The 71109-nt window shown below is 47.4% G+C and overlaps 2 protein-coding genes across 2 annotated transcripts; one reads left to right on the top strand and one right to left on the bottom strand.

Moving 5' to 3' along the window:
* Nucleotides 1-9965: 9965 nt before the first annotated feature.
* NEUROG3 (neurogenin 3) lies at nucleotides 9966-10604 on the bottom strand. Its single transcript, XM_037029387.1, has one exon. The coding sequence runs from the start codon at nucleotides 10602-10604 to the stop codon at nucleotides 9966-9968; it is 639 nt and encodes a 212-aa protein (XP_036885282.1).
* A 48640-nt stretch (nucleotides 10605-59244) lies between these two features.
* FAM241B (family with sequence similarity 241 member B) lies at nucleotides 59245-62142 on the top strand. Its single transcript, XM_037029190.1, has 3 exons — nucleotides 59245-59303; nucleotides 60530-60679; nucleotides 61382-62142. The coding sequence occupies exons 2-3, from the start codon at nucleotides 60587-60589 to the stop codon at nucleotides 61649-61651; spliced, it is 363 nt and encodes a 120-aa protein (XP_036885085.1). The 5' UTR covers nucleotides 59245-59303; nucleotides 60530-60586; the 3' UTR covers nucleotides 61652-62142.
* The last annotated feature ends 8967 nt before the right edge of the window (nucleotides 62143-71109 follow it).

Here is a 71109-nt window from a genome sequence, read left to right as displayed (position 1 = left end):
GAACCCCGGTAAAGTTGACCCTGGGGAGGTGTGTGCGTGCATGTGTGCACATGCGGGTCTGTTTGTCTCTGGGGTGCGGAAAGCAGGCAGCAACAATGCTACTGCTGCTGATCTGATGGGCAGCTTCTCAGATGGCCTTCAATGATCCCTGCTGCCTTCTGGGATCCATGCCTTTGTGTAGTCTCCTCCCTTGGCTGTGGGTTGGATTTAGTAATTTTTTTTCTAGTAAAATACAATGTGGCAGAGGTGAAAGGATGTCACTTTTGGAACTAGATTAGAGCCCAAGACAGAGGCTCCTGTCTTGGGTGTCTTCCCACCTTTTGTTTCTTTGCACTGAAGGAAGCCAGGTGCTCTGTCGTGAGCTGCTCTATGGAGTGGCCCACATGGCCAGGAGCTGAGGAAGTCTGGCCCCCAATCACTGAGGAACTGACGTCCTCAGTCCAAGGGCCCTCGAGGGATTGAGTCCTGCCCATAGGCACCTGAGTGAGGTTGGCAGTGGATCCAGCCCAGTCAGGCTCTCAGGTGAGACCACAATCCTGGATGACTCCTGACTGCAGCCCTAGATGTTTAGAGCCAGAGGCATCCAGCTAAGCCAAGCCTGGATTCCAGACCCACACAAGACTCACATAATGAATGCTTCTTGTTTAGTTAAGTTGTTCTGTAATTTTTCAGCAATCTCTTTTTGCTTTTTAAATTTTAAAAAATTAAAAAAATGTTTTTATTGATTATTATATTACAGTTGTCCCATTTCCCCTCTCTTTATTCCCCCTACCCTAATTGCCCCCTCCCACCAGCATTCCCCCACCTTAGTTCATGCCCATGTATCATACATATAGTTCTTTGGCTTCTCCATTTCCATACTATTCTTAACCTCTCTCTGTCTATTTTGTATCTACCATTTATGCTTCTTATTCCCTTACCTTTTCCTCCACACTCCCCCTCCCTACTTATAACCCTCCATGTGATCTTCATTTCTGTGATTCTGTTCTTTTTCTAATTATTTGCTTAGGGTTTTTTTTGTTTGTTTGTTTTTAGGTTCAGTTGTTGATACTAGGGAATTTGTTGTCATTTTACTGTTCATAGTTTTATTTTTTAATTTTTTTAAAGATTTAAAAATCCTGCTGGGAACTGGCCTACAACCCAGGCATGTGCCCTGACTGGGAATTGAACTGCGATCGTGTGGTTCGCAGGCCCACGCTCAATCCACTGAGCTACACCAGCCAGGGCTTACTGTTCATAGTTTTAATCATCTTCTTTTTCTTAGATAAGTCCCTTTAACATTTCATATAATAAGGGCTTGGTGATGATGAACTCCTTTAACTTGACCTTATCTGGGAAGCACTTTATCTGCCCTTCTAATCTAAATGATAGTTTTGCTGGATAGAGTGATCTTGGATATAAGTCCTTGCCTTTATGACTTTGAATACTTCTTTCCAGCCCCTCCTTGTATGCAAGTTTTCTTTTGAGAAGTCAGCTGATAGTTTTATGGGCACTTCTTTGTAGGCAACTGTTTCCTTTTCTCTTGCTGCTTTTAAGATTCTCTCCTTATCTTTAATCTTGGGTAATGTAATGATGGTATGCCTTGGTGTGTGCTTCCTTGGGTCCAACTTCTTTGGGACTCTCTGGGCTTCCTGGACTTTCTGGAAGTCTATTTCCTTTGCCATAATAGGAAAGTTCTCCTTCATGATTTGTTCAAATAGCTTTTCAATTTCTCACTGTTACTCTTCTCCTTCTGGCACCCCTATGATTCGGATGCTGGAATGTTTAGAGTTGTCCCAGAGGTCCCTAAGCCTCTCCTCATTTTTTTGAATTCTTGTTTTTTTATTCTGTTCTGGTTGAATGTTTATTTCTTCCTTCTGCTCAAAAGCATTGATTTGAGTCCTGGTTTTCTCCCTTTCACTGTTGGTTCCCTGTATATTTTTCCTTATTTCACTTTTCATAGCCTTTACTTTGAGTATGGTTTTGTGACCATATTCAACCATTTCTCTGAGCATCTTGATTACCAGTGTTTTGAACTCTGCATCTGATAGGTGGGCTATTTCTTCATTGCTTAGTTCTATTTTTGGAGCTTTGATCTATTCTTTTATTTGGGTCATATTTTTGTTGTTGTTGCTGTTGTCTCAGGGAAGCTGTTAAGTTGTAAGGGGCAGAGCCTTAGGTATTTGCCGGGGTGGAGCAACCCAGTCACTGAGTTGTGGTGCTGTATGTGGGGGAGGGGTCTGAGAGGGAACAATGCCACTTGCTTGGCTCTCCACCAGCTCTCAGTCACTTTTCTTGCCATCCACAATCAAATTGGGCCCTTCTGTTGCTAATTACCAGGTGGGTGGGTTTGTGTACATTCTAGGACTCTGTGGGCCTTTCCAATGAACTCTCCTATGAGGCTGGGAGTTTCTCCCATCACCACAACCCCCACTAGTTTTTACAGCCAGTGGTTTTGAGGTTTTATTTCCCCATGCTGGAACCCTGGATTGCTGACAGCTGCCAACTTACCTGTTCAGATCTGCCAGCTGCCATCTGGCCCACTCAGTCCTCCAGCCTCTCTGCCTTGCCTTGCATTCTCTCTGTCCCAACTGTCTATCTCTGCTCCTCCTATCAGTCTAAATGAATGTTTCTTCTTTAATTCCTTGGTTGTCAGATTTCCATACAGTTCAATCTTCTAACAGTTCTGGTTATTTTTTGTTTTTATATTTGTTGTTTTACTTCTTTTGGTTGTATCTACCTACATCTCATCTTGGCCGGAAGTTGTGTTTTTGTAATTTGTTATGCAGCATTTTATAACTAGTACAACAGAGGTATTAGTAGCTGGTGATGATCTTAGGATAGTGGGAGCCTCAGTATGTCTCCACAATCTATAGACTTGGGCCTTGGACAAGCCCTATCATGCTTCCATGGTTAATATGGGGAAGTGAAACCTGGCCCAGACTTTCTTTGCTCATCATCTGTAGGAATAAAATGGAAATGGAGTAGGTACTGTAATGAATTCTGCTTTAATTCACTGGCAGGTACATGAAGTATAAGAACATATCCGTCACTTCATCTGAATCCTCATAAAACCCTAGGAGGTAGGTGTGGTTTTCACCACTTTTATAGAAGGAGAAACTGAGGCTTGGAGAGGGTAATTTTCTCAAAATGATAGAATTAGGAAGTGCTGGAGTTGAGGTAGATGTCAGTGTAGTATACTATTTCAGGAGGGATCACTTATACCTAACTATTGGTATTATTACTAATCATCTCAGAAATATTGACACTGTTGTTATAACCCAGTCTCACCTAGTCAGATGGAACATCTTCTAAAATAGACCCATAGGGAGCCAAGAACAGGTTATTCTTGTGCGGAGGAGGACGTGAGGCAGATTAATGAGTCTCTCTATCATTCATTTAGTCACTCAACAAATATTCATTAGCATTTATATGGTAGCCAGCCTGGAGATGAATAAGATTTTCTAAACAAATAATTGCAATGTCCTTCATTAATTTAGTCAATTCACTCCCTCATTAACTTATTCTAAAAAAATGTGGCATATGGTTGAAAATGGGAACTTATTGAATACATGAAGATGGACATAGTTCCTCTCTTGAGAAGATCTCACAGACTTTGAGTGGAGGGTGCAGAGGAATGAAGAGATCATTACAATACTACCTGGAGAGCATAAGAACATTCAAATGCATAAGATATTATAGGAGCAGAAGCAAGCCCCGAGGAATAGTTCAAAAAAGTTTCTGGGAAGAGGCAGTGTCTGTCTTGGAGGTTCTAAAATTGATTTTAGAGAGAGAGAGAAGCACTGATTTGAAAGAGAAACATTGATCAGCTGCCACCGCCCCCCCGCCCCCGCACACATTGTGTCCTGACTGGGGATCGAACCTGCAACCCAGGTATGTTTCTTGACCAGAAATTGAACCCTCAGTAGAATAATACTCCAACCAACCAAAACAACTGGCCAGGGCTATATTGGAGATTTGGTGAGGGGAAAGGGAAGGAGGATTTGGACAGAGAGAAGAGTTTGGGGGGAAAAAGCATGGAAGGGGTACCTGGCTGTGTGTAAGAGGAAAACTTCAAACAGGTCAGTGTTTCTGGGCAGTCAATGTCAAGGTAAGCAAGGTGTTGTACAGCAGGATGCTGGTTGTAAACATAAGTGATTCACGTGTAACCCAATTTAATGCTGACAGCGATCCTTTGGTGGAGGCAGCTCATTGCCCACTAGAATCCATTCTTCACTTCACTTTAGACACATAGCCCCTTTCCCTGTTAGGTGAGACTACGTGATCATGTTCTTCCTGTGGAATGTGAGCAGAAGTGAAATATGCTACTTCTGAATCTAAGCTTTAAGACTGTGAGTGAGGTTCCTCCATTTCCCATTCCCACTGTCTGGGGCCCATGGCAATGCTGCCTCAATCCATGCAGATGACAAGGACCCTGAATGATGTCATGGAGCGGAGCTATGCACCCACCTGGGAATGTTCACCATAAATTGAATTATTGGTGAGGCTGTTACAGCAGCCTGGCTTTACTCTGGCCTAAGTGTGAAATGGCAATATTATCTCCACTTTACAGATGAAGAAATTGACATAAGGGTAAGACAGTTGTTCATGATTGTACTGATGGTGAACCAGCTGAGAATTAAACCCAGATTCTTAGCACTTCAGAGCTTCCATTAACCATCCTTCCCTATTGGAATATGGACTTTGTCTTAGCAACGATTGGAAACCACTTGAAGATTTTAAACAGTAGAGGAATAATGACATGTTTGCATGTTAAATGGGTCCTCTGCCTTCACCATGGAGGGTTCAGTAAACAGTGTCAAGATTAGAGGTATGGAGATCAGCTAGGTGGTCTCTCCACAAGAGGAATAAGAGTCTGAACTAGGGCAGTGGTGATAAGAAAGTAAAGGAGAGGGGAACTTCAAGAAACAGGGAGGACATATCAGCAGGACTTAGGGGTTAATTCGACTTGGTTGGTGAGAGAGGAAAGTCAAGAAGAACCCCAAGTTCCTAACAGAGATGACTAGGTGATGCTGATTAATAAGGTCAGGAACAGGAGGCAGCGTTAGTTTGGGGTTAGGGGAGAGGAATTCCATGTTGGACATGTCTCATTTGGGGTGCCCAAAGGAATTCTGGAACTCAGAAAGGGTAGATCTAAATTAGGGAGGGTTGCCAGGAAGGGGTAGGTGGCCCTTGGCCTTTGTGATAGTTTGAACTGCACAGGAGTGCATGAGAAACTCAAATTCCTAAAGAAGTACCCCTTCCCCCTCCCCCAATGGAAATCTTGGAGATTTTGAGACAAATGATGCTAATAATAATAATAATAATCACCATTTATGACAGTTTACCCTGCACTAAAACCAAGCACACTTAATCAGCCCAGTTAAGTGGTTATTAGTTATTGTCTCAATTTCACAGGTAAGGAAAATGGGCATTAGGCAAAGGAGTTTAATCACAAACCAGAGAGAAAAAGCCTTGCTGGGTTCATACAGTAGTAACTGAGCGCATGCTTTCTCCACCACACCAAGGAAACCCGACAGTCTTCTTGGTCTACATGTGCACAGGGAGCTCTCTAGGGACTCTGGCCTAAAAACATGATTAGAGGGGCTCGATAGCTGGTTTTCCACATTGGGAACATTTGGTTCTCAGGCTCGTCGCCTGCTCCGAGCCAACGCGGTTATTTCAGCACCATGGTCAGGGGCGCGGCGCAGTCTTTCGGGACCTCGGTGCCGGACGGGTTAGCCAGGCGGACACCCTCTCAGTCTGCCTTGACTCTCGCATCACAGAAGCTGCGGGGACAGATACGAACATGTAACCTCGCCAGGGGTCAGCGATGGGGGGCGGGGAGCTCGGCCAAAGAACAAGTTCTTGGCTTTACAAGAACTCAAGGACGAGCCTTGCGCCAAAGCACAAACAACTGCTGGCTGACTCAGCACAAAGAACTCTGAGGTGTTAGTTTAGAGACAGGGTCAGAGTCCTAGCTTGTTTCGATAACTCACTGAGTGACTGAGGGCCTTGGGCAAGTCGCCTACTTCCAAGACTTACGCCTCTGTCTCTATGGGTGTGACCACCCTTCTTGCTGGCAGAGGGCACCTGAGGTAGGAAGTGTCCAGCCACAAGTCTCCCAACAGTCTGCTCTTGCCCCTTTGAAAGCATAGGTGATGGGTGAGGTTAGCGAGTGTCCCTCAACTACTTTTCTTGAGCACTGTCTGTTTTTTATAAAGGGGAGGGGGAGAGAAGAACAGAGCAGAGGATACTAATTACATGAATGTAAAATGTAATTATAATATACCTGGCGCTTATTCTGTGCCTCATTGTCAGCCGAGTCTCCCTGCCCACCCCCCTCATACCGTCTGCAGCTCCAGACCCAGAAGAGTCTTTTCCTCCGCTTCGGGTCCTGGGCGCGCGGTTGGGGGCGGGGGAGGGGGAGGGGGCCTGTAACTCTGAACACCGCAAGCACAACCTTCGCTCGGGTGCCCAGAAATCCCGTGAAAGGCTATTAGGGAAGTTCTAAACTGAATTAACTGAGGTTCAGAGACTTGTCCAAGGTCACAATGCAGGGCAGAAAGGCCCGTGGAAGAGAGGCGGGGCAGAGTGCGCCTGTGGGGTCGCGTGCGCCCGGGACGCGGCCTGCCTTTGTTCCAGCCCAGCGGCCTGGCTCCCAGACATTAGCATTCCAATGGCTCCCGGAGGCTTTGTGCTCCTACTGACGCCGGCTCGGGGGTGGGATGGGGTGGGGGAAGGGCACCATAAATCTACCTGCTTGTGTGAGCGCAGGGCGGGCGCTGTTGTGGGTGGGATGGGGTGAGGGCGCGCTGGCCCGAGATTCATGTGCTGTTTTTCGGGAAGCCAGGCTTGGGCTCAGACAAAAGCAGAAGAGGGGGAAGAATCGTTCCACCCGAGCGTTTTTCATGCCCCGCCTTGGGACCCTGTCCGGGCTTCAGGGAGCTGGGGCCACCACCTCAGACCACTGGAGGCCCCGCACCATACAAACGCAGGCCAGGCGTAGCGGAGACTTGAGCAGCCTGAGGTTTTAAAAGCGGCTAAATGACCAAGGCGGCGAGGCAGGGCGTGGGGTCGGGTGGTAGGGATGCTAGGCCATTTCTGTGAGCCCTTCACAGAAGAAGTGCTCTTAGGAAGCCTGTGGAGGAAGTTTCCCACGTCAAGGTGATCGATGGAGATCTGCCTGGGCATAGGAGTCCTAAACTTTGCAGCGATTCAACCAAACCCGAAACCTTCCTTTGCCTCCCACTTGGAGAGCAGAGCTGACAGCTCCCGGGTCAAATCCGCCCCGACCCAAGGTGTCAGACCAGCAGTGGAGTTGGTTAAATCGTCATTTTCTGTTTTAATTCTTTGGTGGGAGGACCAATCCATGTGCGATGGGTGACTAATAACTCCTTAATGAACCCCCTAAAAATAGGAAGGGTGGGGGTGTGGGTGCCTCCAGCTGGAACACAGTGCCAACAGACACCCTTCCAGCTTCAGGGGTTAGTTCAAACCAAGGGCACGTGTGCCTGTCTGAACACTACTTCCCACAACCTTTCACAGGAAAAGTCACCTTCTTGTTTGAGGACTTCCTCCTAATGCCACTTTCCCTGGCCCACCTCCCAATCCAGCCCCTGGGAACAGTCCCACCATGGCTGTGGCTTGTACCTCCACCCAGCACCAATATTTTTTGGCCTCAAATTATTTTGTCAATATACTTGCTACTGTCCCTGGAGGACAGAGAAGGACCTTCCTGCTTTTCATGTCCACCCACAGCCCTCCCCCCAAAGCCTAGCAGGTAGCAGGCACTGGCTTGTCTGTGCAGCTGGAGCCGCAGACACCTGTTCCCCTTCCCCACCACCTGGAGGGCACCCGGGTGGAGAGTTGGCTGCTGCAGAGGTCACTAATAACCCATTAATTGTTGCCTCCCAGATAAAGCCGCTACACCAAACACGTTTCGTTAGTCTGTTTGCTGTCGCCCCTGGCACCCCCAAATCCAATCCCTGATAACCAAGATGTATCTTCTGCGAGGTACCTTTAAGGACCTAGGAGTAGAGGAGAGCAGAAAAGTTCAGTTTTAAACGGAGAGGGCGTAAGAGACACAGGGCACAAGGGTCGCTAACCCTTGCAAAGTCGCCACCTTTGCGCGCTCTAACGCGCTGGAAAGCGACCTACCATCTCCAGGCCTCTGACCGCAGCTGCTCCCCGCCGACGCGGGCCGTTTCTTCCCCAGGCGCCCAGGGCCGGTCCAAGGAATTCTCTCTGGGGTTCAACCCCTAGAGAGAAAAGGGAGTGCGAGCCCTCCATTTTCTTGTTGCCGTTTGCCAGATGGACTCTGCGGATGCTTAGAGCTCGTATCTACCCCCAGAGGTTCTGGGGATGCTGGGAGCCAAGGAGCGGTGTCCCGGGGACAGATTTCAGTCACCACCGCGCACCAATCCTGTTCTACCTTGAGAGTACAGAAGAAAGAGTAGCTGGAAACCTTGAACAATTTCTTGACAAGTTTGCAGTCAAGGCTGCTAGATGTGCGGGGGGTGGGGCAGACATTACAGAGGGACCCTCCACCTTCTCTACTTCCCATGGCTTAGGTCCACAAGTCACTGGGCCGCCACCCCAGGCTGGATGCGCAAAACACACTCAGAAGATGCGCTGGGACATGAAGCAGTTTGGGAAAATTTGTGGGATGCCCAGCCGGCCAGGGGCGTTACCGGGAGGTCTCTGATTCTGCGGTGGGGTTATTTATCACTCTCTCTCTCTTCCCCATAAGGCAACTGAATTCAGGCCAGTGGCATCGGGGAAAGGGTCATCAAGGCCAGTGAGTGTCCCTAGTTGGAGGCGTGTCTTTTTTCTAGACCACCGTTTGGAATAAGACAAGTTGCTACCCCATAAATAAAACAAGGGTTCTGGGCCAAAGGCTTCCAGTTCTTATTTTCCAAGCGTGTACAGCTGATTTGCCCTCCAAACTCAATCTGCCCAGTTTTCGGCCTAGTACCACAGCCTCTTAGCCCAGGCCAGAGGAAGGCCCCCAGGCCCCCAGAAAGTCTCATTGCTCTCTTTGGACAGAGGTGCCTCCCCCATCGCATCGCAGCTGCAGAGGCTGCTGCCGCCCTCCCCTCTGCACGGTCCAGACACCTTGCTCAAACTTCTGGAGGTTCCTTTTTTAATTGGCTTAAAATCTCATTCACCAGTCCCTAAACAATCTTATGTACAAAATATAGACTATTCCTTCTTTGAAATGTCATCAATAAATACAAAGTGTAAAACAGGGGGCGGGGGCCATATAATTTACAGTAGCAAAATTCATTTAAACAAGATATCATATAATTTACAAACTGATTTTTTTTAAAGACACGGGCTCTCCAGGTCGTAGGGAGATGGAGGTGGGGGGGGCGGGAAGGCACTCCGGGGGCAAGATGGGGGGAGTACTGTGAGACCCGTTCACAGTTCGGTCTCCAGCCCTGCAGTGGCTCAGAAAAGTGCAAGAAAAAGGCAAAAACCGCCTTCGTGGATTAAGGCAGAGTGGGGCAGTCCCAAACCCCAGAACTTGACAGGGAGTAGAGTAGGAGTTCAGCCGCGTCTTGGGAGAGACGCGCTGGGCGAGGTGAGCGAACGCTCAGAGACCAAGTGTTGGATTAAATCACGTTGGGGGAAGGCTGGTAGGAGACACACTGAGTGAGGGTAGGGTGGCTTGAGGCGGAGAGCATCTTCCGCTGTGTAGTGCTACCATTCTCGTCTTTTTTGCACGAGATTTTGGGGTGGCTGCAGGGAGGGGGCCTAAAAGGTGCGCGGCCTGCAGTGCCCACTTGCGCGGGCAGCGGCAGAATGTAGCAGTTGGCACTGCCCAGAGGACGGGGGGTTGAACTAGCCGGCCACCCCTACCAGCACCTGGGCCAGCCAGGGGTCAGAGAAGGAGAGACAGAAGGAGCAAGTCTGTGTGAGGGCCACCGGCGCCACATTCTGGACCCTCTTCCAGCACCCACCACCCAGCGGCCGATAGGCCATCATAGAAAGTCCGAAAAAGCCAGGGCGCCGGGGCGCAGGTAGGCAGGGGAGGCAGGAGCCTGCAGCCCGGGGCGCTCCTCCAGCGAGGCGGCAGGACTCAGACTGCCCGCCTGGGAGACTGGGGAGGAGAGAGAACCCCAGTCTCCCGGGGAGCTTCCGTCCGGGCTGCCCATCTCCTCGCAGGGCGGCTCCAGCCCGTAGAGGCTGTGGTCCGCTATGCGCAGCGTCTGCGTCAGCGCCCAGATGTAGTTGTGGGCGAAGCGCAGCGTCTCGATCTTGGTGAGCTTCGCATCATCAGGGAAGGTGGGCAAGACGCCCCGCAGCGCGTCCAGAGCGGAGTTGAGGTTGTGCATGCGGTTGCGCTCCCGGTCGTTGGCCTTCTTGCGTCGGCTCCGCCGCTGCTTGCTCAGAGCCGACTCACTCTTGGGTCGGCTGCGTCCCCCACGCCGCGCCCGGAGCTTCCTGGTGGCACCTCGGCAGCCGCTCCCTTCCGCCTCGATGCAGCCCCCTGACGCGCGAGTGGGGCTCGGCGGAGCGGACACGATGCAGGTCACTTCTTCGGTCGAGGCGACTGGGAAGGGCTGCTCCGTCTCGTGGGTCACTTGGACAGCTGGCGTACCCGAGGGATGAGGCGCCATCCTGCGGCGGGGTAAGAGGTACGGGCAAACGTGGGTCGGTCACCTGGACGCAGTTCTCCATCGCGGGTCCAGGTGGGAGAAAAATAAAAACAAAAAAAGCCACCCCCGCCTGATCAAAGAACCCTAACCCTTTCCCCTTCCAACGCCGCTCTGCGGCTTCCAGGTGTTACCTTGTTCCCGTTTGCAGAAGGGTAGAAAGCGGAGGGCTTTGAGCACTGCTGTGAGCTGATCTGGCCTTTGCGTAGCCAAGTTCAGCCGAGATTCTTGCGCCGCCGCCTGGGAGTTCCCGCCGTGGTGCAGAAGCGAAACGCCGAGGGGGTCCTGGGCGCCTGCTGCTGTCTCTTGGCGCGCCTGCAAGACCTGGCGGATTTCCTGAGCTGGGAGTGGTGTGCTCCCGGGCACGCTTTATCTGCTCTGCGGGGGCCCGGAGCGTGCTTGCCCCGCCGCGGCCTGCCGCCGCCGGCCTATCAGCGTCGCGACCCCGGGGCTGCGCCACGCGAGCCCGCTCCTCCCCCGCGGCGCACAGCTGGATTCCGCACTAAGGGGGAGGGGAGTGCTGTTCTGTTTGCTTTCTCCCCGCGGGCTCTGTCCCAGCAACTCTCAGTTCCTCAAAGAACCTCGCCCAGTGAGAAGAGGCTCGTCTGGCTCGCGTCTGGCTCGCGTCTGGCGGTCCCAGACCGCTTTCCTAGTGTTCCACGCTTCCTGGGCCCTCGTCCAGAGCCCCTGTTGGTGCCCTGACGGGGGCTTTGGAAGCCTTAGGGGTAGGCCGATCTCGTGTGTCACACATGGGGAAATTGGGTTCAGAGAGGGCGGCGGGTTGTCCCAGGTCACACACAGCAAGAGGTGGAACAAGGCGCCAGGTATCCTGACTCCGCGCTCGGAAGAGCAGCCGCTAATCCCAGATGCCACCCTGCTCTCCTGCACCGTGGGTTTGGTTGGGGGAGACACGCGCAGGGCGATGCTTCGCTGCTCCTCTTCATTCCGGGGGTGGGGAGACAAGGCGACTGCAGACAGATGCCTTTGCCACTTACAGACCCTTGCCTGTGGGTGCAGCCTCCTGACCTCTGGGTGCAGCCCAGAGGTGATGCCCCAAACTCTTCAGACGGAGGCACTCAGATCCTCTCTTCTCACCTCCCATCCGAGACCTAAGACGTCTCACAGGTGTCCCAGAGGCAAAGGGTGGCTACGGGAACCCCCCCCCCCCAGGGGACAGTCCACAACGACCAGTCACGGCCAGTGCCCCAGAGCCGGTGCAGGGCCTGCAGGGCGAGAGTTCAGGTGAGAAGGGCTGGGAAGGGGCCGGGAGTTCACAGCGAGCCCCCGTGTGGTTCTCACGCCGCTGGGAGTGGGCCGGCCTGCGGGGAAGCAGGCCCCAGCTTTCGGCCCCCGGTCTCTCGGGTGCACCCCGGCCGGCAGGGCTGCCCGCGCCACCTGCGCAGCCTCCTGCGCAGCGCGGACGGGGACCAGGCGGCGGCGCGGGCAGGGACTCCCCAGGGCCCGGTGGTCGCCGTCTGGAAATCTTCCCCAAGCGAGGGCGAGCGCACCATCCCTCCCTCCTTCCCCGCCCCTCCCCCTTGTCCCCGCCTCGGACGCCCCGTGGTCTTCTGCTTCCGGTCACTCAGGGTGAGGGGTCGCGGCTTCCGCTCCTCTCCCCGTACTGGCCGGGCCAGGGTGGGGAAGCGGAGGCCGGGGAGACTGGGTCCCGGGCTAAGGCTTTGCGGGCGGCGGAGGCTTTACTTTCTGGCGTCTCCAGACCCCCGAGCCTCCCGGAAGTTGGCGAGGGGCGCGGGGCCCGGTTAGGAAACTGAGGGGTGGGGGAGGGAAGGAGGTAAGTTTGTGTCTCTGCCCCAGCGATGGCCTCTGACACCCACCCAGACCGCTCGGAATTGCCTCCAAGGCAGAGAGGGGGTGGGTGCGCGCGGGAGCCACCAGGGCGCTGTGGGGCTGGGGGCGCTGTTTTCTGGAACCCAGGCCCCTTCCCTTACTGTGTGGGAGCTGAAGCGCAGGGTCAGGCTCAGGAGCGCAAAGGGACCCCGTGGAGACTCAGGGGTCCACATTTTGCTGCTGTTTCCTCTTAGGTCAGAGCTTGTTCCAAATTGTCTTCTAGTTTATAAGAGTAAAATCTGAGACCCCATTTACAGATGGAAAAATCAAGGCCCGGAAAAGAGTAGTGACTCAACCAAGGTCACAGAGCAAATTCTATCAGAACCACATAGAACTCAGGTCCTAAGTTTCCTAGTCCTGTATTCTCTTTTACACCTGCTGCCTCTCCTTAATTGAGGGAAAATATCCTTTTGAGGCAAAACCAGACACACTAAAATGTAGAAAGTAGGAGAAGTCCTGGGTTTGTGAGGAATGGCAGCGTCAGAGTAGAAAGGGGTTAGTGGCCACGTCACCCAGTGCTGAGGGGAGCCAGTGCCCCCTCACGTTCCATCTCTTTCCTGACCTGTCCCCTAGGCTTGCTCGATTTCTGTCCTGCAAATTAGAAACAGAGGAAACCCAAGGCATTGCTCCCTGAACTCTCCCCAGCGCAGCCTGGCTCTGTGGAGGGAGCCCTGGTCCTGAGGGATCAAAGCACTCCTGTGGGCCCCTGGAGGCCTGAAGAGCAGCCCCAAACCAGGACTCTCATTTTAGCGTGGCTCTGAGATGAAAAGCGAATGTGGGACTCGCCTTGGCTCCAGCTTGCCTCAAGTGGCTAATAGGTAGTAGAGAGAGAGCCGTGGGGCGTGCTTCCTGTACCAGGGAATATTCTGGGGATTCTTGGGAATCTTCTTGATTGGGAAAGAATTCTAGGACCGGCTTGGAATTCTTATCTAGCTTCTCCAGACGCCCTTCGACTCAGGGCTCTCCGAGGTTTTCAAGCCGCCACCACTATTCCGGCTTTGCGCAAAAGACAGGGCGAGGAGCGCGCGGCGGCCGAGGGCCACCGTCACCTTGCGCACGCAAACGCTCTGCGCGTCCCTTCTTCTGGCCAGCAGGGCTGGGCCAGAGGTTGAGGAGTCCTAGGGGATGAGGCAAGGAGGATTTACGTCCTCCCTTTACGCTGTCGGGGACGTACAGACCCCACTCCAAAGTGAATTCCTGTGCTTTTACTGGCTGAGGCGCAGGTTGTGGCAACTCGGTGCGCGCTAGCGGTATTTGTCCATCAGCTCTCCTAGCGGGGGAGCACAGTTTGTTCCTGAAGACTCCTTCCAGCCACCACCTCTAACGCCTCTAGGACCAACGTGCCCATAGACTCTTTGAGGCCCAGGCTTGTCTGGAGGCTGAGGGGGCCCAGAAGACAGGCTACAGCCTGATGCCTGGAGACCGCAGGCAGATTGGAAAAGAAGGAAGGCTGCGGTCCGACCTTCTGCTTTCATGTCTGCGGGGGGAATCTTAGCAGTGTCTGGGGGCTCCTTGAGAAGGGAGCGGGAGGGAGGGGGCCACAGGAGGCTGAATAGCTAATGGCTTGCTAGAGGAGGGGGCGTCTTTCTCTCGCCTACGACTCTGCACTGAAAGAGGGGAAGACAAAAATCTGGCGAGCGAGCTGCCCCAGCCGAGACTGGCCACTTCAAACAGCCCTTCAAACAAAAGGAGACGATGGAAAGAAAGCCCCACCTGTCTCCAGTGTTTGCTAAAATAATAATAAATAGATTTCGTTTAATAAATAATTACAAGAGATTGTGGAGTGGAGTGCTTTGGAAAACATCTCCTGCGGGAGGCCCGCAGCCAGCCGTCACCTGCTCCCGAGGCGGGCGACTTTATTGTTAAGCCACCCCCCAACTAATTCGCCTCTGATAAACTCTCACTCGTTTTCACAATGACTGTTTACTCATAGTTAGCACAATATTACCTTTGCCGTGATAAACCCGGAGCGGGGAGACCTGGCCCCTGGCCCCTGGGCACACCTGTCCCAGAAGCTGACACATGGATTTGGCACCAAGCAGGCCTCCCCCCGGGGGCCGTGTACATTGGCCCAATTGCCACCCATTTATAACAGGTTGGCTGCAAGGCCTATCTCGATCCTATTTGTCTTCTTTTATTGAAAACATATGGCCTCCAGGGGCTCACCAGCTCCATATTTCATCTGCCGGGAGCTGGGGCGCTTCCGCAGGTTGGTGCTGCTTGGCGCACTGCTCCCCACCTAACGGCTGCTCCTGTGCCAGCTGAGGGGACAGGCGGGAGGTGGGGTGAGGAGAGATAAGGCAGGATCCTCATTCGCTTTGAGAAAGACGCCTTTTCCTCAGAGACTCCCCCTCCCGGGGCTTGGGGACCTTGTGCGCTCTCAAGTGGGAGGCTGGTTCTTTTTCTTGGGTAGGTGAGAGGGCGCCATATGCTACCCCCAAGGGCGCACAAGGAAGCTACGGCCCAGGGAGTCCTTGAACAAAGGGAAGAGAGGGCCCAGGACCCTAGGAGGGCCTGAGGTCTTTATTTCCAGATCCCCCTCCCTGCCCAGGACTGCCTCCCCCCGCCTCCCAAGCTGGAGCGCAGTCCCTGGAAACAAAGTGTCCACATTGTCTTCGCTGCCGATGGAGACAGTGAATGAGTGAAAAGGTGCATTGCGCACCGAGACACCTGTTGAAGCAGCGCCTCTTCTCAGCGCCTCTCTCTGCTCTACCCTCGGTCAGGAGGAAGTGGGGGTGGGGTGGGAGGGGGGAGAGATACAGTGATTTGTGGTGACATATGTTGAGCAGATCGGTGTGTACTCTTCACAGGGACACAGGCACCCTTGCTCCCACACACGCCCCGCGAGAAGGAGCAGCTGCTCTCCTCACCTTCTCTCCACATAATACCTGGGCCAGGCGCTTTGGCATCGCCTTTTGAGATTCCAGCTTTGTCCCACCCCCTCTTCTTTCCGCCCCCACCCGCAGCCCAATCTTGGCAGCTTTGCTGTAGGACTTTATTGTCAAATTTAACAGATGCACGTTTGTTTTCAGCGCCAGGCTTCAAACACACACACATACGCTCACGCAGGCACCCACAGAAAATGCGACTGCTGACACAGATGCAGAGCGCAACAGGTCCATGTGCCCCACTCAGCCCCCACTCAGAGCTGGGGAAACAAACAGAGGCTGGGAGGCCGTCTCCAGACGCCTCCAGCTTCGCAGCTGCCCTTTTGGCGCGCGGTGCGCATCGCGCCACTGGGAGCCAGGAGAGCGCACGGCTGTGGTCGCAGAGTGCGGATCTGAGGGTGGTAGGAAGGGGCCCCTAGGAGCAGCAGAGAGGGACACAAGCTCTGGGCCAGCCGATTGGGCACTGCCTGACATCTGGCTCTTGCTTGACCTCTGGGCTTCTAAATGCCTCAGTGACAAAGACGCCTGGATCCTCCTGGGATTCCCAGAAGTGGGCATCCACCTGAGGCGCACTGGGGGTAGGCCTGTACCTGGAAGAGTCCGTTTAGCACACTTCTCCTGCCCACTTCTCTCCTTGGCGGATCAGGTGCAAGCTCCTAGATCTGGGCTTGGCTGCCGCATGTGAAGGGAGGACCAATGGATGGGGGATAATGGGCCTGGTTCTGCCACTCTCACTGTGCCACCTCGAGCCAGTTGTTTCACCTGGACCTCTCTCTGCTTCCCATCTATTAAAGGAGAAAGCTATGGAGGAAATACTTTGCAATTTTCGTTTCAAGTTCTGCAAAATTTGGAGGTCGTAGTTACCAATGGGCCTTAGGCTGTGAGTGGAGGAGACAGAGTGCAACTCCTCCCTTCCTCTATCTGTTTCCCAGACCTGAGTTTCACCAACAGTGAGGAGCAGGGGGCAGTGGTAGTGGGGAAAGACAGGCATGAGGGGGTTAAGAAGCCATCTCTGTCCCCTCTATCTTTCAACTCTTGGCACACAGGTAACCTTTGGGCTACTGTGACACTCAGTGACAGGTGAGGCATGCCTGCTGATCCCAGGGTTTCAGACTTTCATTTCTTCCCATGCTGGGTTGGAGCTGGGAAGCTGGGTGGTGGGTGCATGTCCCTTGGGCCCCTTCCTCTCTCCAAGCCTATTTCTGGAGGAAAATATATCCCTCCCACCCTCACTGTGAGCTTGGATGAGCTCTGTTCATTCCAAAGATAGACTCCCTCAAGTTGACATAAATTAAAGTGCCTTATTTTCTGTGTATTTTTGACTGGATGTGGTCCTGATATTTCTGAGATCCACTGGCCCAGGCAGGGGCTTTCTCCTTTGGGATAAGTTAGAGCTTTTCCGGCAGGGGAGCCTGGTGGTCTCCGGGTTCTCTGGTCCTGATGCCCTCTTCCCACGCACCCCCAGCCCCTTGGGGATTTTGTCTAGGCAGCAGCAGTAAGAACCAAAAGATGTCTGAAACTGCTATAAGTTGGGAGTAAGGGCAGGAGGAATCTAGCCACCTTACTTCTTTAAGTCACCACTGATGGTATGCTCATTCCCCCTCCAGTTGTCAGATTGGGAAGTCAGGAAGGGGGCTGGGTAGAAGTTGGGGAGAGTCAAGAATTAATTCTAGATGAACTCTGTGGAGAAGCAATGAGATCGAATGCTATGCACTTTTCCACACAGTGTCTAATAACACTGCTATCCACAGAGACCCTTAAAGGAGGCAGGTCACCCCCTCACACAACCTGTGGGAGAGCCAGTAAGAGATTTTTTTAAGTATTTTTTATTGAGTATGCTATTACAGTTTTCCCAATTCCCCCTTTATCCCCCCTCTGCTCTGCCCCCCAACCCTCCAGCATTCCCCCCTCTTAGTTCATGTCCATGGGTTGCACATATAAGTTCCTTAAGTCCTCTGTTTCCTATACCATTTTTATCTCTCCCCGTCTATTTTATGCCTACTTACTATGCTTCTTCTTCCCTGTACCTTTCCCTCCCTATTTCTCCTTTCCTCCTCCCCACTGAAATCCCTCCATGTGATGTCCATTTCTCTGATTCTGTTTCTGTTCTACTTGTTTGCTTAGTTTTTGTTTTAGTTGTTTTTCTTTTCTTTTAGGTTCATTTGTTGATAGTTGTGAGTTTGTTGTCATTTTATTGTTCATATTTTTTATCTTCTTCTTAGATAAGTCCCTTTAACATTTCATATAATGATGGCTTGGTGATGATGAACTTCTTTAACTTGACCTTATCTCGGAAGCACTTGCTGGATAGAGTAATCTTGGATGTAGGTCCTTTCGTGACTTTGAATACTTCTCTCCAGTCCCTTCTTGCCTGCAAGGTGTCTTTTGAGAAATCAGCTGATAGCCTTATGGGAACTCCTTTTTAGGTAACCGTCTCCTTTTCTCTTGCTCCTTCTAAGATTCTCTCCTTATCTTTAATCTTGGGTAATGTAATGATGATGTACCTTGATGTGTTCCTCTTTGGGTCCAACTTCTTTGGGACTCTCTGGGCTTCCTGAAAGTCTATTTCCTTTGCCAGATTGGGGAAGTTTTCCTTCATTATTTGTTCAAACAAGTTTTCCATTTCTTGCTCTTCCTCTTCTCCTTCTGGCACCCCTATAATTTGGATACTGGAATGTTTCAGGTTGTTCCAGAGGTTTGTAAGTTTTTCTTCTTTTTTTTGAATTCTTGTTTCTTCATTCTGTTCTGGTTGGATGTTTTCTTTTTCTTTTTGCTCCAATCATTGCTTTGAGTTTTGGTGTCCTTCCTGTCACTGTTGGTTCCCTGAATATTCTGCTTTGTTTCATTTTGGATATCTTTCATTTGTTTTTTTCATTTTTTGAACAACCTTAATCAATTCTGTAAGCATTTTGATTACCAGGGCTTTAAACTCTCCATCAGAGAGGTTGGCTATCTCCTCATCACTCAGATCTCTGTCTGAAGTTTTGCTCTGTTCTTTCATTTGGGCCACATTTCTTTGTCTTGGTGCATCTGATGAGTTGTAAAGGGGCGGGGCCTTAGGTGTTCACCCAGGCAGAGCAACCCTCCTTGTTGTGCTGTGGCTGCCGGTCTGGTTGCTCTAGTGGACTTTTTCTTTAATTCCTTGGTTGTCGGCATTCCATGCAGTTTGATTTTCTGGTGCTTCTGGTTGTTTATTGATTTTAGATTGGTAGTTATCCTCCTTTTGGTTGTGCAGGGAAGTGAAGGGTTTCTACCTACATCTTCATCTTGGGCAGTACCAGGACTCTGGCAAAGGTGAGGGCAGAATGGGCTGGAGAAGCCTGAGGAGAGACTGGGGATGGAAGCACAAGCTCATAGAACCAAGACTGAACTTCACTTCCTTTAGCTCCAGCTTGCTGCCAGGAAATCTTGATTCTGTCCCCCTCCTGCCCTGCTACCCACTGCCCACACTTCAGATCTTCCTCCTGTCACCCTCTGGGACCCCTGAGAAGTGGGCAGGTCTCGGCCGGAGCTTTGGGGGCCTAAGAGTTGAAGTTTGGGAGCAAAAAATAATGGAGACTTTCCCTTGTCTTTCTCATCCTGTGGCTTCCGTGAGGCTCCACTAGCTCCTGTCAATGATGTGGGATTAGGTCCAAGCTCACGCGACCTTGAAAGTGAGTGTCTCCTTGAATATTTCCCCACACTTGGTTCCCAAGGCCCCTACGCTGGCCTCACTCCAGCCCTAGCCCCAGTGCCACTGTGAGGGCACTAAACTTCACATTTTCTCTTTCTTAGACCTTAAAACAGGAGGTCCCAATTGTTTAGATTATGTGGCACTACCAGACAACTATTTGAAGCACACCTTCAAAATATGTCAGCTATCCATTACTCTTCATGTGTTATGTACAATATAAACAAATGCAAAATGTAATTTATTATAAAATAGACGTCTCTCTGTACCAGGCAGCACAAGTAGTGGAAAAGAGAACGGAATTTTGAGTCAGACGGTCTGAGTTCCAATTTGGACTTCTATACCTAGTAGCTATGTAACTGCTCTGAGGTGTTTCCACTTTATTACCAATAAAATGGGGATAATAATAAATTACCCACCACATGGGTCTTAAATGATCTAACTCTTGTAAAGTGATCTGCATGTAGTAAGTGCTCAATGAAAAGTACTTGATACATACCTTATAAAACATACCTATCTTCATGTAGTAAGTGCTTTATGAAAACTACTTAGTACATACCTTATAAAACATATATTCAAAGAAATTTGCACCCAGGAAATAATAATAAATAGAAGTTCCAACATGTGATTCTTCTTGTGCTCCACCCTCAGGCAACCCACCTTGAAATCTGCTATCTTAAGCAACCACCATACCAGTATCATCAACAGTTATGACAGAGGTTTGTATTTGACCAGCACTTTCTCACTCACCATTATTTTTCCTCAAACTGATGAGGTAGCATGGTAGAGGTCAGCACCCCATTTTACATATAAAGAAACCAAGGCTTTAGAGAGATGATGTAACTCACCTAGGGGAACCCAATTTGTGTCATTGAGTGGAAATTAGAATCTAGGTGGTCTGACCCCATCTATGCCTCATTCATCCTGACTTGCTATTGTGCTCTGGGCCCCCCTTGTGAGCTGTTGTAAAAATAACCCAGTTAGGCTTTTGCTGAACAACTACAAAGAAGGAGGTGTGGGCTAATCAATGAGGCCAGATGGTGGTGTGTGCCTAGGGCTCATTCACCCCTGTCCACTAGAAACCACAGCAAGCTTGGAAGCTCCCTGGCGTGTTACCTTACTTGGTGGGTGGGGTACATTTTGCAGATGCAAGTGTAGAAGAGAGCACTTTTCCACAGAGAGCCAAGTCTGTACAGGAAGCCACAAATCAAATTCCTGTCAATGCAATTGCCCAGACACCAAGATGGCCCAAGTCATTTGGGCACACCTTACCTCTGTTCCATAAATGTTTATGAAGGGTCATTATGAGAGGGTGGTGGCCAGCTGTTCCCCACAGTCACAGAGATTAGACCCAGGGGAAGTGGCTTGAATTGGGAAAACAGGGATTTAGCCTATTGGTGACCCCGTCTTTTCTAACAGATAAATATGGTGAGTGGCCTCTTCAGATAAGATACAGTCCTCTCTGTAGAGACTCCCCATTCTATGGCCTGGTCTAGACAGTTGTTCAGCCTCCTTAGAGGTAGGGGATGAACTGGTTGACCCCTCTCTTCCCATGACTTCATTACCATAAGTAGTTAGGATGACTATTCTGTTGTATAGAATATATTTGGAAAGAGACTTGTTACAGAAGCCCTTCAAGATTATGAGTGGAACTTGTAACTACAATTCTAACCTGAGTGAATTGGAATTAACACTAGTTCCCTTCTGAGGACTTACTGCCCAACAGCACAAATGCATGATGTGCTAAGTGTGGGAAATATAAATAACCTGGGGTTAGGGCCAAGGAAGATCCTCACTAGCATGTGGTCCCCAACACTTAATTGATAAATGTTTGGGAACAGAGGCTCAGAAGGAAAATGCATATTGTCCAAGGTCACACAGCAAGTGTGGCCAAGTCAGAACACAAGTCACTTTTCACTATCCCATGCACAAGTCCCCGAGCCCTTGCTCTATGTTGCTTTCATTTATTAGCTGTCATTCTCCATCTGGTACATGGAGGTCCCTTGTTCTGTGTCTCCCACAATAGAGGATGAGCTCCTTGATAACAGGTGCTGTGTCATGTTGAGAATTTAGCAAGGACATTGTAAATGGTGGGTCTCCAGTAGAGATCAGCTTGATGAGCTCATGCAGGTGGAGGTTACACGCGACTTGGGCATCTAGGCAGCCAGCAAGAGTTTGGAAGGTCATAGAATAAATGAGAGGCTGATCAGACCTATACAGCCGCTGTAACCTCTGTTGCAGGTGATAGAGCCAATTCTGTGAGCATGATAGAAATGGAGAAGGAGAGATGCACCCTCTCCTTGAAGGGCACAGCCTGGAAGATGCATATATTATTTCTGCTCATGTTGCCATTGGCTAGCACTTAATCACATGGCTTCATTTAGCTGCAAGGGAGACTGAGGTATGTAGTCTGAAGTTTAGGTGACCATATGCTCTGCTATAAATTGGAAATCTGTTACCAACAATCTTTGCCACACTCAATCTTTGGAAAACAAGAACTTTTCTTCTTTGGACTACAGTAGCGATCCTCATTGTAGGGTCCACCACCAACTCTCATCCCAGCCTAGGACTCTCAAGGATTGCAAAACCCAGAAGGTGTAGATGCATCTTTCTCAAGAGATTCTGAGTTTTATTTGGTCATTTAAGGGGTTCATAACCCCCTCCCCCAAATATCAAGAGTTAGCTTTATAAAGATTGTTGAACAATTTTGGGCAAGTCATGTAGTCTCTCTGGAGTTTTTCTCTTTTAGAAGAGAATTTTTTCTCTTTTAAAGAAATTGTGTCAAAACAAAATGAAGCCCTCTCAGTCATTTAGCACACTCTTAGTGAGGTGTGAAGAGGACCAGGCACTGGGATAAATCCAGTCCTTGCTTCAGGAGCACAGAATACAGTAGTGATACAGACATCTAAACCAGGAATTATAAAATCCTCTGGGCTTTCTATTCCAGAACAGGCCCTCTGGTAGCCCAGAGGCTATAGGAGTCTGTAAGTTTAGCAAATGCAACAGCATCTTTGATATGAAGCAAGAGTTTGGGGCAGGCCATAAGATGATATGCTTACATTGATGAGGTCACTGCAGGCAAAGATGGAGGAGCCAAGGCTAGTGGAAAGAGTGGTGGGTTCTGGCTTCTAGCTCAGTGGACCCGTAGACTGCTCCTCTGTTAGGTGGGAATTATTGCCTATGCATCTATGAAGAGGCAGTGTAGAGAGTGATCATGAGAAGACTCTGGAGTCAGCCAGGTAGGTTTGAATCCAGGCTATGTACGTATCTTACTTTGTTTGTGATGTTGAAAATATTACTTATTTCTTCCAGGCCTTAGTTATTTTGTCTATAAAATGGAGGCAATAATGGTACTCACTTCTATGGTTGTTCTTGGATTAAGTGAGTTAATTGGTTTCTAGCATTTAGGATAGCACCCAGCTCATAGCAAGGGCAGTGCTTTATTGAGGGTTACTGTGTGCTGGCCACTGGGTTAGTGATAGGGATGTACAGGGAGCAAAACAGTATGGTTCCTTAAGGAGCTGACAACCAGTCTACTAGGGGAGACAGATCATAACAAAGTAAGCAAATGAATAGATGATGAAGAACCCTGGTGAGAGCTATGAGTGACATGCTTTATGGAGCAATGCAAGATTGGGTTAAGGAAGGTGTTCTAGAGAAAAAGAATCTGAAGTGAGAAGGAATATGGCACATTTGATACAGTTAAAGAGCCCTGGGGAGGAAGGCTTGAGAACAAGGGAGAGATGTTTGAGATGAAACTAAAGGGCTGGCAGGCTTCATTTGATAGGAGTAGGCCCTATAGAGCTTTGTTGATATTTACCCTGAGCAATAGGAAGCCACTGAGTGGTTTTGAACTAAGGACTCACCTATTTATAACGTACATTTATGAAAAGATCAGTGTGTATTTGAGAAGCAGATTGGCATAAACAGAGGAGAAGCCAAGTCAAGCCAAGTTAAACTTTGTTCAGGTGAGAGAACACTGAGCTTGACTGGGACTAAGGCATGGCAAGAAATGGGTGGATTTAGCTAAGAGACAGAGTGGGCAGGGTCTGGTGATAGATTGAGAATGGGGCATTAGAGAAGAGGTGACGGAAATAATGGTGATGGTTGTGAGGGTGATCTGCCTGCAACATCTGTCACCCCATTGATCCCTAGAGTTGATCTGGCTGATCTGGCTGGCTAGGCAGGTGTCCCCTTCCTCCCTCACCGATCCATGTGCATCCCTCCTGAAGCTGCACCCTCTGTTAAAGAGGATCACCTTCCCAACTAGAGGAGAGGGCTGGTCTTCAGTCAAGAGTGTACAAGTAGTCATGCTCCCCTGATAGGATGTCCAAACAAGCTCTCAAGAAATGATGGGGAACTTCCGGCCAAGATGGAGGTGTAGGTGGAAATACTGTACTGCCTCACACAACCAAAATTAAGGACAAAAAAGATTTAGAAACAAAAACAGAACCAGAACAGACAGAAAATTGAACTGGACAGAAGTCCAACAACCACTCAACCAGACTGCTAAGAGGGGCGGAGTCGGCAGCCAGCAGAGAGGGATCGAGGCAGGAAAAAGCAGTGGCTCCCAGACCTGAGAGCACAGGCGGCATGGGGCTAGCAGACCCCATGTGCGGAGAGGAAACAAACAGAGCTCGAAAGGCAGTTGGCTGACTGTGGTCAGACATTCACACACTGATAAACTAGGCAAAAAAGGGCAGTGAGACAGACCGAGCAACCTAGAGCCCCAGCAACAGGAAATAAAACCTAAAAGCACTGATTGAAAAAACTTGCAGGGTTGAGGTGCCAAAAGAGACTCCCAGCCTCACAGGAGAGTTTGTTGGAGAGACCCACAGAGTCCTAGAATGTACACAAGCCCCCCCCCCCAGGAACCAGCATCAGAAGGGCCCAATTTGTTTGTGGGAAGCAGCAGAGGGGACCGAAATCCAAGAGAGAGCACAGAACAAGCACCATTGTTGTGACATACAGGGTCACAACCCAGCGACGTGGGTTGCCCCACCCTAGTGAACACCTAAGGCTCCACCAGTCATATGTAACAGGAGCAACCTGACCAAAAATGGCTCAAATAGAAGAACAAATCAAAGCCCCAGAGCCAATACTTTTAAGCGACCAAGAGATAGCCAATCTATCAGATGCACAGTTCAAAATAATGGTAATCAGGATGCTCACAGAACTGGTTGATTATGGTCACAAATTTGATGAAAAAATGAAGGCTACACTATGTGAAATGAAGCAAAATGCACAGGGAACCAGTAGTGATGGAAAGAAAACTGGGACTCAAATCAATCGAGTGGACCAGAAGGAAGAAAGAAACAACCAAACAGAAAAGAATGAAGAAACAAAAATTCAAAAAAATAAGGAGATGCTTAGGAGCCTCCAGGACATCTTTGAACGTTCCAACATCCAAATTATAGGGGTACAAGAAAGGGAAGAGCAAGAGCAACAAGTGGAAAACTCATTTGAACAAATAATGAAGAAGAACTTCCCCAATCTGGCAAAGGAAATAGACTTCCAGGAAGTCCAGGAATCCCAGAGAGTCCCAAAGCAGTTGGACCCAAGGAGGAACACACCAAGGCACATCATAATTACATGTGATTAAAGTGAAGGAGAGAATTCTAGAAGCCACAAGAGATAAGGGGACGTCACTTACCAAGGAGTTCCCATCAGACTATCAGCTGATTTCTCAAAAGAAACCTTGCAGGTGAGAAGGGGCTGGAAAGAAGGATTCCATGTCATGAAATGCAAGGACCTACATCCAAGATGGCTCCATCCAGCAAAGCTGTCATTTAGAATGGAAGGGCAGATAAAGTGCCTCTCAGATAAGGTCAAGTTCAAGAAGTTCATCATCACCAAGCCCTTATTATATGAAATATTAACGGGACTTATCTAAGAAAAAGAAGATAAAAAAATATGAACAGTGAAAGGACAGCAAACTCAGTTATTAACAACCACACCTAAAACAAAAGCAAACTAAGCAGACACCTAAAACAGGAGCAGAGCCACAAAAATGGAGATCACATGGAGGGTTAGCAACAGGGAAGTGGGGGGAGGCAGGGGGAAGAAGGTACAGAGAATAAGTAGCATAGACGGGGGTGGGGAATAGACGGGGAGGGCAAGAGTAGTGTGGGAAATGTAGATGCTAAAGAACTTATAACACATGGACATGAACTAAAAGGGGAGAATGTGGTGGGGAAGGGAGTGTGCAGGGTGGAGGGGAATGAAGGGGGCGAATGGGACAACTGTAATGGTATAATCAATAAAATATGTTAAAAAAAGAGAAATAATGGTGGTGCCTTTCAGTGAGATGGAGCTCAATGGAAGATATGTAATGTTTGATACCTTGGAGATTTCCAAACAGAGATGTTGAGTGGACTGTCAGCCACACAGGTCTTGGTGGAAGTCTGTGCTGGAGATGTACATTTGTGGGCCATGTGAGTGTACCCAGTGTTTGGGTATAGAGGATATAGTCGAGGGAAAGAACATGGAGTAAGAAGGGCCTAGGAATGAGTCTCAGGAACTCCAACTTTTACACTTGATCTTTAGCCAAAAGGATGAGAAACCATGTGGGACTCCAACTTTTAAAGGGAGATGAGAGGAGGAGGAGCTAAGGAGATTCAAAGTGAAGGACCAATGAGGGAGAAGGACTATCAGGAGGGTTTGCCATCCAGAAGGTCAAGGGAAGGATCTCTTAATTCTGCCTGGAGTAAGACACCATGTATCAACCATGCTGGGAGGGAGTTGAATGTTTAATATAGGTATAAAAAAGCATTGTGTGTCAATGTGTTCTACCAACAACAGAGGGCTCTGCAAACCTATGAGACTTAGATTACTATCCACATGAGGTGGGTAGTGAGAACTCAAGGGTGCAGGGCAGGGATACACTATGGAATTCATCCATGATCCTGTTTGTTTGCTTGTTAGTTTGTTTGTTTTAATCCTCACCTAAGGATATGTTTTTACTGATTTTAGAGAGAGAGAGAAACATTGATGTGGGAAAGAAACATCAGTCAGTTCTCTCTCATACAAGACACGACTAAGGATTGAACCTGCAACTCAGGCATGTGCCCTGACTGGGAATCGAACCTGCAACCTTTTTTTTGTGTGTGTGTGTGTACAGATGACTCTTAAACCAACTGAGCCACCTGGTCAGGACCCTGATCTTGTTTTTTTATTTAGTTTTTGTTGGTCCATATTTTATACCCAGTCTATGTTATAAGGACATTAAAGAAAGGTAATCATGGGGAAAGACTAGGAGAAAGCAGAAGGTGATGATCTTGAAATGTTAAAATACTCAGTTTTTCCCAAAGCCATGTTTTGGGGTGAGGGAGGAGAAACTGCTTCCACTTCTCCAGAGGCCTGTCTGGCATTCCAGCTCCAACATGAATTAGGATACCCACTATGCATTGTGTAAGACCGAGAGGCTTATGTCATAGTGAAGGAGGTGAGGGAGTAGACTAAGGATTACAGGGACCACTGGTCAGCTCATAAGTAGCATCTTTGAGAAACTGCTGGCCTAACAGAGCCTTGGAATGTACTGCTGAGGGCATTGCTGAGTTAGCAAGAGTGAGATAGCACACAGCATACATTCTATATCAACCCTCTGCATGGTGTCATGTACTCAGTACATTTGAACACATATTCCGTTCAAGAGAGTGGAAGCAGGAGTAGCTCTACTTTCTATTGTTCTCAATGATCCTCTCAAGGAATTTAGTGTTCTGTCTTCACCACTTTGGGTATAGGTACCCTACAAACCCAAAGGGATCATTCTCTTCCAAGACATGAGTAAGAGTGCAATTGAATGACAAGTTAAGGCTACACATCAGTCTCCTGGAAGCAGGAAGATGAGTCACCATCTTGGCAGGAGGAATTGATCTCAATCCCTAGACAGGACATAAGATGGGTGTTACACAGTGGAGCAAGGAGTAATTGGTTTGCTACCCAGGTGATCTACTTGGATGCACTTGGATCTCTCTTGACAAAATTTGGTTGTAAAGGAACTAATGTAGCAGCCACAGCCTGCATAGTGCATGATGATGAGGCTCAGGTCTCTCAGTGATGAGGGTCAGGCCATGCCATCAAGGAAACCACTGAGACCAGCAGAGATGCCGTCTCTGGGGGAAAGCACTCTAGATAAAAGGAGGGAGATTTGTGTACCAGTTATGGCCCAAGATCTGATGTACCAGCAGGTATTGTTTTCTTCTAGCTGATGCCTTTATTTTCTGAGTTCTTGCCCAGAAAATTAAAACCACCCAGACTTCTGGGAAAGTTGCTCTCAGAAATTATACAAAGAAGTGAATGTGATACAGGATTGGATAAAAAAAGGTGTGGTACATATACACAATGGAATACTAGTGAACCATAAGAAAAGATGAGATACTTCCAACCAAGATGGAAGCACAGGTAGATCCACTTTGCCTCCTCGCACAACCAAAAGCACAATAACAAATTTAAAAACAAAAAACAACTAGAACTGCCAGAAAATCAAACTGTATGGAAGTCTGACAACCAAGGAGTTAAAAGAAGAAACATTGATTTGAACTGGTAGGAGGGGCAGAGATGAGCAGCCAAGGTGGAGAAGGTACACAACAAGGTGGCTGGAGGACCAGGTGGGTGAGGCGGCAGCTGGTGGTCCCACATTTGCATGCAAATAAATGGGGAGGAACAACTGGGGAGCCAGACAGACCTTGTAACCCAGGGTACCAGTGTGGGAAAAGAAAATCCCCAAAACCTCTGGCTGTAAAAATCGGGGGGTTGTAGAGGCAGGAGAAACTCCCAGCCTCACAGAAGAGTTTGCTGGAGAGACCCACATGGTCATAGAATGTACACAAACTCACCCACCTAGGAATCAGCACCAGAAGGGCCCAATTTGCTGGTAGGAGGTGGGGGAAGTGACTGAAAGCTGGCCAGGAGCAGGGAAAGTAGCATTGTTCCCTCTTGGACCTCTCCCCCACATACAGCATCACAACCCAGCAACGTGGGTTAATACAGCCCAAATAAAAGAACAGATCAAAGCTCCAGAAAAAATGCAACTAAGTGATGGAGAGATAGTCAGCCTACCAGATGCAGAGTTCAAAGCAGTGGTAATCAGTGGTAAACAGTGCTCACAGAAATGGTGGAGTATGGTTGCAAAATAGAGGAAAGAATAAAGGCTATGAAAAGTGAAATAAAGAAAAATGTGCAGGGAACCAACAGTGAAAAGAAGAAAACTGAGACTCAAATCAATGTTTTGGAGCAGAAGAAAAAAATAAACATTCGACTGGAACAGAATGAAGAAACAAGAATTCAAAAAAATGAGGAGAGGCTTAGGAACCTCCAGGATAACTTTAAACATTCCAACATCTAAATCATAGGGGTGCCAGAAGAAGAAGAAGAGGAGCAAGAAATGGAAAACTTATTTGAAAACATAATGAAGGGGAACTTTCCCAATGTGGCAAAGGAAATAGACTTCCAGGAAGACCAGGAAGCTCAGAGAGTCCCAAAGAAGTTGGACCCAAAGAAAGCACACACCAAGACACATCACAAGTACATTACCCAAGATTAAAGATAAGGAGAAACCTTAAAAGCATCAAGAGAAAAGGAGACAGTTATCTACAAAAAAGTTCCCATAAGGCTATCAGCTGATTTCTCAAAAGAAACCTTGTAGGTAAGAAGGGGCTGGAGGGAAGTATTCAAAGTCATGAAAGGCAAGGACCTACATCCAAGATTGCTCTATCCAGCAAATCTATCATTTAGAATGGAAGGGCAGATCAAGTGCTTTCGAGATAAGGTCAAGTTAAAGGAGTTCATCATCACCAAGCCCTTGTTATATGGCATGTAAAAGGGACTTATCTAAGAAAAAAAGATGATCAAAACTATGAACAGTAAAATAACAAGCTCACAAGTATCAACAACTGAACATAAAACAAAAACAAAAAACCCTAAGCAAACAACTAGAACAGTAACAGAATCACAGAAATGGAGGTCACATGGAAGGTTATCAGCAGGGAGAGGGAGGGGGAAGAGGAGAGGGGAAAATGGGGGGAAAGGTACAGGAATAAGAAGCATAAATGGTAGATACGAAATAGAGGGAGGTTAAGAATAGTATAGGAAATGGAGAAGCCAAAGAACTTATGTGTATGGTCCATGGACATGAAATAAGGGAGGGGAGTGAAGGGTAGAGGGGAATGAAGGGGAGAAAAAATGGGACAACTGTAATAGCATAACTAATAAAATACTGTCATTTGAGATGTATGGACCTTGAGAATATAATGCTAAGTGAGATAAGTCAGTCAGAAAAAGCTAAGAATCATATTATGTCACTCATATGTGGGATATAAAACTGAAACACATGGACAGACAGCAATGTGGTGGTTGCCAGAAGGAAGGGGGAGAGGGAGGGGGAGTTGAGATGGGACTAATATATGATGATAGAAGATGGTTTGATTTTAGGTGCTGGGCACGCAATCAAATACACAGGTCTAGTATCATAGGAATGTACACTTGAATCTTACATGATCTTATTAACCAATATCACCCCCCAAAATTTAACTAAAAATAAATAAAAACATTAACTATCCTTTAAAAAAGGAGTGAATCCGAGATCTGAGCAGCACAGGGGTGGGCTGCAGTGGATGCTGTGATGCTTCATTCAGCTCACTCTTCAGCAACGAAGGACTTACTCTCTTAGATGCTAGGAGCACCTTCAGCTCTCAGCCCTTTTCAAAAATTGCATCAGCTTAACAAAGTTACCTTGCCCAAGGACACGCTTTGGGGCAGACTGCATTTTATGGTATAGAAATCCATTCCCATCACCCCAACTTGGCATAACCTCAAGAGCCATCCCAGTTTCATAGGTCTCCTGGACAGACTGCAGCCTCTGTTGAGACCACATCTCAGCCTAACTTCCGCATCTTCCCAAACTTACTCTCTTCCTTTCCTTTCTCATCCACAGGTGTTAGTTTTAAGAGGAGTGTCTCATAAATTTCCTGCATAGTAATAATCTCAGAGGCTGCTTCCTTGACTTGAGACATTGATTTGCAGATTTAGTGATCTGGAGATAATAATGGATCCACTGAACTTGTAGAATTAAAAGGGGTCATAAGGCTTATCTCATAATAACTCAGCCCCCTCAACGTATAAACAAAGACCCCACAAAGTTCAAGACAAGACTGAGACAAGCCCAAAGTTGGAGGCTGGATCTAATTACACCCAGCCTTCTGCTTGGGCCAGGTTGTCTGAAGGTTGTCTTCCTACTCTGCCCTGTCATAATAAAGGAGTCAGTGACTCCTTCGAAGTCTTGGTTTAACCCAGAGGCCAGCCATCTACAGCCTGCCACCTGTTTATGTTTAAAACAAGTTTTAGTCAAACACAACTATGCTCATTTATTTAGGTGCTACAGAGTTTATGGCCTACAGTGCCTAAAATATTTACTAATCGGCCCTTTCCCGAAAAGTCTGCTGACCACTCTTTTAACATGTGAATCAGTCAAGGTTCAGTCAAAACACAAAGTACTGTAAGTACTTCAACTGAAGGAATTTATATAAGGAATTGGTCACGCAGGTGTTGGAAACAAAAAAATATCTAAAGGGGAAAAAGCAAAAAGGTTACACCAAGGGACACAGACTACTAACTACAGGAAATAGCTATTACCTCTATGACTTGGGGAACAAAAGGAAGGGTTGGGTTATTAGAACCTACAATTTGAAACACAGGTTCCGTGAAACCAGAGCTCAGTGCCCTGTGGAAGGGCGTCGGCTGGTGCTGACGTCACTGAGGGGTGGGAGTGATGGGACTGGTGCTGAGATTGCCAGAGGAAGCTGGAAACTTCTTGTCTAGAGTCAGTTCCTACCGCTGTGGCACTTGCTGGGATGGTGCTGACAGGAAACGTGGGCAACCAGGGAGGAGCAAGTGCCTGCTCACTCCTCTACTTCTCTACTCCTGCCTCCCAGTCTTCCTGTGTGTTTCCTGTGATTAAAACCTAACAGGAAGTCAGCAGGCAAGACAGAGCTGTCATCTGCAGAGTTAGTCCCAGCACAGCACAGTACAGAAGGGGCTGTGGGAAGGAAATGCAGTGACCTGCCCCGTAGGCAAGGAGGATGTGAGAGCCACCAGCTGGCTGTGGTCTCAAGCTCTCCCCAGGCCTGGTGTCACTGGAGAAGCAGGAGTAGGGTACCCAGAGAAATAAGCTTATGCCACATAGACTTGTCTTCCATAAGCCCCGCAGGCCCTTCCTGGTTGTGTGGCAAGTTCTGGAGAAAATGTTTAGACAAATGGGTCTGAGTTCACAGATGTGCTTTGAGGCCCTGTTGGGGCAAGACTGTGTCCCAGTAAAGAAACATTTTCTTCTGTCCCAGGATAAGTCTTGTCAGCTATAATATTTGCTGCCCTAACAGCTCAAATTAGTTTCATATGTGAGTCTTGTTAGCTCTGATTCATCTGACTGGGTGTGTGTGTGTCCATCTCTGAACCAATCATTAGGGCAAAAGGAATGTGATGCTCTGGCTGGCTTATCCTGGGCCACAGGCTCCATCCTTGGAACAGTGTGTATGAAGATGGGTAAGGGAAATGAGTTTATTTCATCTGAACCACATGGGCTCAGAGTAGGGAAGGAGGAGTTCCCCCAAAGTCAGGCCAATGTTGAGTTACCACCACCAAAGTGCTTTATCAGAAGCAGCGGGCACTGCTGTAATAGAGGTGTGAACAGAATGTGATGAGAACAGAATGGGCAGAGATGATTTGTCTCCAGGCTGGGAAGACAGCTCGAATCATAAATTCTACTGGCAACATGTGGATTATTACAAGACTTGGCCAGAAAGTCCAGATGGGCCTGGTGGGACCCAGAGTTCAGATAAACTCCACGGTACAGTTGGTTCTTGGGTTATCTTAATGTCAGGCAAGAAGGAGATGGGTAGGTTGGGCTGGGGCTAGGTTATTAAGTGTGTGTGGCGGGACTGGCAGAGTCTGGGGTTGAGAATGGAGCCTGGGATAGAGGGGCAGGACAGGATCCCAGTCTTCAGAATGACTGTGAAAAGGCAGTACCCGGTTATAGTACAGCAGAAGGAAGACTGGCCTGGGAACCCAGACGTCAGACTTAGTGACTCAACAGACACCTGTGTGAAGAGGGCTGTGTAGAAGGATGAGCAAGAGAATCCAGACCAGCAGCAGGAGGCCCTCCAGAGTTGAGATAGATACCACTGGTCTAGCATGAAGTTGCCCTGGCAGTGCTGGGCCAAGGTCCCTTCTTCTCTGCCAAGAGACATGGCAATTTCCCAGGAGGCTGCAACATCCCTGGAGTAGTCCCTGTTTCCCCTCAGGACACCTCCTTGCCTTTCTCCGACTGAGCAATGAGTTTCAGGAAGGTGACTCCCATGGGCTGTGTTTTCCAGGCTCTCAGGAGAACTGGCTCCTGCCTGGGATCAGCCAGTGGGAGACACCCATGGGTGATTAAAGGATGGGAAGAGGAGAAACCAGGCTATTTCTCACCTTTTCTATCGATCTAAGGTGGCAACTTGAGCAGCAAATTTAGCAGTTAAAATTTTGTTTTTACTTACCTTTTGTGGATCTAGTCCTTCACCATTACGCATGATGTTACCAGGTAGTTTTTTCATCAAAGTCCTCTATCAGGTTGAAAAAATTCCCTTCTATTTCTAATTCACTTAGAATTTTAAACATGAGTTGGTACTGAATTTTGTCAAAGAATTTTTGTGCATCTAAGAAGGAGCTCCTATCCTTTGCAACAGCATGGATGGAACTGGAAAGCATTATGCTGAGTGAAATAAGCCAGGCGGTGAAAGACAAATACCATATGATCTCACCTTTGACAGGAACCTAAACAACAAAACAAATAAGCAAGCAAAATATAACCAAAGACACTGAAATAGAGAACAGGGGGACAGGGACTAGAGGGGAGAGGGGAGGGAATTTCAGGGGAAAAGGGGAGGAAGGGTTGATAGGAACAAGTATAAAGGACACAGGGACAAAAACTAAGCAGGGTGGAAATGGGAGGGAGGTGGGGAGCACTGGGGGTGGTGAGCTGGGATGGGAGTAAAAGACAGAAAACTGTACTTGAACAACAATTAAAATAAATAAATAAAAGAATTTTTGTGCATCTATTTAGATGATTGCCTATTTTTTATCCTTTATTCTTTAATGTGACAAATATATTTTAAAAAATGTTAAAGCTGCCCTAGCTGGGTGGCTCAGGTAGTTGGAGCATTGTTCCATACACTGAGAAGGTTTTGGGTTCGATCCCCAGTGGGGCATGTATAGGAGGTAAGTGATGGAAGTTTCTCTCCCACATAGATGTTTCTCTCTCCCTCTCTCCCTTCCTGTCTCTCTAAAATCAATGAATATATCCCTAGGTGAGGATTAAAAAATAAAACAAAATGTTAAATCTACTTTGTGTTGCTGGGATAAATTCCACTTGATCATGATGGAGAGTCATAGGTTGCATAAGATGTTTTGGCCAGCGACATACCACATCTGAGGTGGTCCCCTAAGGCTATAATGGAGAATTCCTGTTGCCTAGTGGCACTCCAGCCATCACAAAGTCGTGAAGCAATGCATCGCTTGTGTTTGTGGTGATGCTGGTGTTAACAACCTGCTGCACTGCCAGTTGTATAAAAGCAGAGTACATATAAATATCAAGTATGTAATACTTGATAATGATAATAAATGGCTATATTGCTGGCTCATGTACTTACTGTACTATACTTTTTATTATTTATTTATTTATTTATTTAATATATTTTATTGATTATGCCATTACAGTTGTCCCATTTCCCCCCTTCACTCCCCTCCTCCCTGCACACCCCTCCCCCACCACATTCTCCCCCTTTAGTTCATGTCCATGTGTTATAAGTTCTTTAGCATCTACATTTCCCACACTACTCTTGCCCTCCTCCTGTCTATTTTCTTCTCACCATCTAGGCTACTTATTCTCTGTACCTTCTCCCTCCACCTCCTCCCACTCCACTGTTGCTAACCTTCCATGTGATCTCCATTTCTGTGGCTCTGCTCCTGATCTAGCTGTCTGCTTAGTTTGCTTTTGTTTTAGCTGTGGTTGTTAATAACTGTGAGTTTGCAGTTCTTTCGCTATTCATATCTTTTACCTTCTTTTACTTAGGTAAGTCCCTTTAACATTTCATATAATAAGGGCTCAGTGATGATGAACTCCTTGAACTTGACCTTATCTGAGAAGCACTTTATCTGCCCTTCCATTCTAAATGAAAGGTTTGCTGGATGTGGGATGCAAGCAATTTGGATGTAGGTCTTTGGATTTCAGGACTTGGAATATTTCTTTCCAGTCCCTTCTTGCCTGCAAGGTTTCTTTTGAGAAATCAGTTGACAGTCTGCTGGGAAGTCCTTGGTAAGTGACGTCCCCTTATCTCTTGTGGCTTCTAGAGTCCTTTCCTTCATTTTTATCTTGGGCAATGTAATTATGATGTGCCTTGGTGTGTTCCTCCTTGGGTCTACCTTCTTTGGGACTCTGTGAGCTTCCTGGATTGCCTGGAAGTCTATTTCCTTTGCCAGATTGGGGAAGTTCTCCTTTATTATTCGTTCAAATAAGTTTTCCAGTTGTGGCTGTTCCTCTTCCCTTTCTGGTACCCCTATAATTTGGATGTTGGAACGTTTAAAGATGTCCTGGAGGTTCCTAAGCCTCTCCTCATTTTTTTGAATTCTTGATTCTTCATTCTTTTCTGTTTGGTTGTTTCTTTCTTCCTTCTGGTCCATGCGACTGATTTGAGTCCCAATTTTCTTTCCATCACTGTGCATTTTGCTTCATTTCACTTATTGTAGCCTTCAATTTTTCATCTAATTTGCAACCATAATCAACCAATTTTGTGAACATCCTGATCAACAGTGTTTTGAACTGTGCATCCAATAGGTTGGCTATCTCTTGGTTGCTTAAAAGTATTGGCTCTGGGGCTTTGATTTGTTCTTCTGTTTGAGCCATTTTTTGTCAGGTTGCTCCTGTTACATATGACTGGTGGAGACTTAGGTGTTCACTAGGTGGGGCAATTTGCTTGTGGGAAGCAGCAGAGGGGACCGAAATCCAAGAGAGAGCACAGAACAAGAACCACTGTTGCGACGTCCCTGGGTTGTGACCCTGTATGTCGCAACAATGGTGCTTGTTCTGTGCTCTCTCTTGGATTTCGGTCCCCTCTGCTGCTTCCCACAAGCAAATTGGGCCCTTCTGATGCTGGTTACTGGGGGGGGGGGCTTGTGTACATTCTAGGACTCTGTGGGTCTCTCTAACAAACTCTCCTGTGAGGTGGGGAGTCTCTCTTGTTACCTCAACCCCCACAAGTTTTTTCAATTGGTGCTTGTAGGCTTTATTTCCCAGCGCTGGGGCCCTGGGTTGTGTGGTCTCTCTCAGCGCCTGTTTTTTGCCTGGTTTATTTGTGCATGAATGTGTGTCTGCAGTCAGCCAACCACCTTTCTCATCTCACTGGGTTGGCTCGTTTCCTGCCCCCATGGGTTTTCCAACCACCGCTTTTTCCCTCCTCAACCCTTTCCAAAGGCCGCCGACTCCATCCCTCTTACCGGTCTGGATGACTGGTTCATTGTCGGACTTCAGTACAGTTCAATTTTCTTTCTGTTCTGGTTGTGTTTTTGTTTCTAAATCTTTGTTATCCTTAACTTTGCTTGTGCCAAGAGGCACAGTATTTCCACCGATGCCTCCATTTTGGCCAGCTTTTTATCATTATTTTAGAATGAACTCTACTTATAAAAAAGTTTGCTGTAAAACCGTATGTCATGTTATACCCGCAGCACCTTCACACATCTCGTGTTTATCTTCTCTCATTTTCTCTTGTGCTTGATTTAATCTTGTATTGTTTGGCACAGTACCCTGCAGTGCAGGCTCGGAGCCTGGAGCAGTACATCATCCCACAGGGCCTAGGTGTGATACAGGCTCTTCCATCAGTGGTTTGTTCAGTGCAGTATATGAAGTGCACACGGGAACAGAATTGCCTGATTCTGCATTCCTCAGAACCTATCCCTGTTGTGAAGTGGCACACGGCATCATTATCCTCTTTATGCAGTGCTGGCACTGACTTGCTAACATTTGGTTAAGGACTTTTACATCTAAGTTCATGAAGGGTGTTAGTCTGTAATTTTCTTGGGTAGTCGTTGGCAGGATTTGTTATCAGAGTTTTTCTGGCCACCTAAAAATGAATTGGGAGGCTATGCCAGTCAGCCTCTCAACTCCACACCCATCTTCCTTTGCCTGCTCCGTGATAAAGGAGATGGTCATGTGAGTCTTTTCTCCTTTGCCAGCCGGCAACATGTCGGCTTTGTCAGCAGAGGGTGCTGCAGGGACACTGGAGCAGTACTGGACTCTCTCTTCCCGCAGAGTGAGCTTTTTCCAGCGTTGAGCTGGTTCAGCCTGGTGGCTCCTCCAGCCTCCTCTTCCTGCAGCATGGGCAGCCAGCAGCTTTCCTGGGTGCCTCCTTGGTGGCTTTGCCATGGGATGCTGCTGCTGAGGCACCTTCTCAGGAATGGTCACCCTAACAACCCACACAGCAACTTTGTAGCAAGTTCTAAGGCATAGCACCTCACTGTGGGTGACTTTCCTCTGCATCCCAGAGAGCTGGCTCCCATCAGGTCACGCCAGCATGGCACCTCACACACCTCAGGACCTCCAATCATCCAGTGAGCCATGTCATATCCTCTTCAGGAAGGTCTGAGCCTCGGCCCAGGGAGGGGGCCTTTGTAGTTCCTCTAGTGTGGACCCTAGGGATGATATGGAACAGCACTGGGGGTCCTGCTGCCCATCACCGCCCTCTAGGCGAAACTCCAGAGGCAAAGGTTTGGTGATGAAGGAGAGGAGTCTTTATTCAAAAGCTTCACAAGTTTGGAGTAACAGCTTTCCACATGTGTTAAATTAAGGCTCAACTCTGAAAATCTGAGTTCTAGCATTTCCCCTGTCAGTTTTATCTTATTTTTATAGGGCTAGTTTACAAACGAAGACAACATAAGATACAAGAGCTATACAGTTTTGGAAGAATGGCAGGCCTCCGCCTCAGAGGTTGCCCACTCTAGAACACCCAAAGAAGACTAAACCTGCAACCCTCTGCCAGGCCAGCCCGATCTTAGACTGCAAACGGAGTTCCTTCCCATCCAGAACACTATCCCCTGGGGAACTCAGGCAGCTGCAGCACTGTCCTCCAGGCATCCTCAAGGAAGAAGAGCCAGAGAGAGCTCATGCCCGCAGGTCGGAGAGCCTGTGTTTTATTTTAAATCTTCTTGCCCATAATTCCATGGGCTCTGGGGGCATCCAGCTTTTCAGTCAGTTCTGCCCTAGACTGTTTACCTGTTGCCTTGGCAAACTACCCCCACGGCCCCTCCCTACTTCTCCCCCGGGGATCTGATCAGATCTCTCTGCATCAGGGGTAGTTGCTGTTCCTTACATTTGCTACTCCTATATCCTTTAGAGCTCCTTCTAATGCTAACTAGACAATTTCCCTTTTTCCCAATCTCCTGGTAATACTTCTTTACATTAAACTTCAGATTATCGTTTAACATACTGTGTAGTTTCTGTCTCCTGATTGGACCCTGAATGATACACAAATTGTCCATCCTCTTCTATTTTCTGAAAGTGTTTAAGATTGATATAATTTTATCCTTAAAATTTGTTCATTGTATTTCTCCATCACTCTTTTAAAGTCTGTAAGATCTCTAGTGATAGCATCCGTTTCACTCCTGATGCTGGTAATGTGTACTCTTCTTTCTTCTCGGTAAGTCTAGTGGGGCCTTATCAATCTTATTAATCTTTTCAAAGAATAAACGTTTGTCTTGATTCATTTTTCTCTTTCCATTTCATTTCCATTTGCTCTTGATTATTATCTTCCTATTTACTTAGGTTGAATTTCTTCTATTTACTTCTGCTTTTAGTTTCTTAAGGTAAAACCTAAGTAATTGATTATTTTATGATATAGGAATTAAGTGGTCCGTTTTCCTTTTAACACTGATTTCTTTATTTGCATACCACAAATTTTGATATGTGGTGTTTTCATTTTCACTTAGTTCAAAATACTTTATTTCTCTTGTGATTTTTTTCTTTGACCCATGGGTTATATAGAAGTATGCTACCAACTTACTTAATTACCAATTAAGTAATTACTTAATTTACAATTATTTGTTTTTTCACTAGATATCTTGTTGTGTATTGGTTTATAATTTAATTCCTATGTGATTGGAGAAGTAGTCTATAAACTTTCAACTTTTTAACATATTTAACATATTTAACATTTTTAAAACTTGTGGTCTAAATATGCACGTGAAATTAATTTCTATTTTGTGATAGTTGGGTGTATCATTCTGCAAACATCAGTTAGGTCAAATTGGTTGATAATGTTATTAGATCTTCTATATCCTTACCTTTTTTAAATCTACTTTATGAATTACTGAGAGAGGAGTGTGAAAATCTCCAGTTATAATTGTGGATTTGTCTATTTCTTTTGTTCTGTGAGTTTGGCTTCATAAATGCTGAAGTTCTGTTATTACATTCATACATTTTAAGAACTGTTGTATTATTCATTACTTACCCCTTTTAACTTTATGAAATAGCTCTCTATATCTCCTGTAATAGCTGTTATGAAATCTATGTCGTCTGACTTTAATACAATCACACCAGGTTTCCTATGTTTGGTGTTTGCATTGTATATCTTTTTCCACCAATTTACTGTCTACTTACTTGTGTTTTTATAGTTATACTACCTCTCTTTTGTAGACAACATATAGTTGGGTTTTGTTTTTTAATCCAGTCTTTTCTGACAATCTTTGCATTTACCACTGACGTAATTATTGATGTGGCTCAGGGCAGGTTTACTACTTCTTTTTCATTTGTTCCTTCAATTTTTTGTTCATCCATTGCTCCTTTTATGCCTTCTTTTGTGTTAATGATTTTTTTAGTATTTCATTTCATTTTCTTTATTGGATTCTTAATTCTATATCTTTTTACTATTTTTACTTTTCTTACACCAATATAATGCTATTCACCTGTTCCCGCCATCCTTTTTTCTGTGTTTACTTCCATATGTGTTATAAACCTATCTTACATTATCATCGTTTCCCCTTTCTTTGTTATTGTTTTTGTTTTAAACAGTCTATTCTCTTGAGGAGATTACAAAATTACGTAGCTCTTTATATTTACCTAGCTGTTTGCCATCTTTGGTGTCTTTTATTTCTTTCTGTAGATCTGCGTTCTCTTTGGTTGTCATTTTCCCCCAGCTTGCAGAGCTTCCTTTAGCATTTCTTACAGCTCAGATCTAAATCATTATCTCAAATTCTATTTATCTGACAAGGTCTTCACTTTGCATTCAACCTGAAGGATGTTTTTGGTGGATACAGAATTTTGGATTGACAATTTATTTTTATGTTTAGGCACTTTAATAATGTCATTCTGTTTTTTGTTTGTATCCATTGTTTTCTGATGAAAATTCACATTGCATTCGTGTAACTGATTCTCTATATATGTAATGTATCTTCTCTGGTTACTTTTATGATTTTCCCTTTATTTTTGATTTTCAATAGTTTGATGCACCTAGGCATGTTTTGCTTTATATTTATCCTACTTGGAGTTGGCTGAGATTCTTGGATCTGTGAGCCAATGTTCATCAAATTTGGAAAAATTTTAGGTTGTTATTTCTTTGGATAATTTTTTCTGCCTCAATTTTACTCTCTTCTCCTCTTGGGGTTCTAATTATATACATGTAGGACAACTTGTTGTTGTCTTGCAGGTTTTATTTTACTTCCTTCAACATGTTTTTCCCCCTCTGATCTTCAAATTGACTAATTTCCCTTCTTTTTCTGCCACCATTTTCAATCTGCTGTTAAACCCCTGTAGTACAATTTTCCTTCCAGCTATTGCATTTTTAGTCCCAAGATTTCTATTTGATTTTTAAAAATAATCTCTTAAATTTATAATAGTTTTAGAATTAGTGAAAACTTGCCAAGACAATGCAAAGCATTCCTATATATCCTGTACCCAATTTCTTCTATTGTTACCATTGTATTTACTGTGGTATATCTGTCCCAGTTAGTCCTGATGTATCTAAACTCCATAGTTTATTCAGATTTTATTTCTTTCTTTCTAATGCTTGCTTTCTGTCACAGTACACCATTCAGGATATCATATTCTATTTAACCATGAGGTCTCCTTTTGCTCCTCTGATCTGGGACCATTTCTCAAACTTCCCTTGTGTTTGAAGACTTTGACAATTTTAAAGAGTACTGGTCAGATGTTTAGTAGAATATTCCTTCACCTGAGTTTTTCCAAAAATCACGTTTTTAGTAGAAATACAACCCCCCACAAATAGACCATGACCTGAATGCTAAATCTAAACTGCGTGAATGCAAGTTAAAACAAGAATTTAAATGGGGCCCAAAATCTCCTAAAATACTAGTAAAAAATCAAGAATACAATTGAAAATCACAAACCATACCAAAAATGAAAAATACAATAATTTGAATGAGAAAAAACCCAATTGATGACAACATGAAGATGAATCAGATGTCGGAATTACCTGACAAGAATTTTAAAGTTTAAACCATCATAAAAACAATTCAACAAGATATTATAAATTCTCTTGAAACAAATTAGAAAGACCTCAGCAAAGAGGAAAAAATAAATAGAAATTATAAAACATAGAAAATACAATAACAAAAATATTTTTAAAATCACTAGATAGGTTTATTAGAAGACGGGCAGGATAGAAGATAGAACCCATGAACTTGAGGACAACTCATTTACCCGACATGAACCTGTGGGATTATAACCAAAGACTGAGCACTTGTATGACTGCAGTCCCAGAGAAGGAAGGAGAACAGGGCTCAAACAGGATTCCAAGAAACAATGGCTGAAAACCCTCTCAAATTTGGTTAGAGATATTAACATATAGGCCCAAGAAGTTGGGCTAACTCCAAATAAAATAAACCTAAACAAAACTATGCCACGACACATCATAATTAAACTTCTGAAAACTAAAGACAAAATCTTGACACTTCCCAGAGAGAAACAGCACATTAACCTGTAGAGGAACATCAGCTGCAATGAGAGCAGGCTTCCTGTCTGAATCGCGGAGGCCAGAGGAAGTGGCACGTGCTGAAATACGATTTCTGTGTCTGGTGAGAGGATCCTTCAGGAAGGAAGGAAAAAAACCCAAACACTCCCGAGAAGTGTTTGATAGAATGGTGTATTCTATTTCCCAAGAATAATTTGCCACTAGCAGGCCTCTCCTTAAAGGACAGATATAAAGCAAATTCTTTAAACAGGAAGAAGTGATCAAAGGAAGTCTCTTGGGGGATTTGGAAAGAAGGGAAAAATGGGAGAAAGATCAGAAATATGGATTCTCCTTCTCATGAGTCTTACAAAGTCATAACAATAAAACAAAAATTATAACACCATCGGATATTTAAGAGAATAATATTTAAAAGTGGGGAGGGTAAAGACACCTAATTGGAAGTAAGGTCTCACACTCGCAGTGAGAGGACATCGATGGGTACCAGTGGACTGTGTAAGTCACATGTGTAAAGGGCGTGGCAAGAGTAGATATACAGTTGTGAGTGTGCAAAACACAGTTTAATCTTGTGTTACTATTTAATAACTATTGTATTATTTTTCATAGGAACAACTGTAAGCCTACTTTTGACACAGTCTGTGTATTATAATTAGAGAAACCACTAAGAAAAACATACAAAATGATACACTCAAAAATACTATAAATAAGTAAAGTTGGAATCCTAAAAATATGTGAGGAAGGCAAGAAAAGAGAAACAGAGCTGCCTTTGTAAAGTTCTGGCTGCCTGCCTATTGGAGGAACTACTTCACTCTCAGCAGCCACTAGACAGAAAACCAGCAAGAAGCTGGACAGCACAGACCCACAGGAAAGCAGTTCTTCCAAGGCGACTGTTTGGTGTTGCAGCGTACATGTATTTTTTTCAGCCTAAATTACTTAGCATGGAGGCTCAAAAATATCTTTCGAATAAATAAAACAAAAACTTTTTAAAGGGAGAAGCAAGAGATCAAAGAAACAGAAAAAAAATTAAATGGTAGGGTAACCTATCAGTAATTACCTTAAATGTAAAGAATCTAAATATGCTAATTAAAAGGCAGATGGGGAATCAGATGACAAATACAGGGCCCAACAACACACTGCTCACGAAAAATACTATAGAACAACATAAGTAGTTAAAAGTAAACTAGTGGGAAGAGATATGCCACACAGACATTAGTTTTAAAAAGTATGATTCATTACATTAATATCAAATGAAGTAGAGTTTACAGTAGTGAAAATCACAACAAAGATACACATCATTTACTGACAAAAGCATCCATCTACCAGGAAGGCATAATGATTCTAAATGTGTGCACAGCAAACAACAGAACCTCAAAAAAAACACGAAGAACTGATAGCGCTGAGAGGAGAAATGACAAACCCATGTTTAGAGATGGGATTTCAATGCTCCACTCTCAGCAGCAGCTAGAAATACTAGACAGAAAGTCAGCAAGGGTCTGGATAGCACAGACCCACAGGCAAACCTCGAAACACTTGGAAATGAGCAACACCTTCTAAACAATGAATGGGTGAAAGAGGAATGAAATAAAAATGTCTAGAACTGGATGAAAGTGAAACTATGTAAAAATGTGTGGGATTCAGCTACAAAGGTGAAAAGTTCCACCCTATAGTTTGTTCCCCTGGCAACTAGTTCTCATCCTCAGGGGCTTTCCAAAAGTCACCCCTTAACACAAACTTGGATTTGGTTAATGGGGCTTGTTCTGAATTACAAAAGACACCATTAGCTCTCTTATCACTTAAGAAATCCCAAGGGTTTTAGGAGCTCTGTACGAGAAAAGGGTATCAATACCAAATACCTATTTATTCTTTTAAACCACCATATTACAAGTAGCTTTATTTCTCATAGCCAAAAGCTGGAAACAACCCAATTGTCCTTCCATGGTGAGTGGTTACGTAAACTGCGGTATGTCCACACCACGAAATACTACTCAGCAATGAAAAGGAATGGACTACTGTGAGGCACAACAACCTGGATGAATTTCCAGATAACTATCTGGAGTAAAAAAAGACAATCCCCAAAGATGGCAAAATGTGTGACTCCATCTGTAACATTCTTGAAATGACAAAATTATGGGAGAAAATTATGGAAATGGCAAACGGATTGGTGGTTGCCCAGGAGGAAGGAGGAGGGGTGAGAGGGCCACAGGAGAAGTCCTGGTGGTGCAGGAAACGCGCGGTGCCCTCACTGCGTCAGCGCCAGAGCTCTGGCGTGCGCCAGACTGCACTAGAGTTCTGCACATGCTGCCACCCGAGGAAACTGGATGCAGCGCATGCGAGGTCTCTTCCCATTATTTCCCAGGACAGTGGGAGACTCTACAAGTATCTTAAAATACGAAGTTGAATTAAAATAAGCCTCAGCATCGGCTTGAATTGACTGAGGTGGTAGCAGGTAGACTGTGGTAGATTTAGTTATGGCAGACTGTGAGATGGCTAGGCTCCTTCCATGCACACTTTCTGCGCTGATGCAGTGCTGCTCCTGCCGGTGAGAGATGGGGGTCTGTTTCTCCTCCCTTTGCAACTGGTGTGAAGAGTCCATTTCTGGTGTGTGTTGACCTGTAGTACACTAGCAAACATGATGCAAGCAGAAGCTTGAAAAGTGTTTATTTATTAAGACTTGCTCTTTTTTGCTGAATTTCAAACCCCAAGACCATGATGTGAACTGGGCCTGAGCTAGCCTGCCTGGAGAGTTCATGTCTAGGAGAACCAAAGCTGCCTGGCCGACTGCCTACGAACTGCCAGAGATGTGAGTGAGTTGGAAACAGAATGCAAAATTTCCCTCATCTTTGTTAAATAAAAGATATCATCTTGTACGTTGTCCTGTACCTTGGTTTTTTTTCACTTGGCAATTACCATTCTGTAGCTGTGTGACTGCAGCTGGATTTTGGATGAGCCGGACTTGCTGGGAGGCAAACAGAAAACAGCTGTCATATGTCCCCATTGCCTCTGCAGACTGGCTCTCCCACCTCTTCTTCATTGTCCCTCGGGGACATCCCTGACCTACCTGGAAGCCCTGAGAGGGCCCTCCCAATCACTGGCAGCTAACAAACGAATAGCATCTTTTCCCCAATATTGGAATGTCTGCCGAGTATGATATAAATACTCCAATTTTATTTTGGGCTTCTCCCTTCCCTCAGCTCAGACTACCACTGGGACCACTGCCATGGGACAGGCATGCTCCTGGTCACCTCTCATTTGAGTGCAGGAATGGGAAGAATCAGGGCAGTCCTTGCCTGATTGACTGCTACAGTTGGGTCCTGGTTCTGGCTCTCTGGGTGGGGTTGTTTCTAATGGCCAAACATCTCCCTTTAGAAGTAGCTTCGTGGGTTCTTTGGAGACCACCCCCGTCACTCAGGCTCTCTCACCTACAGTTCCCTTGTCTTGGGCTGGAATTTTGCTGTCCCCACAGTGCCTTCAGGCTCCAGACCTTCCGTGGCTCCCTGTGTCCTACAGTGAAGCACCGTCTTAGAAATCCTTGAGTCCAGGGCTCTCTTTGGAAAGCTAAGGAAAGAGATGCCTGGAGTCCTGGCTGATTTGCATTCATGTTTCACATTCTGACTCAAACAATACTCTGAGCGTCCTGTCCCACCACGCCCCAATAAGATCTCCATCTAGCCAGGTCAACCTGCCATCCTTAAACACGCTGCTTAGAGCCCCAGCCTCACACCTCTGAGTTGCTATTCCCATGCTCAAAGGCCACCCCACCCTCGACATACTCGTGGTTTGCAAGACTTCAACCCTCCCATCTACAGGGCCCTCTCTTCATCTTGAGCTTCTGCAGCTGGATGGGCTGTACTGTGGTCCTATTCTTCATGCTACTCTGATCGAGCCCAGAGGCATGTGTTCCTTTCCTTTCACCACCAGGGCTCCAGGAAGGGAAGGTTCACTAGTAATGACCGTGGATGTTGGTAACAGTGGATACTCGTGAGGCACAATGAACAGAGGCTTCCACACAGATCATCCTCGTCGATTACCATTGAAAATGCAGAGGATGGAAATCCCCACCCAACTTTACAGGTGAGGAGGCAGGTTCAGAGAGACTGAGTCACTTGCCCAAGGACACACAGCGGGTGAACAGCAGAGTGAGGATTCGAAGTCTCCCTCCCCTCTAGCTCAAGCCTTTGTTGTTGGGTTGCCGGCTGCTGGGGTGGACCCTGCTCCCGTGGAAGCTGGTATGGGTGGCTGCCAATGACCTCAGCCAGCTTCATCTGAATGGTGCCCATTGGGAAACGAGCTCATCGAAGGCCACACAGCCTGCTAAGGTGAAGGTATTTCCCACACTGGGGCAGGACGGGGGCTCTGCTACCGTCTCTAGTTGTTTTGTTTCCTGTTCCATCGAAGGAGACTCTGAGATTCTAAAGATCTCACAGATTGTTGGGCTTTGGAAAAACCTCCCCACAGGGCCTCCCCCTCCCGTGGCAGGCCATAGGGCCCAGCACCATTGAAATTTCAGTCCCAAACCTCAGCCAGGCCCCGAACATATGTTTCACCCTGAAAGGAACAATGGGGCCCAGGCTTAATGAAAACCCCACAAAAAGCACTTGGCTGGACTGGCCTTATTCTCTGCTTTGGGCTCCTATTTTGTTTACCCCACCCCCACACGTCTGTTTCTACTCCCTCCGTGGAAGGGATAAAAAGCATCGAAGACCCCCCAGCTCCTCCCCGTCTCTGCTCTTCTTTTCTCACAGTCTGACCTCCCTCCACTCTCTGAACCCTGAAGTAGAAGAGGCTGCCTGGGTTGTGATGCCAGACTGCCCGAAGCCCCCAAGGCCCACTGAGGAAACATGCAGCCAGGGAAGGCCTGTCTGGCTTCCTGTCCTTGCAGGAAGCCCCAGCCTGGGACTCTCAGGCTGGCACCCCCTGCCAGCTTGTGGGTTCAGCCTGGTGGGGGGCTGAAGTCTGATCTTGATTTTAGTGGGAAGTAGCAACTTTGACTCCATGGTGAAGCCCCAGTGCTGAGAGGTCTGTGTGCACCCTGGGGCCCAAGTCCCCTGGCCTGTGAAGGCTTACTGAAGGCCCAAGTCCCCAGCACAAGCACTCAAGGAATTTTGTGTTGAATGAATGTATGAATGTTTACTCATCTAACAAAACTCCTGTACTGTTTACTGCATGCTTTTTTAAAAGTATATATTTTATTGATTATCCCATTACAGTTGTTCTATTTCACTCCCCCTTCATTCCCCTCCACCCCGCACACCCCCTCCCCCCACCATTCCCCCCTTTAGTTTATGACCACATGTCTCAAGTTCTTTAGATTCCACATTTCCCCTACTATTCTTGCCCTCCCCCTATCTATTTTCTACCTACCATCTATGCTACTTATTTTCTGTACCTTCTCCTCCTCCCACTCCCCTGTTGCTAACCCTCCATGTGATCTTCATTTCTATGGTTCTGCTCCTGATCTAGCTGTCCTCTTAGTTTGCTTTTGTTTTAGGTGTGGTTGCTAATAACTGTGAGTTTGCTGTCCTTTCACTGTTCATATTTTTCATCTTCTTTTTCTTAGATAAGTCCCTTTAACATTTCATATAATAAGGGCTTGGTGATAATGAACTCCTTGAATCTGATCTTATCTGAGAAGCACTTTATCTTTCCTTCCATTCTAAATGAAAGCTTAGCTGGATAGAGCAGTCCTCGGATGTAGTTCTTTGGATTTCATAACTTGGAATACTTCTTTCCAGCTCCTTCTTGCCTGTAAGGTCTCTTTTGAGAAATCCACTGACAGTCTGATGAGAAGTCCTTTGTAGGTGACCGTCCCCTTATCTCTTGCTGCTTCTAGGATTCTCGCCTTCATTTTAATCTTGGCTAATGTAATGATGATGTGCCTTGGTGTGTTCCTTCTTGGGCCTAACTTGTTTGGGACTCTCTGAGCTTCCTGGACTTCCTGGAAGTCTACTTCCTTTGCCAGATTGGGGAAATTCTCCTTCATTATTTGTTCAAATAAGTTTTCCAGTTGTGGCTGTTTCTTTTCCCCTTCTGGTACCCCTATAATTCAGATGTTGGAACATTTAAAGATGTCCTGGAGGTTCCTAAGCATCTCCTCATTTTTTTGAATTCTTGTTATTTCATATTTTTCTGTTTGGTCATTTTTTTCTTCCTTCTGGTCCACTCCCTTGATTTGAGTCCCAGTTTCCATTCCATCGCTATTGGTTTCCTGGACATCTCCCTTCATTTCAATTAGTTTAGCCTTCATATGTTCCTCTAATTTGTGGCTAAAATCAACCAGTTCTGTGAGCATCCTGATCACCAGTATTTTCAACTGTGAATCTGAGAGGTTTGCTATTTCTTTTTCAGTTTAGAGTTATCGGCTCTGGGGCTTTGAGTTCTTGAGCCATATTTTGGACTGTTTGCACCTGTTACGTATGAGGAGTGGAGCCCCAGGTGTTCACCAGGGCGGGGCAACCCAGTTGCTAGGTTGTGACGCTGTATGTGGGGGTGGGGTCAGAGAGGAGAATGGCAGTCCCCTCTGCTGCTTCCTGCTGCTGGGGCCTGCACTGTCCATCTCACTGCTCGCTCCTTCGCCTGGTTTATCTGCGTGTGAATGTGTGACCGTGGTCAACCTGCTGCCTTACGCCCTCACTGGGTCCGCCCGTCGCCACCGCACACTTGGGATCCATCCACAGCCACCTGGGCACCTGGGTTGGGGGATCTTTCCTGCCCGACCCTGCTCCGCCACTGGTTCCGTCCCTCTTACCTGTCTGGTTGAACGGTTCGTTGTTGTTGGACTTCCATATAGTTAAATTTTCTGTGTTTTGGCTGTGTTTTTGTTTACTAAAACTTTGTTGTCCTTAAACTGGGTTGCGGGAGAAGGCGCAGTGTTTCCACCTATGCCTCCATCTTGGCGGAAGTACCCTACTGCATGCTTAATTGCTATTAATCTTCCAGCTAGGTAGTATTATCATCCATGATGAGACAGTCAAGGCACAGAGAAGTTAAGCAAATTGTAATCGGTCACACAGCAAGCAGTAGGTAGCAGAGCCAGAAAATTCAAGTCCAAGTCAACTGGCCCAGACCCCAGCCATACACGTAATCTCTGCTCAGGCTGCATCTAATGGAAACAGAGGCCTATTTGACCCCACCTGGATAAACCGATTCCCTCCTCAGTGCTGCTTCTCTCTTTTCTGCTCTGCGGTTTAACAAATTATTATAAAGTAAACTTCCATGAAACCATCAACCCAGTCAAGAACTCAAATATGGCTGCACCTCATAGCGCCCCCTGCGTACTGTGTACGTGCCCCTCACCTCGCACAATTCCTCCTTCTGCCCTAGAAGTAATCACCAAGTATTTGGTAATAATTTCCTTGCTTCTTATTATACTTTTGCCACTCAAGTATGTATCCCTAAACAAGATAATTCAATCTAACCTTCCACTGATCTTTATGTAAATAAAACCATGCAATGGGATTTTTGATTCTACTTTCTGTAGTTGAATATGGTGATTAAGGTTTAACTATGGTATCGCAGGCAGTGAGTGAGAGTTCGCGGGCTATTTTTTTTTAACTATGTAGCACTCCATTGCATGGCTGCACTACAAATTATTTACCCATTTTAGTTTGATGGACATTTGAATTGTTCTCCAGTTTCTAATATGAAAAATGCTTATACATGTGACCTGGTGCAGATGAGCATTCACTTTGTGTCCGGGTCTTGAAGAATGCAAATATTTACCTCTCCTGGCAATTCCCGGTGGGATTTCCAAAGTAGTTGTAAGAGTTTACACACCCACCAATTGTGTGTGGAAATTCCCACTGCTGCACATGGTTACCAATACTTGTGAGACTTCTACATTGTAGTCTGATCGGTGAGGGTGTGGTAGTCATGCAGTGGTTTTTAATTTGTATTTCCCCGATTGCTAATGTGCTGAGCTAATGTGAAAAGTGCTGAGCACCTTTTCAAAAGTTTATTGGCCATTTGGTTTTCTTCTCTTGTAATTTGCTCAATTGAATTCTTTGCCTACTTTTTATCGATTGTCTGTCTTATTCATTTATAGAGGCTCTTCACACATTCTAGTTGTGGATCCTTTGTGAGCTGTGTATATCAGAAAAACCACTTCTTATATATTGTGCTTGGATTGTAACTTTTTAAAAATCAATTGTTGCCCAGACTGGTGTAGCTGAGTGGGTTGAGTGCCAGCCTGTGAACCATAAGGTTGTCAGTTTGATTCCCAGTCAGGGCACATGCCTGGGTTGAGGACTGGGTTCCCAGGTGGGAGCATGGGAGAGGCAACCACACATTGATGTCACTTCCCCATTCTTTCTCCCCTCCTTCCCTTCTTTCTAAAATATAAATACAATCTTAAAAAATAAAGTGTTCAGTTTTCAATAAATTTATGAGAATGAAAACAACCCAATGTAGTGATGGTTGCACATTCCTGTGAATATACTAAAAAGCATTGAATGGTACACTTTCAATGAGTGAATTGCATTATATGTAAATTATGTCTTAATAAAGCTCTTAAAAGAACAGTTCACTGATCAACAGAAATTTTTAATTTTAATGTGTTTGATATAACAAAATTTATCAATAATTTCCTTTATGGTTGTCACTTTTTTAACATGTTAAGAAAATTTTTCCTACTCTGAGGCCTAGAATGACTATATGTATATTCCTGTGTATATACTATACACAGGATCTGGCAGAAGTAACCTGCTTGGGTGTGGTTGGTAAGGTAATAATAAGGGAGCAATAATTTAGTTTTAATTTGAAAATTTCACCTAAAATATCATATGGTGTGCTTGAGTGTGATATTGTTATGTTACAGAATTTCATGCTTATGATTTTGCAATACAAGATTTTGTAATAAAAAGGGATGTTATTTGTGCTGGACCATGTGTGTGTGGGGGGAGGGGGCTGTCCAGAAGGTACCCAGCCAGGTAATATGAAAAATAGAGACATTTATTGAAGAAGATACAAGAAACATTGCACACAGGACAATGCCACCTCAGGCCCTTTCAAAGCAGGCACCTTGGGAGCTCACAAATTCTCCCAATCACTATCAGCTGCCCCAGCATGTTTTCCTGAATCTCATCAATGGTTTGAAATCTCTTCCCTTTAAAAGGTGATTTTAGTTTTGGGAAGAGCCAGAAGTCACAGGTCAACAAATCTGGGCTCTAGAGGAGCTGAGTCACCTGAGTGATCTGATGTTTTCCCAAAAAACTCTTTGTGAGACATGATGCATGAGTGAGCACATTGTCATGATGAAGCTGCCAATCACTAGTTGCCCGTAGCTGCAGCCTTCTGGATCATTCGGGTAGTTCCTGCAGAGAATGTTCAAGCTTAATGCAAAATTTGTTGCAGATTTATTGCTCTACTTACTTAGTCATTTTGAATGTGATGGCCACACAGTACACATGCTCACTCAACACGTCTACTGCCCCCACTGACTAGTACAGTGAAGTCGTCATTGTTCATACATGCGTATTCCAGGCCTTTCACCTTGGTTGTCTGGTTACATTGATGTCATATAAACCATTCTCATTATATTACAATGTTTGGACTTTTTCCGGACAGACCTTGTATATTCATAAAGGATATTGGTCTTTTTTTTTTACTGTCTCTATTTGATTTTGATATCAGGGCAGTCTAACTTCATAAAACAAATTAGTGTGTTCCCTCCTATTTTCTGGAAAAGATTCTATAGAATTAGTATAGATTCTTTAAAAATGTTTGATAAAATTTACCAGCGAAATCATATAGGCCTATGGAAAAAAACTGTCAGACTTAAGCCCTAACATATCAATAATTACATAGTCCAAACACACCAAACAAAAGACTGATTGGCAGCATGGATTAAAAATATGCTGTCTTTAAGAAACTCAGTTAAAATATAAGAATATAGGCAAGTGGAAAATAAATTCATGGAAAAACACATACTACGCAAACATTCACGAAGAGAAAGCAGGATAAAGTAGACTTCAGAACAAGGAATGTTACCAGAGACAGAGAGGAATGTTATATTTGATAAAATAGTCAATCTACCAAGAAGATGCAACATACCTGCATGTGTATGCACCAAGTAACAGAACTGCAAAATAAGTGAAAAAATCTGACAGACTTGAAAGGTGAAATATCCAAACCCACAATTGTAGTTAGAAATATAAACATCCCTCTCTCAACAGCTGATAGAGCAACTAATCAGGAAATCAGCAGGGGCAGAGAAGACTCAACAGCATCATCAACCAACAGTACATATTTAGGTTTATAGAACAATCCACCCAGAAGCAGCAGAACATCATTCTTTCCAATCACATTTGGAACATTCACCCAGGTAGACCATGTTTTGGACCATACAACAAACCTCAATGAATTTTAAAGAACTTGGACTGGACTCACACAGAGCCATTCTCTGACCACAATGGAATTAAAATAGAATCAATGACAGAAAGAGAACAGAAAATTTTCTAAATACCTAAAGACTAAACAATACCCTTCCAAATAATTCATGGATCAAAGGGGGAATAAAAAAATTTAATTCATTTAAGTAAATAAAAATGAAAATAAATATATCAAAATTTGTGGGGTATAGATAAAACAGTGATGAGGGAGATTTATAGCACTAAATGTTTACATTAGAAAACAGGATGTCTTGTAATGCAGTTTGATATCAGGTATTGTGATTCCTACTTTGTTCTTCTTTCTCAAAATTGCAGCTGCTATTCGGGGTCTTTTATGGTTCCATATAAATTTTTGAAGTGTTTGTTCTATGTCTGTGAAATATGCCATTGGTACTTTAATAGGTACTGCATTGAATCTGTAAATTGCTTTGGGTAGTATGGACATTTTGATGATGTTAATTCTTCCAATCCATGAACACGGTATATGTTTCCATTTGTTTGTGTCTTCCTTGATTTCTTTCTTCAGTGTTGTGTAGTTTTCTGCATACAGGTCTTTTACCTCCTTGGTTAGGTTTATTCCCAGATATTTATTTTTGTTTTTGCTATATCGAATGGGATTTGTTTCTTGATTTCTGCTTCTGCTGCTTCATTGTTGGTATACAAAAATGCCTTTGATTTCTGGATATTGACTTTGTATCCCGCTGTTTGCCAAATTCATTTATTAGTTTGACTGGTACAACCACTATGGAAAACAGTATGGAATTTTCTAAGAAAACTAAAAATGAATGTGCCTTTTGACCCAGCAATTCCACTATTAGGAGTATATCCTAAGAACCCTGAAACACCAATCCAAAAGAACCTATGCACCCCGATGTTCATAGCAGCACAATTCACTATAGCCAAGAGTTGGAAGCAACCTAGATGCCCATTGGTAAATGACTGGATCAAAAAGCTATGGTACATTTACACAATGGAATTCTATGCTGCAGAAAGGAAGAAGGAACTCCTACCCTTTGCAACATCATGGATGGAACTGGAAAGCATTATGCTGAGTGAAATAAGCCAGGCAGTGAAAGACAAATACCATATGATATCACCGTTAACAGGAATCTAAACAACAAAACAAACAAGCAAGCAAAATATGACCAATGACACTCAAATACAGAACAGGCTGACAGGGTCCAGAGGGGAGAGGGGAGAGAATCATAGGGGAAAAGGGGATGGACTCACATGAACAAGTATAAAGAACACATGGACAATAACTAAGGTGGGGGGCGGAAATGGGAGGGAGGTGGGGAGCACTGGGCAGGGGGCGGGCTGGGAATATAAGACAGAAAACTGTACTTGAACAAGAATTAAATTTAAAAAAAGAAAAGGAAAAAAAAGAAAACAGGATGTCTCAAGCAAATAATCTAAGCTTCTACCTCAAGAACTTAGAAAAAGAAGAGCAAAATAAACCCAAAGCAAGCAGAAGGAAGGAATAGTAAAGAGCAGAAATCAATGAAATTGAGAACAGAAAAACAAAAGACAAAATCAATGAAATAAAAGTTGGCTTTTTGAAAAAAAAAAGATAAAATAGACCAATCTGTAGCAAGAGTGAAAGAAAGAGAGAAGACACAGACACCAGTATCAGGAATGAGAAACAGAATGTCTATCACTGTAGACCCTAAAATGTTAAAAGGATAATAAGGAGATACCACAAATAACTCTAAGAACATGAATTTGACAACTTGGACAAAATGGAGCAATTCCTCAAAAAAAAAAAGCACACCACCACAACACACTCAGTATGAAACAGATCATTGGAACAGCTCTGTAACCATTAAGAAATTTGAATTCATAATTTTAAAACTCCCCAAATAAATCTGTAGGTCTATACAATTTTGCTGGTAAATTTTATAGAATATTTTAAAAGAATCTATACTAATTCTCTAGAATTTTTTCCAGAAAATAGGAGGGAACACACTATTTTGTTTTATGAAGTTAGACTGCTCTGATATCAAATCAAATAGACATAGTAAAAAAAAAGACCAATATCCTTTATGAATATATGAGGTCTGTCTGGAAAAAGTCTAAACATTGCAATATACAGTTGTCCCTCGCTATATTGTGGTTTACTTATTGTGGCTTCACTGTACCGCGTTTTTTAAAAATGTATCTAATTCTGTATTGCAGAGTTTTCACTATATAGTGGGATTTTGCGGCATATAGATATTTATATAATATTTATGATTTTAATTATTTTTGCCTAAAAATTTAAAACAATATAAAATGTTAATTCAAAGATATTAAAAGAATATTAAATTGAAATAAAGTACAGTATGTATTTCATCAGCGGATGAATACCACGCTATACACAATGGAAATGCCATACGCCATCTACCGCTTGCACAAGTTTGCCAATGTGAGATTGTACACAGCACACTATTGGCTGATGGAATGGAAGGCAACCAACCACAGCACTGTGTTCTGTATCCTGGGCACTGATTGGCTCAGTCACTGTAGCACCAGTCTGTTTGTTCTCCCACACAGAGCCCAAATGCTCAGCGTCTGTCCTTGTCCACTTTGCATCAATGTCTGATTGCTGTGCGGAGTATTGCTCTGTGGTGCTATGTTTTTGTGAAGTTTTCAAGATTTGATTTCAAGTCCTATGATGCCACCCAAACATTCTGCGCCTTCTAAGGTTTCTGTCAGAGAACCCAAGCGCCAGAGGAATATGCTCCCCATCAAAGAAAAGTTGGAACTTCTTGACATGTTAAAGAAAGGCAAAAGTTATGTGGCTGTAAGTCGCGGTTATGGGATCAATGAGTCTCCTGTTTGCTATATAAAGAAAGACAAGAATATTAGGTCTATGGCAACAATGACTTTTAACAAGACTGCAGAGAGGGTGGTCACTTCCTGCAATAAGGCCATTGTGAGGATGGAGTCTGCATTGGCCCTGTGCATGAATGACTGCAGAAAGCAGAATATCTCGCTGGATACCAACACATCCAGACGAAGGCCAAGAAACTTTAAAATTGTTTTGTGGAAAGCATAGATGTTTACAACAGTGATGAGGATGAAGATGAAGATGACGACACAGAAGCAGGACTGTCTAGTGCTTCTCCCACCAGACCAACCCCATTCAGTCCCAGCAAGGGCTGGTTTGACAAATTTCAGAGACGCTTTGAACTCAGGAGTGTTTCTGTGCATGGAGAAACTGCCTCTGTGGTAGCCAAGGCCATGAAGCCGGCAAAACTACTGAGAGGAAATGGCTTCAGTGATATGACTCCTGACGGTGTGAATGGCCTGATGGATGTCCACTTACAATCGCTGACAAACGAAGACCTGACGGAGATGACGAAGTCAGCAAGTGAAGAAGAGGATGAGGAACGAGATGAACTGCGGGTTGGCGAAGAGGAGGAGGTCGGCCTGACACTCGATTGTCTTGCAACCATGGTCAGAATGACCAAAGAAATTCAGCGAGCGGCTGAAGAATGGGACCCTCAGATGCTTCGTTCATTGAGCATCATAAATACAATTGAGAGTGGCATGTCAGTTGGTAAAAACCTTCTCACTCAGAAGAAAAAGCAGCACCAGCAACTCCCTGTAACTATGTTCATCGCTCGGATGAAGACATCAGTTACGCCCACGCCTTTAGTGGAAATAGCAGTTCCGGCCCAGGGCGAAGATACTGCACCACCTGATGAAGGGCCTGGTGAAGTGGTGCCTTCAGGAGAGCGGTGATGCTCTTCTTGGCTGTGCAGTACATTCACCTCATCGTCCTCACCTTCACCACCATCAGTACTGCACAGCTACACGATTCATGATCTTCATCATTCAAGTTGTACTATACTTCACTGGTGAGTACCCATATAGAATTTTATATGTTGTTAAAATTACATAGGTTTAAGAGTGTAGAAAGTGTCTAAGAGCGTATGAAGTGTTTATAAGAGTGTGGAAAGGTTAATAAGAGAGTGGGAAGGTTTATAGGAGTGTGGGAAGGGTTTATAAAGCCTTAAAATATATAAATAATAAAATAAATATGATGTCGCTACTTTGAGGATTTTCACCTATCACGGGGGTCTCTGGAATCTAACTCCCATGATAGGTGAGGGATCACTGTGTTGAGGGCCCAGTGATGGTCTTTGTTGCTGGCATTCGGAGAGTCAAAGGAGGTGTGTGACTGCAGTTAAGACGACGTACCCTGGACAGTGTTTCCTGTTTGGGGCTCGGGGCCCATTGTGCCAGTGTCTCCTTATCAGTACAGTGGAGCTCACTGCTTTGTGTCTTTAGAAGCTTTAAGTGCAGGGGTGGCTGTCTGGCGGAGGATCATACCTTGCAGTTTTTTAAAATTTCCCGTCGGTGTCCACAACCTCAGTGCATATTAAATCACATGGAATAGACATGCCCAGGCTTTACCTCACAGAGGTTCTGATTCGATGGGTTTGGGTGCCAATCATTTATGAAAGTTTCCTGTAGTGATTTTAATGTACAATTAGGTTTGAGAAGGACAATATTAGTTGACAGTAGAATCAAATGAGTTTTGACTGGCATTTTTTCTTAGAAAAATATATTACAGATATGTTTTCCAAGTATCTGCAAACATTGTGTGTGTGTATGTGGCTATTAGGGTGTGATATGCACTGTATTTCCATCATAAGATTTTTGAAAAACCCTCTGGCCTAACGCAGTGCTTCTCAAACTTCAGCACGTGTAACAGTTACCTGGGGTTTGTTACAGCACGCATTCCCAGACGCTGAGTCAGCAGCTCCGTGGCGGGGCCTGAGACTCTGCATTCTGTCCAGCTCCCGGCCAATGCCAGTGCGGTTAGCGGTGTGCAAGCACGCCCAAAGACTGTTACCCACACCTGGAACAAAGATAAGCTGCTTTCCTTCCCACACCATTCTCGGAGCGCTGCTTGAGGGCTCTTGTCTGTGTACAGTAAGTGCTACTTTTTACTTAGTGTGTGTATTTGTTTGTAGTAGTTTCAGGTGGTGGGGAGTGACTACAGGCTCCCAAGCCCCCTGTGTGCGTTCTGGCATTTGGTTGTGATTGTGGAGAAGCTGCCCAGGTCTGGCCTCAGTGGGGAAAGGGTGTGCTCTGTCTGAAAGGGGTTCTCCCCTTATGCTGTCGTAATTGTGTTAGTCAGCTTGGGCTGCCATAACCAAACACCACAGACCGGATGGCTTGAACAACAGATACTTGTTCCTCACGGTTCTGGAGGATGGAAGGAAGTCCAAGATGAAGGTGCTGGCCGTTCAGTTCCTGGTGAGAGCTCTCTTCCTGGCTTGCAGCAGATAGCTGTCTTCTGCTTGTGTCTTCAGGTGGTTGAGAGAGGAAGCTCCAGGGTCTCTTCCTCTTCTTGTAAGGGCATTAATCCCATTATAGAGGCTCCACCCTCCTGACCATGTCTAAACCCAATTACCTCCCAAAGGCCCCAGCTCTGCTTGTCATCACTTTGGGGGCTCTTCTCAATCATTACTGTCCTCCATCGTGTGTCTGGGGATGCAGGTCACTGCCCTTGTCTACCTGGCTTCTTCACATCTAGCAACTTTTTTCTGGGGGTGACAAGAATCCTCCCATCACACCCAAGCCATCATGGGTCCAGGGATCTCTGCGAGGCCATCTAAGGCCCCTCCTGTCTGGATTCACTATCTGGCCATTGCCTCTCCCGGAGTTTCAGGCCTTCCTTTAAGTTCTGGAACATGGCACCTAGACTTGCATCATTTCCTCCCCCGCCCCGTGTTCCACTGAAGGGCACCCCACTCTCCTCAATGGGCACAGACCTGCAGCGGCACCAAAGTCCTCCTTTTCTTTCCCATCATTTTCTGAGTAGTGAACACAGAATGTTTGTATGGGACAAACAGAGGAGGAAACCGAGGACAAACAGAGATGAAAACACTGAGGGCTGGAAGGTTAAACAACTGGCCCAGCACCACAGCACTGGAGGGCAGCCTTCCCCTGGTTCAAACCCAGGCTGACTCTAGAGCCAACTTGCTTGCTTTCTTTCCTCCTTTCTTCCTTTCCTTTCAATGTACTTTTATTGGGGTGACATTGGTTAATACAATATAGCTTTCAGGTGTACAATTCTATAATATATCATCTGTGTATGGTATTGTGTGTTCACCACCCCAAGTCAAGTCTCCTTCCATCACCATTTATCCCCCCCATACCCTCTTCTACCTCCCCTCACCCCTTTCCCCTCTGGTTCTAGCATCCACCTTGTTTTCACAATGCTAATCAGTTGTCATGGTACACATGTCTAATTTATAAACAAAGAAATAGTACACAAATAAGACACAGATATCAGGGAGATCTGCTTGACATTTTTATACTGAAAAAATTTCATAATCAAATAATTAAACCATGGTGGCATCGAGGCAGGGTTTAAGTCTCACTCTTCTTTCTGTTCCCCTGCTCAGAAGCTAGCAGGCGTCTGGGTCCTCACACCTGCTCGCTAAATACCTGCCTGCTCCCAGAAACACCCTCCAATTGATGACCGTGGAAGATGGGTGCATATCTACAATGGAATATTACTCGGCCATAAAAATGAAATTTTACCATTTGTGACAACATAGAGGGACCCACAGGGTATTACACTAAGTGAAATAAGTCAGAGAAAGACAAATACAATAGGATTCCACATATGGAATCTAAAAAACAAGGTAAACAAACAAAAGAGAAACAAACTCATGGATCCAGAGGACAAACCCATGGTGGCCAGTGGGAAGGGGTTGGGAGGGTGGGTGAAACGATGAAGGCATTAAGAACTACGACTTGGGAGTTACAAAATAGTCACAGAGATGTAAACTCTAGCATAGGGAATGCAGTCAATAGTAGTGTAATAAGTGTGTAGATGTCGGGGGGTACTAGACGTAATGGGGGGATCACTTTGTAAGTTCTATAAATGTCTAACCACTAAGTTGTACATCTGAAACTAATATAATATTGAATATCAACTGTAATTGAAAAATGAAAAACTAAAACCACGAATGTCTATCAACACTTGCTATATGCTAGGGAGTCTCACACTAATCCCCACACAGTCCTGTGAGGCAAGTGCTCTGAATACGTCCATTTCGCAGATGACGACACCGAGCAACTCGGCAGTTTGCCCCAGCCCAGAACCCGAACCCAAACTGTGGGATTGCGGAGCTCGTGCTCTCCACACGTGACCAGGCCCAGCCCGTAGGGAACCACTTTTGAAAGGGGTGGGGTTGGGGTTGAAAGCATCCGGAAGGAGGCGGAGGCTGATTATTCGCTCTTTCACCTGGTGGCTCCCTCTGCGGGGAGAGCCCTTCCCTGTTCGCCTTGCAGGCAAACTCCTACCTACCCTTCTGGGGCCAGCTCAAAAGCTGCCTCTTCCGGGAAGCCAGCCTTCCCTCACACTGTAGTTAGTTGCACTGCTCTATGATTCAAACTTTATCTTCTTCACTGGGGTTGGAGCTTCTTGAGGACAGGGCTAGGTTCTACTCAAGAGACATCCAAGGAGCCAACTCAGCAAACTTACACCGGCGGCCCGAGCCTGTGCCCACATTTCCTCCCACGCTAGGAGAGTCCATCCCCTGGATTTTTCCTCTGTGGGCTCCATTTCCTTTTCCTCTTCTTCTCCCTCTTCCTTCCTCTCCTTCTTCCTCCGGATTTGTTTCTCTCCTCTCCACTCCTTTCTTTCTGCTCCTTCCCTCCCCTCTGGATCATTCTCCCCACCCACCCCCAGTATCTCCCTCCTCCTGCCCTGCATCTCGTCCTCTGGGCCTGGCGGCTGCAGTTCCCCTGGAGGCCTGCAGAGAGCGATGCTACGCCGCGTCGCTGCTCTCGCTCTTCCTGTGAGGTCAGGTGGGAAGAATCGGCCTGGAAGCTACAGCGAGTGGACGCGCCTGCAGGTGGGTGTCGCGGCCCGGGGCGCAGGGAAGCGGGGCGTATCCTTCCCCTACCGCGGGCCTGGCTTCCGAGCTGGGCTCGGCGGCTCGGGCCGGGTTCCTCCTGCCGCGGGAGCACCCCACTTCTCCGGTCGGCAGAGTCAGGTGCACCGAGGGCCGGCGGCGCCCACAGCCCACGCAGGGGGTCGGGATGACAACGCACAGAGGGACTGCAGAGGACCCATTTGGCCTTCTGCAGGGGCCAGCAGGCTTCAAAAACGGGATCCGCCTGTCTCAGGCTCCGGGCCAAGGGCAGGAGATGGGGGCTCTTAACCTTTTTTTGGCATGTGCGTTACAAAGGCTTTTGAAAATTTAAACGAAAACTGTAGCTCGTCTCCTGAGGAAAAAAAATGGCCTTTACATAGACTCGGGGAGAGGCATGGAAAGGTCCCACCCCCAGCTGCCGCCCTTGCGGTCTGTGGAGCTGGCCCTCCCAGGGCAACAGAAGCATCCCCCATCCCGTATTTTAGGAAGGCTGGCCCTGCCCTCCTGTTAGCAAAGGAGGCACTGGTGTTACCCGACGTGGTGCGGGACAGGTGAGGGGCGTGCCCTCTGCAGGTCTGTTCCTCCCCCAGTTCTGGGGCTTCGGGGCCACCAGTGCCCTCTGCTGCCAGGCGGGGGGTCCAAAGTGGCTCTGAAATGAGCCTGGATCTCCTTCTAGGAGGGGGAGGAAAGCGCAGGCCCTTGGCATTTACTCACAAGGGGCCAGTTTTTTTAACAGAAGGAAATTGAGAACCGGGGGTTCCTGGGGCCCTGGACTTGTTAGTTAGTACCTAGAGAAGGTCTTCATGTTCTTCCTTTTCTGCCCATAGATGAATGGTCCTGGGCAAACTAGGTACACCTCCAGCTGGGCCTGCCTCTGAGGGGCGTTGGGAGGTGTGAGATGAGCCTTCTAGCACCTTCCACAGCGCCCTGGCACAGCAAGGGTTCTCGTCCCCACTGTTGCTGGTGGTGGTCTATAATAAAGCTTCCTTCTCCAAGGATTCTTTTGATAGTTTCCCCAGTGGACTGTATGTCTGAAAGGTTTTTGTTTGGCAAACAACTTGCTTTTTTCTCTCTCTCCTTTTTATTAATTAGACACAGTGCCTGCTTAGTCTGGATCACCATTGCAAGCACCTAGAATTGCAGTTTTTCCATTGAAAGCAAGTGTCTCTTTTTTTCTGGGAAATTGTTTTTTTTTTATTTTTCAGGCTTTTTGAGGTCTGAGGAAAGGTGAGGCCTAGCAGGGACCCAGAGCTCCAGGGAGGATGGTGCGGATCTTGGCCAATGGGGAAATCGTGCAGGACGATGACCCCCGCGTGAGGAACAATACCGGGCCACGAAGCAGCACCTCTCGACAGGTAGGCACCCAGCCCCGGTGGAAGGGGTGCAACTGTCCTCTGCCCTCTGTCCTCTGTCCTAGAAACTTCTTAGCTCCCAGAAGCTCCCTTGCTGGTTATTAATCTCTAGCCTTAAGTTCTCTTTGCAGAGAGCTGGGCTGGAGAGGGGTGGGGTGCCAACACTTGGGGAGAACCTGTGGTAGGTTTGCCCCACCTCCTGCCTCCCCAGCTCTTCCTCCTTTGGGCAGCCTTCCCAGATTTCACAATCCAAGAGCTCTCTCTCCTCTAACTTGGTTAGCAGACTCCACTGGAGCCAGCGTCTTTCTTCTAAGGCTCGATTGGAAGAGAGAGAAGCTGGAGGGTAATTGGAGGAGACGAGCCTGTGGCCACACCATGTTGATTTCAAAGGAGGGAGTGAGGAATGTTAAAAATGGTGGCTTGAAAGCTGTGCCCAGTAGTCTAACCCGCCTTGACTCCTGGGCACCTTCTTCCTGGCACCACTTGGGGAGTGCAGACTGGCCATTTCTGTGCTCTGAGAGCTTGTGACTCAGTAGCTGGGATTCCTGTGATTGGCTGTAGGGATCGCTGAGAAAGGGGGGCATGGCCCTGGGTGACTGTAGGGGAGGGCAGGGCCCAGCTCACAGGGTTCACTTCCCACGGGGATCTTACCCCCAGGGAAGCTGTCTCGGAATTCATTCGTTTTTCTCTGTCTTCATCTTCCAGAGCCTTCTCAATAGGGGCCACGGTGCCCCCCTGGGGGGTCTTGGCCTCCGGCAGCAGCAGGGGGGGGCCAGGCTGGGTGCTGCTCAGTCCCCCTTCAACGACCTCAACCGGCAGCTGGTGAACATGGGCTTCCCCCAGTGGCATCTCGGCAACCACGCGGTGGAGCCCGTGACCTCCATCCTGCTCCTCTTCCTGCTCATGATGCTCGGCGTGCGTGGACTCCTGCTGGTGGGCCTCGTCTACCTGGTGTCCCACCTGAGTCAGCGGTGACCTCTGCAGGGGGACGGGCGCAGGGGAGAGGGAGTTGCTCGGCTTTGGTGTGAGAGCAGGCGCATGGGAGTGGATCCAGTGGTGCCTTGAAGGTCTGCTTAGAGAACGTTTGCACGTTGTGTTAGGCATGGTACAGAGTTAACTTCTAGTTGAGCATTCCAGAGTGTTAGGTGAATCCCTTGAGATGTTTTTAAGTGGCATCGAGCCTGAGTTAAGCACAAACTCACAGCAAGAAAGGGATTCCCTTCCCCTTCTCTTCCAATCCTTTTTCGCCAAGAAGACAGTCTCGGCTCAGCACCAGTATGTCTCATGCCCCTGGCATACACGCTGACTTCCCTGCTACTAGGGAACAGGCCTTGGGTGTAGGGCAGGTGGGAAGTTTCTAGACTTTTATAGCCCTGTTTTAATGGTATATTTTTAATGGCTACCTTTTATTTATGACAGGTGGTACTAGCATCCTATTAATTGTGGTGATGTTTTCAATAAATAAATTCTAGTAAAAAGGAGTCTATGTAGAAACATTAATGTAATGGCGATGCCGTACGTGGACCTGGAAGACATGAGGAAGGTGGCTGGGAGTGGTTGGGGTTGGGGGACAGGTAGAAGTGGGTATTTGACCTTGGAGTGTAGTTCATAACTTTTTCCCACAGGCCCCCGGACCTGGGAGGGGCCCAGGTACAGCCTGAGTTGGGCCTCTTGTTTGATGCTTAGGTGACTTCTGGGCTTGCTCTGAAATGCTGGCTGGAAGGGCTGATGGGCTGTGGGGTCGGGACCCTGACCAGAGGCCCTCATAGCCTCTGACCGGGGCACTCTCTCCATAGAAATCGGGAGCTGTGGTGCTGATCCTCAGGGCATGGGGTGGCGGGTGGGGGGGATCGGTGAGAACACCTGCTTTTTGTGAGAAAAGGCTGTGGCTGGTGAGCCCTGGTCTGCATGGGGTCATGTTGATGGCATGGGGATGGCATCAGGTGGTTGAAGGTTAAGGGTCAGAGAGAAGCTGGGTGAACTTGAGGACTTCCCCAGCTCAGGGACTAGATCGCTCACCATCTTCTTAGGTCCTTTGGGGTTGCGCAGTTTGGGGGAGAAAGGCAGGACAGAGGGGATTCTCCACGGCCAGTGCTGGAAGAGCACTCATGGGATGTGTGAGGGGAGGTGGCGGAGAGGGACAGAGGTGGGTTCTGTCCCTCCTTTGACAGCCTGCCATGCTGCCCAGAACCGACCCCTGCCCCCACCCCCGCCCCATCCCACTGCTGCTCTTAGGGGGCTGGTGGCCTTCATCACAGTCATTGCTGGGGAGACTTGTGTTGGGACAGGACTCCTTTTCAGTGTTTTCTGTGTCTTTGTTTCCCAGCAGCTGTTGAAACATGTCCCCTTTATGATGGCTTTATAGAGGCGAGGACACTGGGCCCTTGGCTGGGGGGACCGCAGAGAGGGCCTGACTCTCGGCGGCTCCTCTGGGGCCTGGGCAAGGGAGGTGGCGCCTGCCTCGCCGCTGTGGCCGGCTGTTCCCCCTGTGCCTCCTGCCCTGGCACATCTGCCTCCTCGCCCAGCAGCTGCTGGGAAGGGACGTCCCACCCACATCTCCCTCCCCTGAAACGCCCCCCTCAGCTTGTGTCTCTGGCCGGGTTCTCCTTTTCTTTTTCCCTTTGTAAAGCTATGGAACTCTCTGATGAAATAATAAATCTTAAGTGGGCTCCCAATCTGTAAATACCTAGGAGGGATATGCATCTCAGTCCACAAGTTCAGGGCTGAGAATTGTGTCTTTTTCTAGAATTCAGTTTCCATCCCCAAAGTCCAAGCCCTGGGAGAGGACGGGGCTGGTGCCTCACTCCCAGGCAGGCAAGGGGGGAGCAGGAGGAGCCCTGGGCAGCAGTGACCACACTGGGGCAGAGGCACCTCCCAGAGAGGCACCACCCAGCCTCAGGGGAAGGGCTGGGGACTCCAAGTGAGCTGTGCGAGGAAGCAGGAGTGCTGTGTCTTGTCCCGTGTGTCGACTGAGCTCCGACACACAGGACAGGGTCCCAGCCGAGCTGCTCTGGTTGAATCGGGCTGGGGGCCCGGGGGCCACCTCTTGACCCTCCTTTCCTTAACCCACCTTCCCTGTGTCCCTTGGGCTGTGGCAGAGTGGGCTGACCTTTGCTCTGCCCTGCTCTCTGAAGTCCAGGGTCTGAAAGTGTGCTGGGCCTGCCTGCCCCGGAGGCAGTGTCTCAGAGGGAAGGCGCCCCCTGGGGTTGCACAGCCTGTGTGAGCTGTGAGTCTCCCTGCCTCCCGTTTGGATGCCCTTCAGAGAGGCTCCCGCCTGCATGCACAGAAATTCTGGCACGCACGTGTTCTGAGCAGGCGGAGAGGCACTTCACTCTGGCAGCCAAATGCAGATCTTGATGGGCCTCTGAGTGAGGCCGTGGGCCACCTTGGCCTAGCAGGTGTCTTAGTCCTTGAAGAGGGTGGGCTCTCCTCCTCTGCTCGCCCTCTGCCCCATCCCACCCACTGTGTGACAGGACCCCCCAGACTGGACCGCCTCGAGGGCAGATTTCTGGGGAGGTTTCTGCTAATCTTCAGGGCTAATCCTCAGAGGTCTGTGTCTCAGTGTCAGGTTGGATTTGCAGCCCCGCTGCCTCTGGGAGCGATGCCACTGCACCCTGCCCCCCGCCCCCCACCCCTTGAGCCACAGCTGGATCCCACCAGACCTCTGCCACCCTCTGGGGCTGGAGAGGGAAGCCCCTCCCCTCTGAGGATTTATCTTGACTCCCCAGCTGGGGCTGCCTGGTGAGCGCTGCTGCTGGTTTGACTGTCTCAGCCCCATCTCCTGGGCTGCCAGCCTCTTGGGCCATTTCTTTCATACGTTCCAAGCCCTTTGCTTTGTGAGCTCTACCTCTCCCCACCCTCCAGATGGCCTGCAGGTGGGGGGGGTGTCACTATTTCCATCTTCCCAAAGGAGACATGAAGCCGGAGATCAGGTAAAACAGCACCTTCGGTTCTGCCGGTTCCCTGAGGAGGCCTCTCCTGGCCCCCCACTCTCTGGGCCTGGGCTGGGCTCCCTCACCGAGGACTCTTGCTCTGTGAGTTGAGGAAGAGGCCTTGGTGTGGTAGGCAGAGCCTCTGCCCTCAGACTCCTGGCCTAGCATTTACCCCACCCTGGCCAGCTGGGCCCCAGAGGAAGCCTGTTTGCAGGCCCTGCTCTGCTTTGTGGGTCCATGACCTTGGCCACTGAAGCCTGTTCATTACACCTTCTCATCTCTGAGAAGGTGTAATGATCTGCATCCCTCCTGCCTCTTGGGGCCTCAGGGATCACTCTTGGCATGGTGGGTGAGACAGATGGACAGGGGCATGGAAAGGAGGGACTGTGCCGGCCCCTGCTCCTCCGCCACAGATGCGGCACCTTGAACTCCACACAGCCCCTGTGCTGTGGGCTCTGCCCAGGGTGGCTGCAATGCTCGTGGGACTCCCAGCTCCTGCTCCTGGGACCAGGCCTGCCCCGGCTGTTTCTCATGCAGCTGCTTCTCTGCTCCTGGAGGCTGAGGGGCTCATTGCAAGTCTTCAGTGTCAGGGCGGGATGGATTTGCTGAGTGTCGTGTGCCTGACACTGTGCTAAGCACTTGATGTCATTTAATCGTCACCAGAACTTTATAACAGATACTGTCACTGTCATCTTTATTTCACTGCTGAGCACGCTGTGGGGCATTTGTAACCTGCTGCAGGACCCTGAGGGGGCTGGGGTTGGAGCTGGGGTGCACACTGAGGCCAAGGTCCACGTTCTTAATCATTCTACTGTGCCTCTGGCTGTTTGTCAGAATCACCTTCAGACTTGCCACAGAGGCAGATGCCCAGGCCTCTCGTCCATTCCCAGAAGTGCTGGGGTGTGGCCCAGGGCCTACCTTGCACGAGCCCTCCAGGTGATTTTGATGGCGGGGTGAGGGTGGGGCAGTTTAGACCCTGACTGTATGAGACTGCCTGTGGCCAAAAGACAAGAGGGGAGTCCCCCAAGTTCACTCAGAGAAGAGGAAGATGGGGAAGGAGCAGGCCTCACTACCTGCTGGGACCCACTCTGACCTTCAGGCCTTCCCTGGGAGCGCAGGGGGCACAGGGTGGATGTGAGGCGGTCAGCAGCAGCAGGCAGTGAATGGGGCTGCAGCCCTCTTCTCTGCATTCCTGAATACATGATGTTTTCATTGCAAACTGACAAGGGGAGAAATCCAATGACCTCCAACAGGCCCTCTGAAGGGCCGTGCAGGGGTGGTGCAGGGGAGGGCGGGAGGTGGCAGAATGCTTTGCCGTCGCAGCAGGACAGAGGACAGGCCTGCAGCCCGTCCAGCAGCAGGGCATGCCAGTGGGAGAAGCGAAGCTCAGTCTTCCTTGAGCTGCTGCCCAGGGCCCCAAAGAGCAGGGAGAGAAAGTCTAGGGGATGGAGCGTTTTGGTGGGATTGCAGAGGGCTGTGTGTGTGTCTGACCCTCTGGTCTGGGGGTGGGAGGTGTGCCGAAACCATTTGTCTGCAGTGACCAGAGCTTGGGAGGGGAAGAGGGAAGCTGTCCAGAATGAAGTCTGAGCCTTTAGGTCAAGGGCCCCAAGTGCCAGGGAGGCTGAGCACCAGTGGGGGCAGGAGGGCTGGTTTGCATTCACTGGGCCACCAGTGTTAGTCCCGCTGATGTATGTGTGGGGAGGGGGGTGGGTTGTTGCAGGAGGCCAAATCCCAAATCCACCTCCAGTTAACCAGGGACCTTGGGCCAGTCCGCACCCTCCTGCGTCCTCGTCTGCACCGCACAGGGGCAGGAGGATGCATATATTAATACATGGGAAGCACTTAGCAATTTCTGGTCCAAGGTCAGTGCTTGATAGTAACACCAAATTCACAAAGCAATGGCATTAGGGTTTACATCTATATATTACACACACACACACACACAAACACACACACACACCAGAGCAACTCACATTTTACTTAAATCTAGTATTTTGGAAAGGAAGCCTCACATTATTATTGTAAATGAAAAGCCAACATTACATGCCATTCATAGTAGATAGTAGTGCAAGTAAATTCAGTGTCGAGGAAACAACACAGCTTCATTTGAGCTAACCACTGACATTGGCCAGGTCTGGCTCTAAGTCTGATGCCTGCTTCCTCTGTGTGCCAGGATTCAGAGAGGTGTCGAAGACCCACTAGCATCGACCTCACCGAGACACTCTCTTTAATGGGTTCTGAAGACTGAAAAGAAATGAAAGGGAATGCGTTTTTCACCATGTGATTCCATGCTGTGTTTGAGAATTGTTCACGGTCACCTTGCACACCGTCCCAGAACATTTCACATCCCACCAGGTGGAAGCATCTCGCAGCTGTGGGAAACACGGTGCGGTCTTGGGCAAGCTGCTTTTAAAATTCAGGCTTTGAAAGGTAGAACATTTGCACAGTTCAAAGACCAAGCAGTGCGCAAATGCACAGAGAGAAAAGTCTCTTCCCTGCCTGCCCCGACCCATCCACCCCTCTCCACCCCATACCACCATTCCTGGTTTTTCTCAGACCCTTCCAGGGTTTATGTGTGCAAATGTGAGCCAGCATGAATGTACTAAGTTTGTTCTTCTTTTATACAAATGGTGGAAAATTAGATAATTTGATGCCTTTGCTTTCTGACTTAACAGTACATCCTGGCCACATCTCACATTAGTACAGAGAGTGCTTCTTCTCTCTGTGCTATTTCTATATTGGGGCGAGTTGTTGCCTCTCCCTTGTCTCAGCGGAGCTGTCTGACCACAGTGGGTGGGCCCCTGAGGACTGTGCATCTCTGACCTGGAAACACTGTTCCTCTGAAATGTGGGGGTGCTGACAGGCATGTCTTCCCTTCACCAGGCCCAAGGGAGAAGCCCCTTGGGTGACTCAAACTAGTCCCGGGCCCCAGGTCACTTCAGCAAACCTCCGGGGAGCATCCCCTGTGTACCCAGAGAGGCTGGGGCGGAAGTAGCCTCGGAAGTCAGACTCGATTAATTGTCTTGGTTCCCTGCACAGCTGGGCAGGGGTGGCTCCTGTCTTTACCCGGCTCTGTCTGGCTCAGGGAGGGGGTGTGGTGGCCTTACCTGAAACCTGTCCTCCTGAGTCATGCGGTACCCTGAGGCGAGCAGCCCTTCCATTCTAGGAAACAAAAGGGCAAGATGATTTCCTCAATGGCCCCTTTCAGCTCTAAACCTGTCACAGGGCCTCGTCCGTAACAGCTGCTCAGTGGACTTGGCTTCGACTTGGCTTGGCATTGCTAGCATTACTGTCCCTCCACCCTCTTCTCACCATGTTTTTGATAAACATCTGGATTAAGGAGATTGAGGGGAGCCATGAAGACTGGCAGAACCTCAGGTTTCTTTAGCTCTGAATTGGCCCGGGAAATCGTTTTCACTTTGGGCAGGAAGACCCCGGAGACCCCAGCCATCCCAGCGAGTTGGCNGTCTCGGTGGAGCTGTCTGACCACAGTGGGTGGGCCCCTGAGGACTGTGCATCTCTGACCTGGAAACACTGTTCCTCTGAAATGTGGGGGTGCTGACAGGCATGTCTTCCCTTCACCAGGCCCAAGGGAGAAGCCCCTTGGGTGACTCAAACTAGTCCCGGGCCCCAGGTCGCTTCAGCAAACCTCCAGGGAGCATCCCCTGTGTACCCCGAGAGGCTGAGGCGGAAGTAGCCTCGGAAGTCAGACTCGATTAATTGTCTTGGTTCCCTGCACAGCTGGGCAGGGGTGGCTCCTGTCTTTACCTGGCTCTGTCTGGCTCAGTGAGGGGGTGTGGTGGCCTTACCTGAAACCTGTCCTCCTGAGTCATGCGGTACCCTGAGGCGAGCAGCCCTTCCATTCTAGGAAACAAAGGGGCAAGCTGATTTCCTCCATGGCCCCTTTCAGCTCTAAACCTGTCACAGGGCCTTGTCCCTAACAGCTGCTCAGTGGACTTGGCTTCGACTTGGCTTGGCATTGCTAGCATTACTGTCCCTCCACCCTCTTCTCACCATGTTTTCGATAAACATCTGGATTAAGGAGATTGAGGGGAGCCATGAAAACTGGCAGAACCTCAGGTTTCTTTAGCTCTGAATTGGCCCATGAAATCGTTTTCACTTTGCGCAGGAAGACCCCGGAGACCCCAGCCATCCCAGCGAGTTGGCCTGAAGGGCATGAATATTGTACCATGGCGCCATCTGGTGGAATGTCTGTGTGGGAGCATGCCTATTGCCCCCAAACTGGGTTTCTTAAATCGTCCTTCCTCCTGCCTCAGGTGAGGGCTCACCTCAACCAGCCCAGGCTTCTGATGACCTTATATTTTAGTGATAGAAGAACGCAGGCTTCTGTGGAGAATGCATGAAACTCCATTGGAATTAATTACTCTGGTCTTGTCTTGGGCTAAGCTCTATGCTAAGAGCCTCTTCTCATTTCACCTTCCCCCAAAGAAAAAGAGATGTCTTTCCCTTTTCACAGATGGCCAACCTGAGACTGGGAGAGTTTAAAGGCAACTCACCGTGGCTGCACATTTGGTAGGTGGCAGATGTGGGCTGGGAGCCCTAGGGCTAGGGGACTGCAGAGAAGAGGCTCCGTGACCAAGGTCGTCAGGGCCCATTTTGAGGCAGACGCCCTGGTACTTGGGCTTGTAGCGTGAGAGACAGAATGAGGAGTCTTGCTCTTGGTTGTTTTCTAGTCCAGGTTGACTGTCATCGGTGAGGCGGCCCTGCTGGGAGGGGCTCGCCTGTTTTCTGAGGCTGGGCTCTCGCTAGGTTGGGGTGGCCGTGTCTAGCACAGCCCTGTCCCGTGCTGTGCCCACCGGCACTTCACATTCGCCTGTCTTCACTTGGCCTGGTTTCCTTTGATGAATGTGATAGTGTGACCTGGTGTTGTTCAGGACGCGGTGTTCTTCGTCTTTGTCACAGGGACAGGGGGTCGGGAATCTGGCAGGTCTCCAACTCGCTGGCTGTGTGCTTTTGGGCAAGTTGCTTACCTTGCCTCAGTTTCCTCATCTGTGAAAAGAGAATAGGTGCCGTTTAGGGCAGTGGTGAGATCCACACGGCAGACATGTATCTAGTGCCTGGTGTGTAGTGGCGAGCCCTGGATGATGGTTCGTGTAAGATCACTCCTTGCACACTCGCCGGTGAAAATTGGCCATCTCAAGCCAAGAGTATTTAAAATGTCATCTGCTTTTGAAATATCAGGAGGGGAAAAAAAAACAAAAAAACTTTCCAGTATGGCTACTTACCAGTGCACCACACTTAAGAAATTGACCTCTGAGGCATAGGTCTGGGCTGGAATCCTCAGTGGCCTGGGGAGGGTGTTTCTTTTGCAGCTTTTGGCTGAGAAACTGCCTTCTTCCGATGAAGTGACTGAAATCCAGATGCTATCCGTAAGGGAAGGGATGGGACAGCCACGGGTGCCGTGGACGAAGTGTTCCTTTCCCTGGGACGGTGGTTCTCAACCCCAGCTACAGGACAGACTGACCGGGACGGGCAGCTGTCACCCCTGCGTGCAGGAGCTGCAGGTGGCTTGCTCCCGGTCTGTGGGCCTGGCCTCTCCTCACATGCCATACCAAGTTTCTGGGGCAGGGTCTGTGCTTGGTTCTGTTTTGTCCTCCAGGCCCCTGATGAAGACTGGGCCACGGTCAGAGCTTAGGGACTGTAGAGGGAATTGCAGAAGAAGGCACGAGCCATCAGCACATTGGAAAGGAGAAGGGTGGCCCCCGGGCCAGAGCTCGCCCTCCCTGCCTTGTCTGGGTTGGATCCTGTTACTTCCAGTGGGGTTGGGGGAAATGCACCTGTGCCCTCAGGCTTCATTCTCAAGTTATAAGTGCAAACAGTCCTGCTCCCCCACCCCCTCCAGTCAGTGTGGTGGAATAAGGGGAGGGTGGAAACATGGAAAGGAGGGCGGGAGGAAGGGGGGAAGGAATGGGAGAACCCGGGTCAACAGTGTCAATGCAGCTCCCAGTCAGGGCTCCTAGGGCTCACAGTGACATCTGCCTGCGTCTCTCTGTCTCTCCTAAATAAGGCAGCAACTGTCCCATGGAGACCACCCAGTGATAATTCTCCCCTTCCCCGGCCCCCTAGTTGCCCCTGCTCTCGGAGTTGGAGGGTCCCCTCTAAGGCTGTAGTCTCCATGTGCCCCTGTGCAGCCCTGGGGTGCAGGGGGCGCAGTGACACATGGTGACCCATGTGGCCTCACAGCCTCGGAAGCAGGTGCAGTGTTGTTTCCTCTGCTTCACCCCCAGGGGCGTTGGGCTCATGCCCTTTGCTCCCAAGGCCTTGGGGAAACAGGACCTGCTCTACCTGAGCTCTGACTCCCAGTGCCTAGGCTATGTGGGGTGGGGTTGGAGTGTCCAGTGCCCTCGGGAGCCCAGCAGGTGGCTGAGAGAGCCATGTGAATGAAGCAGCTGGGTATCAGGCAATAGAGAGGGGTGGGGCTTGCAGAGAACTGGGCAGGGCATACTCTCCTAAAGGCCCTTGTGTAGCTACATAGAGGCT

This window comes from Sturnira hondurensis, unplaced genomic scaffold, assembly GCF_014824575.4.
Source record: "Sturnira hondurensis isolate 20B ecotype Veracruz unplaced genomic scaffold, ASM1482457v3 Scaffold0020237, whole genome shotgun sequence".
NCBI lineage: Eukaryota > Metazoa > Chordata > Mammalia > Chiroptera > Phyllostomidae > Sturnira > Sturnira hondurensis.
The sequence above is the reverse complement of the archived record's forward strand: the minus strand, read 5'-3'. Positions and strand labels throughout refer to the sequence as shown.

Bases quoted from the DNA above. Each gene is read 5' to 3' on its own strand.
- NEUROG3 (XM_037029387.1), bottom strand. From the start codon at position 10,604: ATGGCGCCTCATCCCTCGGGTACGCCAGCTGTCCAAGTGACCCACGAG.
- FAM241B (XM_037029190.1), top strand. From the start codon at position 60,587: ATGGTGCGGATCTTGGCCAATGGGGAAATCGTGCAGGACGATGACCCC. The intron at 60,680-61,381 runs GTAGGCACCCAG...TTCATCTTCCAG, and splicing joins GAAGCAGCACCTCTCGACAG to AGCCTTCTCAATAGGGGCCA.